This window comes from Apium graveolens, chromosome 11 (assembly GCF_009905375.1).
Source record: "Apium graveolens cultivar Ventura chromosome 11, ASM990537v1, whole genome shotgun sequence".
NCBI classification, from domain to species: domain Eukaryota; kingdom Viridiplantae; phylum Streptophyta; class Magnoliopsida; order Apiales; family Apiaceae; genus Apium; species Apium graveolens.
In genome coordinates this window covers 197,004,186-197,076,274 of record NC_133657.1, presented here as the reverse complement: position 1 = coordinate 197,076,274, position 72,089 = coordinate 197,004,186, and the positions used below count along the sequence as shown (strand labels likewise).

At 35.5% G+C, this 72,089-nt stretch overlaps 5 protein-coding genes across 6 annotated transcripts; 2 read left to right on the top strand and 3 right to left on the bottom strand.

The window, feature by feature from the left end:
- The first annotated feature begins 4,112 nt into the window (after positions 1–4,112).
- Positions 4,113–5,321, top strand: LOC141696439 (uncharacterized). The gene has a single exon (XM_074500580.1). The coding sequence runs from the start codon at positions 4,113–4,115 to the stop codon at positions 5,319–5,321; it is 1,209 nt and encodes a 402-aa protein (XP_074356681.1).
- Positions 5,322–19,557: 14,236 nt separating this feature from the next.
- On the top strand, positions 19,558–23,333 carry LOC141696438 (uncharacterized). Its single transcript, XM_074500579.1, has 3 exons — positions 19,558–20,344; positions 21,709–22,062; positions 23,152–23,333. Exons 1-3 carry the CDS (start codon positions 19,738–19,740, stop codon positions 23,331–23,333), a joined length of 1,143 nt encoding a protein of 380 aa, XP_074356680.1. The 5' UTR covers positions 19,558–19,737.
- A 17,453-nt stretch (positions 23,334–40,786) lies between these two features.
- Positions 40,787–42,097, bottom strand: LOC141696437 (uncharacterized). The gene has a single exon (XM_074500578.1). The coding sequence runs from the start codon at positions 42,095–42,097 to the stop codon at positions 40,787–40,789; it is 1,311 nt and encodes a 436-aa protein (XP_074356679.1).
- Positions 42,098–50,392: 8,295 nt separating this feature from the next.
- On the bottom strand, positions 50,393–66,380 carry LOC141696849 (TMV resistance protein N-like). Its single transcript, XM_074500977.1, has 5 exons — positions 65,514–66,380; positions 53,218–54,328; positions 52,608–52,895; positions 51,151–52,518; positions 50,393–51,039 (listed from the first exon to the last, which is right to left on the bottom strand). The coding sequence occupies exons 1-5, from the start codon at positions 65,975–65,977 to the stop codon at positions 50,632–50,634; spliced, it is 3,639 nt and encodes a 1,212-aa protein (XP_074357078.1). The 5' UTR covers positions 65,978–66,380; the 3' UTR covers positions 50,393–50,631.
- Positions 55,820–59,471, bottom strand: LOC141696853 (dnaJ protein homolog). Of its 2 annotated transcripts, XM_074500981.1 has the most exons (10): positions 59,044–59,471; positions 58,599–58,839; positions 57,862–58,027; positions 57,588–57,729; positions 57,226–57,502; positions 57,088–57,136; positions 56,928–57,001; positions 56,444–56,566; positions 56,166–56,343; positions 55,823–56,075 (listed from the first exon to the last, which is right to left on the bottom strand). In XM_074500981.1, exons 2-8 carry the CDS (start codon positions 58,746–58,748, stop codon positions 56,510–56,512), a joined length of 915 nt encoding a protein of 304 aa, XP_074357082.1. In that variant the 5' UTR covers positions 58,749–58,839; positions 59,044–59,471; the 3' UTR covers positions 55,823–56,075; positions 56,166–56,343; positions 56,444–56,509. The 2 variants fall into 2 exon arrangements, with proteins under 2 accessions (XP_074357084.1, XP_074357082.1); XM_074500983.1 differs by having other exon boundaries at positions 55,820–56,075; positions 56,166–56,368; positions 58,599–59,471.
- Positions 66,381–72,089: the final 5,709 nt, after the last annotated feature.

Genomic DNA, 72,089 nt, shown 5'->3' with positions numbered 1-72,089 from the left:
AAAAATCATGAATATCAATAATAAGTCTTTAAAATATATAATTTATTTTTATGTTACAACCATGATTGATACTCGGTTGCATAAAAATAGATATGGATTGTTTGTTAGTGATAATGTGAATACCATATATAAATTATTGTAATTTATTTATTACATAATTTTAATTTTTGAATAATTATAAATGCATGTTATTTAAGTAATCAATTGTCTCACTAATGATTATACATGTACATAAATCAGATATTTAACATATAACTAATTGAAACCATCGTAATTTACTAAGAAATGTAACATACGATAATTTACATACTGACACACACATATATAATTTAATCTTACTTTGTTAACAGAAGTGTAAATAAAAAACTAACATTTTTCATACATACATACGTCGAATTTCAAAAACTAACATTTTTCATTAAAATCAACTTTTATATTAACAGTAGTGTATTGTATATTATGATTGCAAATCATTCTGACTTCAGTTATACATTTTTTTTTATCTTTTTAAATTGAGTAAGTTAATTGTAAGTTAGTAGTGAACTCAGTAATAATATATATCAGTACATATAGTTTATTTAAATAAAATTCAAATTTTTTGGTCAACTCTGTATTCAACATATATGTTAATTTTTAGTTTTTTTTTTGTAAATATAGTAACGACATTCTACAGATTTAGTTTAATCGTTTAGTTTTAAACATACATTGACTACCATATTTATATTCATTCATCAAATACAAATCATACAACACAAACAAGAATATATATATTTTGTTTAATAAACTATATTAGAAGCGTTGTGCAATTTGGTAATGTCTTGTATGAAAATAATACACATTGATAAACAATCAACTTGTATTTGATATACGTTGTATTGATATACGTTAGACATTGTACAACATTTACAAATAAGAAAACAACTAAAAACATTATAATTGCATGATGCATAAAAAAATTCTAGAAAATGACCCATACCTCGCATAAGTTAATATGTTAGTTCAATTTAACGACAGAAACTGCCTAAATAAGTTCAACCCATTTATTTGCCAAACAGTCCATCTAATTGTTAAACGACCGTTTTGTCCTTATAAGTTGAAAATGAAGGTAAACAAACATGCACTGAACTAGTGTGTTCACATTTTCCTTGAGGGATCATATTCATCCCCTTCCCCCGCTGCAAACTACAAGAAAAATGTCATCAGCGTCTAGCTGTCTTCCAGAACAATAGGCGCACTTCCGGTCTTCAACTATGATTAAATTTTTGTGCGTTCCCAAGATTAATTTTATAATTGAATAATCCGCGTGAAATACTAATTAAAAATAAAAGTAATGTTTGAGACATGAAAACAGTTACAAAGAATTATTATAAAATGATAAGTAATAGGTAATGTGGCAATATGGAATAATTTAATTAGTGGTATTATTGTGAATGCAGTGAGGTTCATTTATATTTAGTCAATGAACATCTGACATGTGATATCTAAAATATACTAAAACAGAGTACAAGTGATGTTATCTTAGCTAATTTGTCAAGTTATTATGTTATGATCATGTCATGTTTGCTTATGTGTCAATTTTTTTATTTAATCTCACTTTTTATATTACTTTAAAATCTCCTCTTTCATAATTTATCCTTCTCTCTCTTCATTAATTCGCATCCTCCATTCTCACTTATTAATCTCCATTAATTCTTTCTCCTTCCCATTTTTCATCTCCTCTAATTCTAATTACTCACTAATTTTTTTATTTTTTGACTGATTCACAATATCATTAAATTTTACATAAAATTTGTAAAATAAAATCTTTTTATGACCTTTATATAACATATACAAGAAATTATTTTTGTAATATTATAAAAATGTTAATATATAAATTTTTCTTTAATATATATTTAAAATAATTATTTACTCAACTAACACGTTCATTTCAAATAAACTAAATATTAATCGGGCATCGGCCCGGGTACTAATCTAGTTTGAAACTATTTTGAGAACTAATTTTGTACCCCTTGCATTTTTCTTAAAATAAAGAAATGAATGCTGTTAAATTATGTAGTTAAAAGAAATTGAAGTCAAGTGTAATTATAGAATGTCACTATTTAATTCTTTTTTTTATATAATTTGGCTTATCAATCTAGTTATAGTTCTAGTTATGCACCTAATATATTTTACTTGTTATATTAATCTAACATGTATACTTTTAATAAAACGATTATTTAAAAGTAAATTGATGCTTGAATGAAAACTAATCAGTAGAAACTAATGTGAAAGTAAAGTATAAGTCAATTAATTGTACAAAATTTTAAAAATAGTTATATAATGTTTCAAGTAAGTACCAAGATTTGGTAATTTTGTGTTTTAATAGAACATAATTTTGCGTATTAGTATAGATAGTTGATAACCATTGAGAAACAAATTAAAACTAGCATAATAACCCGTGCAAGGCACGTGTAATTTTCTAAATTTTTTTTATGCATCATGCAATTATAATATTCTTAATTTGTGTATTATTTTCATAAAAGACAATACCAAATTACACAACATTTCAAATATAACTGACTAAGCAATATATATATATATATTTATATATTATTATTTGTGTTGTATAATTTATATTTAATAAATTAATATAAATAGGGTAGTCAGTGTACGTTTAAAATGAAACGATTATACTTAATCTGTAGAATGTTGTTATTATGTTTACAAATAAAAAGTAAAATATATGTTGAATACAGAGTTGACCAAAATTTTTGAATTTTATTTAAATAAACTATATGTACTGTTCATACTTTGCATAACCTCAATGTGCTGAGATTTTAGTCTTGTCATCTTACATGGTTTGTTAAGTCATTTGTTAAGTTATTTTTCACCCGTTAAGGTTGTCAGATTCATTCAACCATCGAAAGCATGGATCAAGCAAATAGTATATCAGCAGCAATGAATGCTATATCCTTGGAAGATGAGGAAGTAGGGGGGATTGAAGTAGGAGTGATTGAAACAGGCTCTTTACAAGAACAGAGTTTCAATGCTAAACTATGTATTGTGGGACGATTTATCCAGGAAGGGAGGATTGATTTCGCGGCCATGCAACAAACGTTGGCAGTCCTTTGGAAGCCAGGAAAGGGAGTTTACATGAAAGAAATCTATTCGAATCTCTTTCTATTCCAATTCTACCACGAGTTGGACGTGAAACGTGTCATGGAGGGCAGCCCCTGGTCATTTAACAGGAAAGCTATAGTCATGTCAAGATTAAATCCAGGCCAAACCCCTAGGAGCGTTGATCTTAATCATATGGAATTGTGGGTGCAAGTTCACGATTTGAAAGTTGGCTTTATGTCGGAGAAGATATTAACAGGGATTGGCAATTACATAGGAAGCTTTGTTAGTTCATGTCCTAGCAACTTTGTTGGAGTCTGGAGGGAGTATATGAGAATTCGGGTTTCACTAAACCTAGCCAAACCTTTGAAGAGGAGAATGAAAATCAAAATGTCAGGAAATGACTGGTTCTGGGTTAATTTTAAATATGAAAATGTTCCCGGTTTTTGTTTCATCTGCGGAATAATAGGGCATTCTGAAAAATTCTGCGGCCTACTGTTTGAGAAACCTGAAGAGGAAATTGTGAAACCTTATGGAGCATGGTTGAGGGCTCCTTTTAGAAGACAGGTTAAACCTATTGGAGCTAAATGGTTACGTAACGAGGATGGCAGTAGCAGTTTTAATTCTCAGTCTCAGAGTCATGACATTCCAGCTGAGGAAGACGATGAGAGTTTAGATCCGAAAAACACTCCTGCAAATTTGGTGGTAATTACACAAGGAGGAAATCAAGGAATTGAGATAATTCAAAAAGGAGATACTGGCACGAGACAGCTGCATGGAAATATTCGAGATAACATAATCGTTCACTCCCCAACAAATCAGGAAACTAATGATGCAATCTTTATCGAGTCCAAAAAGCGCAGAACGGGAGATGGGCTGGACAATAACAGTATGGGCTCAAATAAAGAAATGCAGATGGATTCAGATGATGTCACTGAACGGGGCTTTGAATATTCAGAAAATAGTTCAAAAAACGCGTATGGGGCGAGTACTCAAGTGGGTGCTCGCCTGTTATTATGAGTCTTTTGAGCTGGAATTGCCATGGGCTTGGGACCCCATGGGCTTTTCAATTCCTTAAGGAGATAACTCTCCAAAAGAAACCCGATTTTGTTTTTCTGAGTGAAATTATTTGTAAGCGTGACACAGTCGAAAGATTACAGCGAGCTATAGGGTTTGAAGGTATGGTAGTTGTTGAGTCGCAAGGTCATAGCGGGGGCGTGGCTTTTCTGTGGAGAAATCAACAAGAAGTGATATTGAAGTCGTATAGCAAAAATCATGTTGATACTATTATCCATACGAATAATAATAATCCTTTCAGAGTTACAGGAGTGTATGGGGAACCTGACAGAAGCAAGAGGCATGAAACTTGGCAACTTATTCGAAATTTATCTTCCAACAATACTCATCTGTGGGTTCTCATTGGAGATATGAATAATGTTTATTCTCAGATTGATAAGGGAGGTAGACCATATCTGGATAGCCTTATCCAAGGTTTTCTTCAAGTTTTGGATGACTGCAGTCTTATAGACATGGAACTCCAAGGTAACCAGTATACGTGGGAAAGAGGAGCTGGCACCGCTGATTGGATAGAGGTTCGCCTTGATCGAGCATTGGCTACATCAGAGTTTATGTATATGTTTAAAGATGTCATTCTTTCAAACTTAGAAGTATCAACCTCGGATCATTGTCCTCTTCTTCTTGAGTTTTACAAAGTTCATCAAATCTCTCATCCGAAAAGATTTCGATTTGAGAACGCCTGGCTCCGGGAGCCCATGTGCAAGAAATTAGTCGAGGATATTTGGTTCAGAAATCAGGGTCGTTCTTTCTATGAGAAATTAACTGAGTGTGCAGATGTTTTATCCGAATGGGGAAAAGAAATTACTGGAAGTTTTAAAAATCGAACTCGGGAGTACATCAGGAAAATTAAAGCTCTAAGAGGGAGACGAGATGATTATTCTGTAACGTGCTTGAAAGATTACCAGGAAAAGCTAGCTGAAGTATACGCTCAACAAGAGGCTTTTTGGAAGCAACGATCTAAACAACATTGGCTCAAAGCGGGTGATCAAAATTCTAAGTTCTTTCATGCAGCTGCAAAAAATCGACGGAATGTGAACAAAATTAGATGGATGAAAAATAACGAAGGCCAGTTGGTTGATTGGGATTCAGGCCTTCAAACAGTGATGATTGACTACTTCACTAGTCTGTTTACAGCCTCGAATACATAATGGAGTTATGTTATTGACTGCGTTCAGGCCAGGATCATAGATGAGCAGAACATGAAATTATTGGAGGATGTTACCGAAACAGAAGTCAAGGCAGCTTTGTTCCATATGTATCCAGACAAATCTTCGGGCCCGGATGGGATGAGCCCGGGATTTTATCAGAAGCATTGGAAGATTGTTGGGGGGGATATAGTTAATATTGTCAAACAATTCTTTATGTCAGGTAGCATCAATCGAGAGCTGCAGAGTACTAGTATAGTTTTAATCCCTAAGAAAAAAAATCCTGTGTTGATGACGGATTTGAGACCCATCTCTCTGTGTAATGTTGTCTATAAGATCATCTCGAAAGTCCTTGCCAATCGTTTGAAATCGATTATAGACTTGATCATTGCTGATACTCAAAGCGCATTCATTCCAGGGAGGTTAATAACAGATAATATTATGGTGGCTTTTGAGGTCATGCATTTTATGAAGCGTAAAACTTCGGGTAAGCAAGCTTGGATGGCTCTTAAGCTCGACATGAGCAAGGCTTACGATCGAGTGGAATGGAATTTTCTGGAGGCAGTGCTTAAGAAAATGGGATTCTCGAACAAGGTAATTCAATTGTTTATGGCTTGCATTTCATCTGTGAATTACCACATTAATCATGCAGGAAGAATTTTTGGGAATATCATCCCCTCTCGTGGCCTTCGTCAAGGAGATCCCCTATCTTCATACCTATTCCTTATTTGTATAGAGGGATTTACTGCTCTTATTCATGATTATGAGAAGCGTAATTGTATCCAAGGCATAAAGGTTGCTCGCAGTGCCCCTTCTATTTCTCACATGTTCTTCGCTGATGATTGCTACTTATTTTGCAAAGCTTGTGAGGATAGTGTTAATCAGGTAATGCAAATGCTAAAAACTTTTGAGAAAGCATTGGGGCAGCAAATTAACGTAGAGAAGTCTTCGGTCTTTTATAGTCGCAATACCAGCTCGTACCTAAAGCAAGAGTTGTGTCAGCAGTTAAGAATTAAGGAAGCCGGGGATAACTCTCAATACCTTGGTCTTCCCAATATGTTGTCAAGGAAGAAAACGGTTGTGTTCGGCTATATTAAAGAGCGTCTGTCTGATCGCTTAAAGGGATGGGATAAAAAAGCTCTATCTCGAGGTGGTAAGGAAATCTTAATTAAGTCTGCGACTCAGTCCCTTCCGAATTATTCCATGAGTGTGTTCCTCCTCCCAGTTGATACATGTAACGAGTTGGAAATGGCTATGTCAAAATTTTGGTGGAAAAATGATAGTTCAAAGGATAAAGGTATTCATTGGATGTGCTGGAGTCGTTTAACCGATTCTAAGTTCAACGGTGGTATGGGCTTTCGAAATCTCCGTGATTTTAATATAGCTTTGCTGGGTAATCAAGCATGGAGGCTCCTTACTCATCCTGAAAAACTGGTCAGCCGCATATTCAAAGCTCGATATTACCCATCTGGAACGTTTTTAATAGCTCAGCTAGGCTCCAGTCCGAGCTACATCTGGCGAAGTGTTCTGACAGCACAAAGTCTGGTAGTTCAGGGTATCTCTTGCTGTATTGGTAACGGGCAAGATGTGGAAATTTTGAATTATCCGTGGCTTCCATCAATCGAAGATCCTTTTGTACATTCAAATAATGAAGCCATCATTAACCAGAAAGTTGCTTCTCTGTTCAAATCGGGAGAAAGAACTTGGGACACAGATTTAGTCCTGGACGTTTTTGAAACAAGGGACGCTGAGTTGATCCTCTCTATCCCTTTATCTGAGAATGCAAAAGACACCTGGTATTGTCGGCACGAAAAAATGGGTCATTACTCAGTTAAAAGCGGGTACAATATCATTCAACAAGCTAAAGCTCAAGCCAGCACAGCAGATAACTCGGGGTTCTGGAGGCAATTATGGCATCTGAAAATTCCGAATAAAGTTAAAAAAAATTTATGGCGTGCTTCAACTCATTGCTTGCCCACAAAAGACATGATGCAGGTCAAGAGAATCCAAGTTAATCCCAAGTGCCCAGTCTGCAACTTGAGTGATGAGTCAGCTATTCACACTCTTGTCAAATGTAGTTTTGCTCAGGAGTGTCACCATTTAACATCAAATGCCCAAGTAACGGGAGAATTTCAGAATTTTGTTGAATGGCTCCAATTAGTCTTTGATCAGAACAACACGAAGGTCATTTGCAACCGAGTAATAGTCTGCTGGTTTTTGTGGAAAAATCGAAATGATATAGTATGGAAACAGCGAGGAAATGGTGTTCACGACGTAGTTCATGCAGCGTTGTCTTTCCTTAACCAATGGAAGGCTGCTCAAGATAAGAATTTCGACTTCTCCTTGAGTTTCATAACTCCAGAAGACGGTCTAGAGCAGTGGTGCCCCCCATCGTTGAATAGTGTTAAGGTGAACGTAGATGCAGCTTTGTTCGAGAATCCATCTCGATACAGCCATGCTATTATTGTTCGGGATCATTCAGGCCAGCTTATTCAGGCTTTGTCAAAGTGCTCCGTCGGCAAAGCATCTCCAGAACTAGCAGAGAGTATGGGCATTAGAGAAGCCCTTAGTTGGATCAAAGACAATATTGTTTCGAATGCCATAATCGAGTCTGATTGTCTCCAGGTTATCCAATTAATTCGCAGCTCTTTCTCAAGTTATTCATACTTAGGACGAGTTGTGGATGAATGCAGGAAACTTTTGGAGAATCTCCGAAACCAGAATGTAGTGCTTCGTTTTGTTAAGCGTTCTGCTAACAGTGTTGTTCATTATGTAGCGAGGTATAACTGTGTCATAGCTGAACGTAAGTGGGAAGGGGAGAATGTTCCCCCTGCTTTTTATCATTTGCTTTGTAAAGATTTTCATGATTAATAAATCTTTCTTTCCGTGGCAAAAAAAAAAACTATATGTACTGTTCTATATTATTACTGAGTTCACTACTAACTTACAATTAACTTACTTAATTTAAAAAGATAAAAAATGCATAATTGAGGTCATGATGACTTGCTATAATAATATACAATAATGTAAAATTTACAATACTGTTAATATAAAAGTTAATTTTAATGAAAAATATTAGTTTTTGAAATTCAACTTATGTATGCATTGAAAAATGTTAGTTTTTTATTTACACTACGGTTAGCAAAGTAACATAAAGTTATATGTGTGTGTGTGAGCATGTAAATTATCGTATGTTACATTTCTTAGTAAATTACGATGGTTTCAATTATTTATATGCTAAATATCTAATTTATGTACATGTATAATCATTATTAACATCTAGTGAGACAAATGATTACTTAAATAACATGCATTTATAATTATTCAAAAATTAAAATTATGTATTAAATAAATTGCAATAATTTATATATAGTATTCATATTATCACTGACAAACAATCTATATCTCGTTTTTATGCAACTGAGTATCAATCATGGTTGTAACATAAAAATAAATTATATATTATAAAGACTTATTATTGATATTCATGATTTTTTTCAAGGAAAAATTATAATCATATCATTATTTAAACCATTTTTAGGTTCCTTTCAATACTACTCTAATATTTCTTCATATAATAATTTGATAACATTATATACTATTCTCCTAAAATCAAATATTTTTCGATTCGATAAAGTTTTATAAATATCAGTTGAACTGGTTAATTCATTCAAATTATTAAACAATATATATTTTTTCCTTAAATAGTATAAAATGTATTGAATCAAATGTTACAATATAGTATAAATATAACTTTTATTTGAATAATTCAAAATATTAAAATAATCCAAAATATTTGTACAATATTATCTTGATCAATGAATATTACTTATCTAAAAGAATTCTTTTTAAAAAGCTAATTTTTTTAAAGTGAAAAATGAAAAATAAATCGATTTAATATAAAATCGTAGTTTTAACAAATTTCATGAGATTTCATATCAAATTTCGAATATTATTAAAATCGGGAAAGTCCCAAAAATAATAATGTGCTACCACTGAAGTTAGTAATTTTAATACAAATAATCAATTCACTTGATCTTATAAACACCTCAAACACATTAATTTATATTAATATAAGATATTAAAAAATTAATATTATTGGTAAGATATTCGTGTCGGACTTGTAATTTAAATTTACTAAACGTAGAATGTGACGATATTTTTCGGCCGGGTCATGTAGTCAAATTTCTAGTATTTTTTGAAGAAAGGGTCAAGTTGTGATTTCAAATTCGAAATAAACTAAAATGCATTGACCCATTATAATTCGAACTCATCTAAATATGTAATATCATTATAGATTATTTATATATAAGCGATTCTATTTCAAATATTTTCTTTAAAAATTATATATGTACATTTTAATTACTTTTTATAATAATAAAATATGTTAAAAATAAATGAGATACATTTTCAAACTAAAAAAAGATTATAAATAAGATAATAATTCATTTATATACTATGACTAATTTTGTATCCGGAATTCAATTCTTTAAAATTAACCGTACAAATATTCAAGTAACTATCTTTTTTTTTTCGGAATTCAAGTAACTATCTTTTAAGTTAAATAAAATATTCATTTAGCACACTTACATATTATGTGTACGATAAAAAGCACATGTGACAATATGATGTAGTTGTATGAGGTTGTACATGTGAATGAATATCTTGAGTTCGATTCCCACGAAGCACACCTTTTGTATAAATATTAAAAATAGGGGTAATTTAGTCTTTTCAATGAGACTTTTTAAATTTAAAATATTATCCTCTTGTTCTTGTATTATATACACAAGAGAAATCGAATTAGTATTTGTAGTGTGAAACACAGATCAAAATTAATATTTTAATGTTAAATAATAAATTAGTACTTATAAAGAATAATTATGTAGTTAAAAGGAATCAAATCATATATGAAATTTTCCATATTTCTGCATTGTTTTACTTGTTATAGAAATCTAATATATTAGTTTTATTTTTATGAAACAAATTTTATAGTTATCTTATGAACAATTTTTTTGTTATTTGAGATAATTTATTATTAATTAATATTATTTGATAATTTTTTTATAATTACCTTTTTCAATATAGTTTAGTTAATATTACTTAATTATTGATAAAAAATATTCCTCAAATTAAAAGGAAATAGACGCTTGGATGAACGCTAACTAATAAAAAATAAAGTTTGGAAATAATAGAAATCAATTTATGTTATGTGAGTACCAAAATTTGGTACTTTTGTACTTCTGTATTTTTGTGCTACAATAAAACATGATTTCGCTTATTAATAAAGAGTATAGATTTTAATTATCTTATGAACCAAATATTTGTTATTTTAGATAATTTAATATTAGTTAAGATTATCTTATAATTATTTTATAATTAAATTTTTCAATATATTTAATATTACTTAAATATTGATAAAAATATTTTCAAATTAAAGTAAATATACGCTTGAAAAAATACTAACTAATAAAAATATATTTTAGATAGAATAAAAGTCAATTTGCGTTAGATAAGTACCAAAATTTGATAATTTGATACTTCGATACTTTTGTACACCAATAAAACATAGTTTCACTTATTAATAAAGAGTATAAATTCTTCCCCGGACAGCAGCTCCACGTGGGAGCATGAGAACAACTCCCATGCCTTCTCACCTTATCCTCCTATTTATTTAAGATATTTATTACTCCGTATATTTGACACTTTGACTTTTGTCACATATATTTTAATCGTATAGCTAAAATTAAATATTTTAAAATTTTTTCTTTTGTAAACTAAATTTTGATTGTATAGTTTTAATCACAAAAAATTTATAATTATAGATATATGGTTAAAAAACCTAAAAATGTGTGCTAAAAATCAAATCCAGATGATATATTTATAATTGGCCCGGTCTTGTAAAAACATTGGGCCCCACATATTAAAAGTCCATCAATAACCATTCACCAGTTGAATGCGGAAACGAAATCTATACAGCCATGAAAACATGTATGCAAACAAAGAAGAAGATACAACTTTTAATTTAATCCAGAGCTACTTTTCGAAAACCCTGGTTCTTGAGATGAATTGCTTGACAAATTGCACTATTATACACATGCATATATGATGAATGTTCGTATTTTCCTGTCGAACAAAAGACCAAGATTACAGATTACTTACGTGGTAATGAAAAGCCAAGTTTTATAGAGTTTATACAGAACAATGGAAAGCTTCTAATTAAGCTCTAAAACTAATCTTTAATCTTTACATAAGCAACAATGGAGGAAAGTAGATCTAGTTGTAACAAAAAGAGGATGAATAAGAGAGAAATAGAGAGAGAGAGCATTGTATTAGAAATGAAAAGCTTAAAATATTATATAATCACATCCAAAATATATACAAGTACTTTGCTAACAAACTTGTAACAAACTCCGTTGACTAATCCTAATGAGTTGACTTTTAACAAGTTACAGAATATAACTAATTTATACTTCAATATTCCCCCCTCATATTAGAATGAGGTGATAACACATTCAATCCGGAAAGTATGCGCCAGTGAGATAATCTGCAGAGTCCTTTAGTGAGTATATCAGCAAGTTAAGAGAGCTTGGAACATAGATTTGTTATAAAATTTTCAGTTGAACTTATTCCCTGACAAAATGACAGTCAATAGCAAAATGTTTAGTTTTGGGATGAAAAACTGGATCTGCAGCTATATCAAGTGCTGCTTGACTATCATTATAGATATTAATTGGAAAAGATTGTGGAACCAGTAATTCAGATAAAAGTAAATGCATCCAAGCTAAGTCACAAGAAGCATCTGCCATAGCGCTCTCAATTCAGATTCTGATATAGATCTGGAAACTACAGACTATTTCTTAGACTTCCAAATAATCAAAGAATTACCAAGAAGCAAGCAAAAACCACTAACACTTCTACCATTATCAAAACAAGATCCCCAGTCACTGTCATAATATGTAGTCAGATTGAGAGAAGAAGAGGCTTGGAAGAAAAGACCTTGATAAGGAGTACGCGTAAGATATCATAAAACTCTCTGTACAACAAGTAAATGAGGTGCTTTAGGGGCTTGAAGATACCGACTCAGATGATGAACTATATAGGTTATGTCAGGCCTGGTAGCAGTTAAATACAAAAGTTTGCCAATAAGCTTTCTATATAAAGAAGGATCATCTATTGGAGAGCCACCATGGAGAGAAAGCTTAACAATAGTATCAACAGGGAGTGACAGAGGTTTACAATGGAGAAGACCAGTTTTAACTAACATATCATGAATGAACTTATGTTGATGAACATATATCCCATCTGTTGTTCTGGAAACCTCCAGACCCAAATAATATTTGATTAGGCCTAAATCTTTAATAGTAAAAGCCTTATCAAGAACTGATTTAAAATGGGAAATAAAACTAGTATCATTTCTGTTAAGAGAATACCTTCAACATTTACCAGGGAAGTCACAAAAGAAGATTGATTTTGAAAAACAATAGAGAATAATCTGCTTTAGTCTGATGAAAACCAACTGAGAACAGAGTAGCTGCCAATTTGTCAAACCATTCTCTAGCAGCAAGTTTAATACCATAAATGCTCTTAATAAGTCGACAAACGGCTATACCATGTAGAGGATGCCCTTGAGGCAAATCCATATAAACCTCTTGTAAAATCACCATGAAGAAAAGTATTGTTGATATCTAATTGGTGTATATCCTAAGATTTAACTGCAGCAATAGCCAAAAGAGTTCTAACAGTATGCATTTTAGCTATAAGTGCAAAAGTATGGTGATAATCCTCCCCAGCAGTCTGTGTGAACCCCTTAGCCACCAACCTTGCTTTAACTTATCAATTTCACCATTAGAATTATATTTGACTTTGTAAACCCATTTACAACAAATAACCTTTTTTCCAGGCGGTAAATATGGCACAATAGTCCAAATTGCTCTAATATAATCATCAATTATAGTAAGAAAATATTTGCAACCATTTGCAATAGGTGTTTTATATGGACCCTATAAGTCACAGTGTATAAGGTCAAAAGAAAGTTGAGAAAAAGATGTGCTAATAGCAAAAGGCAACTTGCATTGTTTTGCCAAAGGACAAATATCACAATGAGAGGAATTACTATCTGGAAGCTGTTGAGACTGATGAATAAAATGGATTTTTGACAGAATTTTGTGAGCTATATGACCTAACCTTTTGTGCCAAAGAGAATGAGTAGAAGCTTGAGAAACTGCTGAAGCAATTATTTTAGAATTGACAAATTGATAAAGTCCACCAACCAATCTACCAAGAATCTGAAAACTGGTATGGTGTTAGACCTGCCGAATACACTCATGTGCATTGAAGAAAATTATGGACTGTGTTTGTGATGCTAACTTATTAATGAAAAGTAAGTTAAATTTAAAAGATGATACTAATAAGACCTCAGGGATAGAAATAGAGAGATGATGCAGATAAACTGATCATGTATGGGTGACTACAGATGTATCTCCATTGGGAAACTTGATAGTTATAGGAATAACTAAAGAATGAACATCTTGTAAATCACTAACATTATAGCACATGTGATTGGTTGCACCAGTATCTAGAATCCAGACATTTGTGGCAATATCTGATATAGGAGAGAGTGAGTAGGTTGTACCTGCCACATGATTTCCAGAAATAAACTGATTTGGAAGATGAGTACTGGTGGTTATAACATTTCCATAAGCAAAAGAAGCAGGTGGTGGAGTATGTGATTGTCCTTGATTAAAATTCTGTATTAGAGTAGTCATTTGATTCAGTAGAGACTCCATCTGAGAATGCCAATTAGGAGGCACAACCACTGTAGAAGTTGGTCCAGAAGTAGGAGAAGGACAATCAGAAACTTGCACAACATTTCCAAATTTTTGATAACCAGATGTTGGACCAGAATTGAAGTGTAGAGCTTGACCAGATTTGGTAAATCTTTTCTTACCCTTGTTGTTTAGATTATATGGATGATCATTAGGAGATCCAATCAGTTTGAAACACCTTTCCTTCGTATGATTCCTTCCATGATAATATGTATATTCTAAGGGTGTGCTAGCAGATTTATCAGTCAAATTTCTTTGAAAACCACTCAGAAATCCAGAAGACATATTAGCAGGCTTAGGAATATTGACCATCATTGCTATTGGATTACTTGAGCCATGGACTTGTCTTTGTTTTTCTTCTTGCTTAATAAGCATATAAGATTGATTAACAGTTGGCCAAGGATTCATCATAAGAAGATGACCTCTAGCTGCAGTATAACTACTATGCAAGCCCATCAAAAACTAAATAAGCCCAGTCTTCTCTATTTTGAGACTCCCAGTCCTTGGTAGCTCCACAATTGCACTTAACTACAGGTTCTAAAGCCATCAATTCATCCCAAAAACCTTTTAGTTTGTGAAAGTAGATCTCAACAGATTCATTCCCTTGTTCAAGCTTAAAAATATCCTTCTGAACTTCATAAATCTTATGTCCACTCACAGCTACAAACCTCTCACTTAACACATTCCAAACATCAGAAGCACTGTCTAGGTAATGCATACTACTACTAATTACATCTGAAACAGTGTTAAGGATCCAAGTAATTATCATGCCATTTACACGTTTCCAATGAGAAAATGAAGGTGAAGATTCAGCTGGTGCCTTAAATTCTCCATTCAAAATTACAAGCTTATTATTAGCAGATAGCGTTATTTGTATAGATCGTTTCCAACTGGCATAGTTCTTATATCCAACAAGTTTCTTAGAGATCAAAATTATTCCAGGTTGATCATTATTATGAAGATAAAGTGGATGCGAATTGGAACTTATGCTGTTAACATCATTAACAGCAGTTGTATCTATATCTGTATCGATATACGTATTAACAAGTGTAGTACCCGAAACAGCATTGGCATAAGTCTGCGATGAAGATGTGTTGTTACGCATATCTCGAACCATGCTTGATAATCGAATCAATTCAATAAGATGATCAGATTCACCGAAAAGATACACAATACTCAATTCAATCGTAAAACCTAGATGAAAACGAAGATGAAAATGAAGATGAATTCGCGGAAATAAAGCTCTGATACCATATAGAGTTTATACAGAACAATGGAAAGCTTCTAATTAAGCTCTTAAACTGATCTCTACTAGGCTTGTCAATGGAGCGGGGACCGATCCGATTCGATCCAGAGTTTGATAAATTGATATGGATTGTATAAAAAATGTCCGATCCGCAAAAAATCTGATCCGATAAGGATTCGATCTAGTAAGAAGCGGATATGAATTTTACGTGATCCGGTCTGTTAAAAACCCGATCCGGCTTAATATATATATATATATATATATATATATATATATATATATATAATAAAATCTATATATTTAAATATTTTAAGTTTCTAAGTACAAAATTTTCATTAAATTTAAATTTCTTAATATTTCTTCATTGCAATTTATATATTGAACCTGATACATAAAATATTCAAATATATTTATATATTTTCCGGTTATGCAACTTTCAGAAAATATCTATATTTAACCGTAGAAAAGTGAAAATTTACATAATCAATTTACTAATAATTTAATTTCGCTACATGAATCCTCAAAACTGAATCTATGTGCAAATTTTTGTGATGTAACTATATCAGTGCTATATTTTTATATTCATAACCTTCGATTGACTCGTTTCAATATGCAAAAATAAATAAATTGAAATTCGACTACACAAGTCTTTGAATGGCTTGCACATTTATCTAAACACACATCGTATTATTTCATATTTTTCTTCGTTCATTTTTAATGTTATTCTCCCGACAAAAAAGATGATATCAGGTTTTTCCTCACATTTTTAGCTTTATACACTTTATTTTACAAATATTTTTCTTTGTTCGTTCATTTTCGATGTTGCTCGTGTGATAAGTTGAATAATTAGTTTATTCCATTTCGAGATTTTTTTCATTAGACGATAAATTGATTTTACGCACATTATACACTTAATTTTACAAGTATTTTAATTTTCTTAAAGTTACTATTCATTACTTTTGGTAATTTAAAAAAACTTACAAAATTATTGTGTAATTAAATTGCGTAATTAATAAATAAAATAAATATTTTATATCATAAATTATTCTATAATCTAATAACCCTTCTAAATTCTAAATAATAATTGAGTCTTAGAGTTCTAACTCCCACCAAATACCGTAATTGTTGGATCTGGTGACTATGTTATTGCATATTTGCAATATTAGATAGCTTTAATTTCTAAATATTTTTCATTTTCATTTTTAGAAATCAGCATGTAGCAAGAATAATTTAATTTAAGAAATTTTATATATTTAGATCTAAATGGATTGGAGTTCCGATCCGAAATCCGAAAATCCTAATGGGGCGGATATGGATTGAGCTATAATTTATCCGATACGCGATCCGATCTGAATCCGATCCGAAAAAATTAAATGAATTTGGATATGGATTTACTTAAATCCGATCCAAATCCGACCCGTTGACAAGCCTAATCTCTACATAAGCAACAATGGAGGAAAGTAGATCTAGTTGTTACAAGAAGAGGATGGATAAGAGAGAAATGGAGAGAGAGAGACAGAGAGCATTGTATTGGAAATGAAAAGGGGTGAAGGACAAATTTAGTCCGTTTTTACATAAAATTGACAAAAATAACTAATTTCTGAAAAGTTGGCCAACTTTAGCCGATGGGATACCCAACTGTAGTGGAGTATCCAGTTTATACAAGATACCCAACTGGCAGTGGAGTATCCCATATATGAAATACTCAACTACCAGTGGAGTATCTTATACAAATTGGGATACCCAACTGACAGTGGAGTCTTCAATCGGTCAAAATTGGCTACTTTTTTCAGAATGACTATTTTTGTTAAATTTTTTCAAAAATCGGCTATTTTTGTCATTTTTTCAATGAAAAGCGTAAAAGATTATACGATTAGATTCAAAATATATACAAGTACTTTGCTAACAAACTCCGCTGACTAATCCTAATGAGTTGACTTTTAACAAGTTAAGTTACAGAATAGAACTAATTTATACTTCACTAGTTTTTACGTGTCTCTTTTAAACACGTGATTGATTGCGTGATTCAGTTGAATATAAATATTATAAATTGTTCATCTCTTTCTACAGAACTGATTTCACTAAATCACTTTGGAGTTTGGACAATCGACATTATTAATTTTATTGAGCAACAGAGTGAGATCCAATACCATGTTAAATTGCCGATCCTCCCGAATATAAATGTAAATCAATTGTGTATCAAACTGATTTTACCCTCTTCTGCTGCTTCCCTGACCTGCACGGCGATTAAATAACATGTCAAAAGAGGTGCTTGGCATGTCTATTTGCCAAGAACCATGAAAATAAATTCTGATACTAGCGCATCACTCATTCTTGAGAAATGCTAGGTTTCTCAAATTTTTCCCAAAAATTTTCTCAAATGCTGATGTGGCATATAATAAATAGCAACTTTCCTAAATATAATATAAGACCCCGCGTGTATTAATACGCACCCACAAATTAAAACATATCATGTGTTTGCCACGTCATTTGGTAAAAAAATTGGGGAAATTTTTTGAGAAACCTAGCACTACTCCTCACTGTATGACCGTAAAATCTGTGTAGCTGAAAAGAAAATTGATAACTTGCTGTTGCAGTCCTTAAACTAGTTGATAAATTCCAACTGCTCTGCAGAACACATAATCGTTTATCCAATTACGAAATACATTTTATATATATGGTCACATTCGGTCTTGAACCCTTAGCCTAAGAACTCTTAGTTTAAAAGTGAACTAAGATTCTCCGACAGGCAGAATTTATCTTATTTTGTGGTTTTATATACTTCAACTGAACTTTGTATTTTATATTAATGCAATTATGAGATATTTTAATAATTGAATTTGAAGTGTCTTCAAAATTCTGGGTTATGCAGAGCATTTGTCTTATTAATTAGGATACTTCAACATAATTCGCTTCATTGTGTAGCTAGTATTAATGTTCTATTTACGTATAGTTCAGGTATAGAATATAACATTTTGTAATAAAATTCGTTTTATTCTGTACTATTAATATACTATTTACGTATAGTTCATGTGTAAAATTTTACCTTATTTGTAGTATTATTAGGGCTTATGCAACAGAATTGCACATGTAAAATATCATGTTTATGCATTATATTTTGAAATTATTTTTAAACACACACAACAATGCAAAAAATATGTAATAAGATTTAGATTCTAAAAGTCTATTTAAAATTTATGATTTTGCAGCAGAACTCGTCTTATATTATAATGGTTCTAAGATTCAATTTTAAGGACTGTTTTTAAGTTGAGCGCACCCCTTTATATATAATAGAATTACAGAATTTTATAAATTATAATTACTTAGCACCGAAGTACAGTGTACATTAAATTTTACAATAATAAGTTATCGAAAAAGTTTATTATAGGGAAAAATTCAGGTCATTATTTCTTTAGAAGATTTTCATATTGAAGTCTCGGCTACCAAAATGTTTTCTTTTGGTAGGACACCCTTAGTTTCATACATATTTCATTTTTTTATTGCATAATTTTTTTAAAAAAATTATGCAGAAGTGCCTCTTAATAAAATTTAATGTATAACCGTGTTCTATCAAAAAATGGTCGGTGTTTCCCGAAAATATAATTATTTTAACAATAGTAATAGAATAGTAGAAACATAACAACACAAAATTACACGTATAAAAGAGTCTGTAATAGAATAGTAGCTGAACTCTACCTTTTACTGAATCAAGTCGAACTAAATAAATGCCCGAAGGGCAATCAACAACTTGGAGTAACAGGGAGGTGGCCGTTGAAAATGGTGATAGTATATTACTATTTAATTAGTACTCTGTTACAAAATATTATTCCCTCCCCGGTAGATTTTTATCATTTGAAATTAAAACTTTTATCTAATACGATTTTATAATTATTTTTAACATTTTTTTTAATAAAAATTTAATATTTAAAGTTTTATTTAGAAAAAGTAAAATTTTAAAAATAAGTTATGAAACTATATTAAATAAGAATTTTAAAACACGTGCCGAATTTTTATTTTAAATGTTAAAAATCTAGTGAGAGGGAATGGTACATTCCCCTTCTTTTTGTTAGTTTCAGCGACTCACGCACCCTACAGCAACCTTGTCTTTAAATGTACCTTAATCATCAACAACCAATCTCAGCTCTCATTTTTGCTACAGCTACATACACTTCCACAGGATCATAATTTGTGTGAGCCAGAGTTATAAGTTCTTTTAAGTCCAAATTTTGTTAGCAAGCCTCTATATATAACTAGCAAAAGCTAGCTAGATTATCTTCAATTATTAGAGTGCGATTCCATTCAATTATTTATATTTTAAAAAGATCGATCTGCTAGAATAACAAAAAGTATGGATCTGGATCCTGTGTTTGCTGCTGCCATTGCCGGAGATGCTGATGCCTTGGCTAAATTGGATTTGATAGCAGATGGAGCACTGCACAACGATGATAAAACTATCCTTCACAAAGAATCTGCGAAAGGAAATATAGAACATGTGCGTTTCATTTTGGACAAGTTTAAACACAAAGATCTTTTGGTCAAGCTAAGTACACGACGTAGTCATACTGCACTTCACCTTGCAGTACAGGGTAAACACACTGAAGTGGTTAAGGCCCTCATCGAGGAAGCTAGAAATCTGCCTTCTTCTACTTCTTCTTCTGCTAATCCTCCAATTAGTCCATTTCAAGCTTTTCTTAGGGAAGTTGATCACGACAAGGACACTGCGTTGCATGCAGCAGTATACGCAGGTCACTTTGAAATTGTTAAGCTGTTAGTGGAGGCCGATCCAGATGATCGACATACTAAAAATACTGATGGTAAAACTCCAATGTACATAGCTGCGGAAGGTGGGTACCACAAAATGGTAAAGGAGATGTGTAAAACTTGCCCAGCTCCATCTTTGGATGGTCCAGGTGGTAGTACTGCTCTGCATGCTGCAATTAAAAGTCTCAGCAAAGGTATGCAGCTCATATACATGTACAAATTCAATTAGGAAACAATTGATATTTTGACTAATCTCAAAACTTTGGCCGAATCGTACTCGGGTCCCATTACTTTTAATCTTTACAGTTTGCTTCCTAAACTTAAAAAACGGTGACCTTTTACATCTCTTCTATAGTTTTAATGTTAACTCAACCTTAACTTTAATTGTGAGAAGGGTATTTTTGATAATATTTTTATATTTCAATTTGCATCCTAGTATTTTTCTCAAATCTCTCTTTGCATCCTAGAATTTTGTAATTTATATTATCAAAAAAAAAATTAATTTCAAATTATAAAAAAATAATCGAGATATATTATTTTTTATGTTCACGTTAGAATTTTAAAACCGGACCATTAGTTAATTTGATCTGGTGTATATAATTCTTTGACGCGGAATCTATATTATTTTGGTTATATTATAAGTTCTAAAAGTCAATTTATAAAATTTTACGACTCATACGAAAGTCACAAAATAATAATTAATTCAGTGTTATTTTCACAATTATAATATAACTGGAAACGGAAAAAAATATAGAGAAAGATGATTAAGAATTTTATAATACAGTATTACTTTATTTATAAAATTTACAAATCATAAAATCATAAGTTATTTATGGATTTAAGTATATATTTTAGGTATTGTACAAGTAGATATCATAAAATATTATATAATCTTTGACCGTTTAAATTAATTTTCAAGTATTAGTATCGGACTATCTTTATTTTTTCCCATTATGCTTATTTAATTTAGCTAATGATTATTTACCTTTTTTCCTTAATATAATACTCTCCCGTCCCATAATTGAGGCTATTATAAATTATAATTTTATAATTGATTATTAAATATATTTTTCTATAAAAATTTGAAAATTATATTTTTATTTAGAAGAAAAAATTAAAAAAAATTGACACAACTATATTTTATGAGTCTAAAAAGCGTGTTGAGCCCCCGCCCCCTAATGTAAGGAATTGGGTGGGCGGGGGAATATTATACTTCGACTTATTATATTTTATTTTAAATTATACCAAAACTTGGTAAAAGAAAATAGAATTATTTTAGATAAATTTATTTATTTTGTTTAAAATAATTTTGTGATGAAAACTGTTACAGTATATAGTTATAGACCTAAACTGAGATTCAAGATTAAATATGGGATGTAGACTGTAATTTACGTTTGCATAATTTCTTTAAAAAAATACGTTAATGTTTTATTGATGACGTTTCTAAATTTTGGGTGCAAACTCTTTTATTTTAAAATATTAAACTTGGTCTAAAATTCAGCCAAAATTTTGGCTTGCAAATTGTAAATTAGTCTAATATTTTTACTTTAACTTGCAGGGAAGTTTAAAGAAGATGTGATTGAGAAGGTCGTTGCTGTAGCCGAACGTTCAAGCAGTTCAAATAGAAGTTTCGAAGAATTTTATAATAAAACTGATCACAAGACCAACCTCACTGTCTTAGAACTGGCAGTAGAGGGAAATCACGTGGAAGTGGTTGAAATGATATTACAAAAAGATCCAGCCTATCGTCGGGGAATTAAAAAAAATGGTCTTATGCTTTTAATCTACAAAGCCATGGATATGGAGTTGTCGGCTATGGTCAAGTTACTCTCGAAAGCTTACCAAGCTGGAATCACCGGAGTTCATAAAGGGGTGGTCACTTTGATTATTGCTATTAGGCGGCGGGACCATGGTGAGTACGTATATATACTATGTATTTTTGACACACAAATTTTTTAAATTCGACTATATATTTTAATCTAATGAAAATTGCGAGATCAGTAATTTGTACTAGATTTAATATCAATTTATCAAAATCTAAATTTCTAATTATAAAAATTGTAAGTTTCAACAAAACAAATTATCAAAATTCTAAGAATTATAATCCTTATTCTCACAATTTGGATAGGTAAGGCCCAAAATCTCACAAGTATTAAGATATGGTCTTTTCTATAACTCAAGATCGTTAATAAAAAATTGCGTTTACAACTTTGTAAAGATGATACTCTTAGCTCAATTGTTGTGTTGTGTTGTGTGGTGTATATTAAAACTATGCGTGCTGAGTGGCTGGGGTTCGAATCCCTTTTGAACACAATCTTATTTTTTTAATCATAACAAACGCAAACAAATAATGTGTTGCTAAAAAACATACGTAGAAAAATTATACATTTAACTATTAACGCAATTTTCAAATACGCTTTTTGAATAAATTTAAAAGCATATAAAGTCAACTCCCACTATCAAACACAAGTAATATTTACGTTTTTTGATCTAGACTGAAAACGAAATAAAATATTGCGTTTTTAAGTAATATAAAGGGTCATATTTCATGGCATATGAGATTTTGAGTTTTTTCTTTCCAAATTGTGATACTTAGGGTTATTACCCAAATTCTTATAAATTATTATTAATGTACAACTTATTTATAAGAAGTTCTCATTTATTGAACCGATGATTTTTTGAAAGGTTGAAATTTCGAATTCGGTAGATTAGTAATTTTTTACAAACCAAAGTTTTATAATTTGTAAAAATATCAGTTTTAAATACGAAAATGATCAATTATCACATTTATCAATTTTAACAAGTTCTAATATCTTTTCCCACCCCTCCGATTTATACCGGTAACGGTAAAAATGTTAAAAAGTACGAAATCCCACATCTTGGATGTTAGAAGGTACGAGTTCAAATATCGGGGCTGATGGGTATAATGGTCAAAATGTCAATAAGTTTTTTTTGGACTTTTGTTTTGACCTAACCGATATACTTGATTTTTTTCTTTCAGATGAGATAACACGCCTGTTAAAAGATGCACCGCTGCTTGTAAATTTTGCTGAAAATTATATCGAAGACGAAGGGTGGACACCGCTTCATTACGTCGCATATAATGGACTTGTTTCGATAGTTAATGCCTTTGTTGAAGTGCAAAGGATGTTAAACATGAATTTGTGTATCCAGATATGGTAGCAACACCATTTCATGTAGCAGCGGAATATGGACATACTGCAACCATGATACGACTTCTGCAATTATGGCCATCTTCATCTTCTGTAGCATACACGACTCTTGATAAAAAAGGTCGAAACATACTACACATAGCTGCAGCTAAAAATAAAAAGGAAACGATACAAGGTATTTTGAAATATTGTCCTGAACCTTACAAGAACACGATTTTGAAACAACAAGATCCGAATAACAATACACTTCTCCATCTACTCATCCGTCATGGTTGTTTTATCCCGGAACTCTTGAAACATAAGGAACTCGATACAATGGCGGAAAACAAGGATAAATGGACTCCTCGTGACATGCTCTATTTTGAAGCTGATGTTATTGCTGATCAGGTGCTAAAATACCTTCTTTTTCTTTTCTTTTTTGACTAATTTATGGAATTTTTTTTGATCTTATAAAAATAATATGAACATGTGAAATTGCAGAACAAATTATGTTGTTTTTCACATTCTATTTCGGTTAGCAGGTTGCATTATAAATACAGTAATATGTAAAAAGAATCTAAGCTAGGATCATTTCCAGGACATTGAGTATTGCAGTCATATGTACTGATCTTCCCTTATTTACAGGTACAAATAAAAATTGCACTTGACGAAGATGTCCAGACTAATCAGCCCTGGATACCATGGCACAAAAGCACCAAGAAGAAAATGGATACTATCGAAAGCATAGTGCCCCAGACTAGACGAGAGACAAAAGACGTGATATTTAATGAAAAGACAAAGTTGTTTATGGCCGAAAAGCGTTCACAGATGGAAATACTAAAGAGGAAAAATTTAGAAAGGTACAAAAAGAGAACCAACACACAGATAATAGTTACTGCACTTATAACTACAGTAACTTTCACGGTAGGATTTACCATGCCGGGTGGTCTCCGTCAGAGTGGAGAAATTAATGATACAAGTAAAAAACTTGTTGAAGGATTGGCGGTTCTTTCCAAAAAGACAGTTTTCAATGTGTTTATGCTATCAGATGCATTAGCTCTACTGTTATCAACATCTTCTTTGTTTTTCTACTTCCTTGAGTCCATGACTGAAGATCCTCATCAAGTGTCAAAACTCAATGCTACATCAACTGTGTTCAACATTGTTTCAGTTATGGCAATGATGTTGACTTTCATGGCAGGAACATTTGTGGTGTTGTCGGATTCACCAACCCTGGCCATCTCCGTTTGTGTTATTGGTTTCCTCTTCTTTCTTCTTCTCATATTTATGTTGATCAAATTAGTTTATGACCGACAAGTAAAAAGGAATGAAGATTGAGTATGATTGTAGTTCAATTTTTCCATTTATTTTTAAAAATTTTGAATTCTCATGATGTGTTTATACCTAATAATACAGGTTTGATATAGTTTTATGGTGTTAAATTATCGCTATAGTAACTACTAACTACATCATCAGGACCACAAAGTTTTGTTAAGGCTTCACTGCAAGTGTTTGCAAGTGTTTTTAGTTATTCTCAACATGAAATTATAGATTCTCCAATCCATCATGAAGCAGGAAAAGAAAAGAAGATTTTAAGTTAGAACAGGCCACCGCGCCCTGAGTCTCCGGGGTGTGCCAATATGTACCCATTGAACTATTAAATTCATTCCGTTCGGATTAGCCTCCGCAACAGCAACGACCATCTTGACATTTTACTTGACCGGATAAAGAAATTGATATCACAGTGAGAAATAAAATCAGAACCACCAAATGTACTATATATCTTATGCAAGCAGAATATGTTTACATAATCTCCGATCGTCTCCATTTTAATGCTAATTACCAGATAACTCAACTCATATAAGAGAGTAAAAATGAAAAAGAAAATACTTATATATATATTAATTATTCCAGTGATTCGTGCTGGGGTAGATTGTGAACTGCTGTGCTAATTATTTCTCCAGGTTAAAAGCTAAGGTAGTCTCATGTCTGCCCAGCTTGCCCATGATTATAATCTCATGAAACACAACTTTATTTTTTGTCAAAAAAACGGCCAGGAAAACAACATATAACAAGAGTAACATCAGGTCCTCTTTCCGGCTCAGCAACCAATACCATGGCTTTCTCCTCTTCCAATCAACCTAAGAGCAAAATACATGTTGTGTACCTCAACTTTAAGAATGGTGCAATATGTGTACCTCAACTTTGGAAATAGTATGATGTGTATCTGAATTAAGAAAAGAGGTACAGATTGCGTGCTTCTGTTATGTGCACCGTTAGAAACGTTTGTAAAAGGGCTTTTGCATTATTGACATAAGGGCAGTCTCTTGATCAATTTTGTTGTCATCTCCATTAATGTACGAGCATTATTTCCCTTCTAATTTATGGCTTAAGCTTTGTTGTTCTGTTTATTTTTTGTTCATTTCAATGACCTGATGTGTACGATCATTAATAAATAATGAAGTTTTTCACCCACATGAGACCCCCGATTATAGCCGTGAGTTGTTCATCCCATCTTTGATTTTATTGAACCTAATATAGGTGTAAATAGTAGTGTAATGAGCTGATTGTATACTTATGTATAGTTGCTTGTTTGAATCTTTCAATTATGTTTTGTTTGTGTGTATGTTTAATTGTCATGTTTTTCAGTTTACTTTACTCTTGTTCTATGGTTTGATAACATCACTTATTTGTACTATAACATTGAGTTTTCTGCCACCTTTACATGCATATGCAGACTGTCCTGATAAGTTCAGTATAAAATTTCATCATACGGGTGAATTTAATGTGAACCCTAAAACCTATGTTGGTGGTTCAATCAGATATGTTGATATGTGTGATATTGAAGAGTTGAGTTTATTAGAAATAGGAAATATTGTGGATGAGCTTGGTGAGTATGGTTTAATTTTATTTAATTATAAGCTTCCAAACTGTGATTTGCAAACTGAATTATGCCCTTTTCTAAGTGATGTCAATGTCTTGGAAATGACCAAAGTTATCCCAGTTTAGAGAATTGTGTATGTTTATGTGGTGAATGAAAATGTAGAAACACAAGAATTTCTCCCTTCACAAAAGTATGACTTGTACTTTTTAGATGATCCTAGCCATATTGAACTAGAGCAAAGGGAAATGAATCAGATGTTGGAAGTTGAGGGACTATACCATCATTTTAGTGATGTGGAGCCTATGGAGGAAGAAGTTGTGCTAGCAGATGATGGAGGCTTAGAAGATGAAGAAGATGGTAGTGATGTAGTGAGCTTTCATGGTGACAGTTCAAACATGAACAATACAGATGATGATGTTGGAACATTCAAGAGTGGTGGCCCAAAACCAATTGAAACTGATGATTTGCAAACTGAATTATGGTTTAGTTTCATTTAATTATAAACTTCCAAACTGTGATTTGTAAACTGGATTATGCCCTTTTCTAAGTGATGTCAATGTCTTGGAAATGACCAAAGTTGTCCCAGCTTAGAGAATTGTGTATGTTTATGTAGTGAATGAAAATGTAGAAACACAAGATTTTCTCCCTTCACAACATTATGACCTGTCATTTTTAGATGATCCTAGCCATATTGAACTAGAGCAAAGGGAAATGAATCAGATGTTGGAAGTTGAGGGACTATACCAGCACTTTAGTGATGTGGAGCCTGTGGAGGAAGAAATTGTGCTAGCAGATGATGGGGGCTTAGAAGATAAAGAAGATGGTAGTGATGTAGTGAGCTTTTATGGTGACAATTCAACATAAACAGTACAGATGATGATGTTAAAACATTCAAGAGTGGTGGCCCAAAACCAATTGAAACTGATGATTGAAGAGGGGGATTTGGTCACTGTGACTTTGATGTATCCACTATGGTTGAATATGTCACTAAAGAGCAAACCATAGGCCCTGAAGAAGAATTTAGTGATTATGGTGGTAGTGATGTGGAGAGAATGGTTGTAAATAGTAGTGATGAAGATTAGATGATTATGTATCATGTTTTTATGAACAAAAAGATATGGATGATCCCCATTTTGAGTTGTCTATGCTTTTCTGCAGTGTTTCTTCTTTTAGGGCCGCTGTGAAAGCATGATTTGTTCGGCTGTGCCAGTTACAGAAGCTCTTTGGAGCATTTTTTATGCTCTCAAGATGGCATGGGAGAATGATGAGAAGCATGTGGTTGTGGAGTGTGACTGCGAGGAGGTCGTGGCTTTGATCTCTAATGATGATCCCACTTTTGACATGTTTGAGTTGGTGTGCATGATCAGGAACCTCATGTCAGAGGAGTGCGAGCTCTGTGACCTTGTTCACATTGCATCTTCTGCAAACATTGCAGTAATTGTTTTTGCTAACAGTGCCATCTCTGATGATGATGGCCTTTGGGAGCTCGATTTGCTACCATCACACGTTGTCACTCTTGGTTGTTGACAAGAGAATTTGAAAGGCTAGTTTGTACACTAGGTTATTCTGTGTTTTGGCCTTGTAACATCTTATTAAAGACTACTAAATAAATGGCCATTTTTACGTCTTGTACAAGCTTTTTAATCAGTTAAGTTAAGACTAAAATGAAGAACAAGAACAATCAGTTACATCTCTTGCTAACTAGAAGAACAACAATTAATTACATTAAGACTTTAGCTGTTAAACATCATACATTGATAACATTACAAAGTGCACTTAAAGATAACAACTTAGTACAACCCTAAATTTAGATTACATAATTCAAAGCCTAAAATAATGATTACAAGAAACTAATTGCTCTGTATACAAACAAACCCAACAATAAAAGTAATAACAACATACAACCAAGTCGAACGCCTTGAAGAATCATGATTCTTCACAATATCTTCTTCATTGCAACACCTTTTGAAATTCTCTCAATTTATCCTTCAAGACCACTAATTCTTCCAAGCAACCCACAGATCACGGTTATGCCATGCTCACAAATAGGTTGTTCAATCCATATAAAATAGTTGCATCCAACTCGACCTTCAACACAGCTCATAGACCTCCTTCCAGCATTATTATTAGTCCATGTCGTCCTTACAACCACCAGTCATCCACAATTGCAAAATTCGGACATTTTGATTCCACTGTTAAGCTTTTCAATTTGGTAAAGTTCTCAGCTGCAACCCAGGAGATGGGTGTGTTTTTATGCATTCATTTATAACCGTTACTGAGAATTTTTGCAGATAAGCCACTCAACTTTGCAGCCCTTTGCATCACTACTTAACGTCCTTAACGGTGCACATAACAGAAGCACACAATCTACACCACTCTCCTTAGTTCAAGTACACATCTTGCTATTTCTAAAGTCGAGGTACACATATTGCACCATTCTTAAAGTTGAGGTACACAACCTGCATTTTACTCTCTACTTAATGCTTCTTGTTCCCAACAGCTTCACGTGTTGCTCCTTCACGAACCAATTCTTCCTCCACTTTCCTTTGCCAGCCTTTCCGGTGCTCTTCCTTACACTGACATTCCCTTGCAAGGGATCCACTCCGATAAAAACCTATCACATATTATTTTATGCAAAATTTTGTACCCAGTTTTGTGCATCTAGCATTTTCCTTTGATAAGTGGGTTATCAGAACTTAACCATTTTGTACCTCAAAAATCTTCCTAACTTCATAAAATAGAGGGTAGAGGAAGGCAGCATACCTATTCTATCATATTTGATGATTCGAAATCTTTCGAAAATGGAAGAGCTTCTAGAAGGAATCAAATTTATCCACTCTCTACAAGTATGACAAGTAGAAGTAATGCCGTTAGATTTCTATAGAAGGCTTAGAGCGGTAAATGGTGCCAAGTATTCCATCATTGTAGACATTGATTAATCTGTGGTTCACGGTTGCATTATCTTGCAACTTCTCCATAAATTTGGTCTTAGACCTATCTTGTAGAAATATAATAACTGTGACACAAAACATTTTAACAAATCCTGAAAATTATTTATTTTATCACTATCTCCGTCAATCTTAGATTCTTCACAAATCTAAATAGTTTTACGACTATCATCATCAATTCAATCTACTACAAATATAGGATGACAATTGTTAAACTATGCCTTGAATCTGGTTTTAGAGGGTTATCTATTTTGGTCTTATTTTTCTGGATTTTTTTGTAACTGCCTAGATAGTACTATTTAAATCCTCTAGGGCATTATCTAAACATGAATTCTATAATCTGTATCAGCATAATTAAAACGTATGTTGTATTCTGTATCCTCAAGATCAATAAATCTTTTCTCTTCTACCTATTTGTGTTCTTTTCTTTACGTTTATTATAATCTTTCTTGCTTTCGTTATAACAAACTGGTATCAGAGCCTGGTTCTAATTCTAGGGTTTGAATTTCGGTTCGGGGAGAAATATATATGGGATGTCTGGTGGTATTAACGTGAAGGTCGACAAATTTACTGGGAGAAACAGTTTCAGTCTATGGCAGATCAAGATGCTTCTGAAAGCGCTGAGATGGCCAATCTTGAAAAAAGGCACACTCAACAATTCTATTGTGCCTTACGGATAATATTATTACTGAAATCGCGGAACAGAATATCGCGTCTGGTTTATGGTTAAAGCTTGAAAGTCTCTACATGACAAAGTATTTAACAAATAAGTTGTTTCTGAAGCAACGTCTGTTTAGTTTGCGAATGCAGAAAGGTATGCCTCTTCGAGATCACTTAGATCAGTTAAACACAATTTTATTAGTACTGCGTAATATTCATGTTAAAGTTGAAGATGGGGACGCTACTTTAATTCAGTTAGTTTCTTTACCATTATCATATGAGAATTTTATGCAATCGTTTATTGTTAGTAAAGATACTATTTCTCTAGAGGAGGTTAGATCTTCTCTTCATTCTAGAGAGCTACGCCATAAGGCGGCTAGTACAGATACAGATAATCAGGCTGTTGGGTTGGTAGCCAGCGAGAGGACAGGACATTTGGTAGCCAGCGAGAGGACATGACATAGAAAGTCAGGGGAAAATAAATCCAAGAAATAAGCTCCTAAGGGTTCCAGATCTAATGATATCTGTAATTACTGTAAAGAGAATGGGCACTGAAAATCTGACTGTTCCAAAAAAAAAGAAGCAACATGATAAATTGGCGGGTACTACTGCAAGTACTACTGCTGTAGCTGGTGATTATTCTGAAGAAGATATTGCTCTAGTTGCTGCTAATCACACACATCACTCTGATGTGTCAATTCTTGACTCTGGAGCGTCTTACCATATATGTCCGCGCAAGGAGTGGTTCACAACCTTCGAGCAAGTAGACGGTGGAAAAATTTCAGTGGCTAACAGTGTTATTTGTGAGGCGGTTGGAATAGGCTTGGTTAATTTTCGGACACATGATAGTAATTTCTGCACATTAAATAATGTTAGGCATATCCCACTTATGACGAAGAATCTGATATAGGCAACAAGGGTTTCAGTTTTAAAGATGAAGATGGAGTTCTCCATGTATGCAAGGGTTCTGATATGATTCTGAAAGGTGTTAAACATGGTATCTTGTATCTTCTTCAAGTTTCTTCGTTAACAGGTTTTGTTATTGTTGCGTTCTCTGAGATTGAAAAGGAAAATATGACCAGATTGATGCACATGAGCCTCGGTTACATGAGTGAAAGGGGGCTGCAAATTCTGTGCAAGTGCGGTTATGATTTGTTGGGCTTGGAGAACTCATAATAATATTGTTTGGTCAAATAAACATTCGGTTGTTGATGATTTTGTTATATCTGCACATTAGCCATGTACACTGGGAGTCTGCTCAAAAACATGAATTTGCACCTCTCTCAGGTTTATCTAAGCCTGGCGGTGGTATGGAGCAGTGGAGTAAACCTCAGTTGGACGTAATCAAGGTGAATAAATGATTCAGTGATTTTCATAGACGAAGGAAAATTTGGCTTTGGAAAACGATCTGCAAACAATGTGTCCCATTTCCTTGCTAGGTCATCTTGCTTAGATGCTGATTATTTGTTTACAGAGAGCACTGCCTGATAATCCCAAATCACCCCGGGTACCTTCTCCTTACCGGGCCCGGATTCAAACGCCTTTTGGACGGAAATGGCGGCGGTGTGCGGTGTAGCTGTAGGGTGGGAACCTACAAAACAGAACCGGAGGGGGGTGGCGTCCCCGCGGCACCTCCGGCGTGAGAATGAGAAATGGTTTTAAGGAGAAGAGGGGCAAAACGGGAATTATGCGAGTATATTTATGGTGTGTACGTAGGTGTATGTAAGTATATGTGAGAGAGAGAGAGTATGTAACCTGTAACCTTCCTTCTGTCCTCCCTTTTATAGGCCCCCTACTAGGGTTTAGGGGTTTGTACCTTTTAATATGGACCGTAGGTGTGCCTTTTGGACTGTAGGGGATGTGGACGCCTGGGATGCGTCAGGGTACTACAAAATCCGGACTATAGGAACGTTCTGGATCTGGGGTACCTGGACGGTGGTGATGTTGCCACGCGTCCTGGGCCCTTCAAGGTTATGGCTGAGTACTTCCCGGGCTCCTGTAATTGGGTCCTGGGCCTTTGTTATTGGGCCTGTATTATTATAGGCTATCATTTTCCCCCACTCCCTTATGTTGGTTTACCCGGATGGGGGAGTAGAGTAGTTGTCATTGTGCCGCAAAGCATTAGGAAAAATTTTGGGGGGTTCATTTGGTATGTTGCCCCCCTAACCCCGGGGTCAAATGGGAATGAGACTCCGGGGTTGACTTGGTTAGTCCTGTGAGTTAAAGTACCTTGTAAAAAATTTTGGGGGTTTATTTGATTTGTTGCCCCCTAACCCCGGGGTCAAATGGGAATGAGACTCCGGGGTTGACTTGGTTAGTCCTGTGAGTTAACTCCAAGGTGGGACTCCTTGAAGTACTTTGAAAAAAATTTTGGGGGTTTATTTGATTTGTTGCCCCCTAACCCCGGGGTCAAATGGGAATGAGACTCCGGGGTTGACTTGGTTAGTCCGGTGAGTTAACTCCAAGGTGGGACTCCTTGAAGTACTTTGAAAAAATTTTGGGGGGTTTATTTGATTTGTTGTCCCCTAACCCCGGGGTCAAATGGGAATGAGACTCCGGGGTTGACTTGGTTAGTCCATTGGCTCGAATTTTGAAATTTGGGTGGGGTTTGTGGATAAGGGCATTCCTGACATTTGATTTGACCGGACCCTGAAAAGCTGAAAATGCAGGTCCGGAGTGTCAGGCGACTGTTAGGCTTCCAGCCGGGGTCAAAGATTCATACGTTTTAAACGTATCTTTTGAGTGTGCCATTTTTTAACTTCCCCTATTTTTTCTCCTAAAAAGACGCGCCCACGTAATGATTACGTGACAAGTTGTGTAATAACTGCTATGCAGTTATTTTTTGGGACCAATCAGAAGGCACCACGTGGGTGGGGTTAATTTTACTTCAAAAACCCTTCACCTGTCTTTCTTTTCTTTATAAATACCGCCTTCTCCCCTTCTTTTTTCTTTTACGCAGAAACTTCCACAGAGAGAGAGAGAGGGACCAGAGAAATCTTGCAGAGATTTTTTGTAGCCGCATTTCTTTCTCCTACTACTTTGTAAGTGTCTTGATCTTTCGCTTTCTTGTTTCATTTCTTTTTCTTTCATTATCGCAATGCATGTAACCATTTTGTGCGAGTTTTGTTTCGCTTCTTTGTACTTCTTGTTCGAGTTTCGTAACTTCCTTGTTGCTTTGACCATGCATCTGTGTAGTTGTGTAGATTTTGCATAGTTTTTTCGACGGTTCTGTGTTTTATTTGTGTAAATAACATGGATTTTGGTAGTTTTGTATGCGAAAAAGTGGGTTTTTAGTAGTGTAAAAGGTTGAAGATCCCGGGGTGTGTTGTTGAAATGTGTTTTTGGTTGTATGCGTATGTATATGTCGTAGATCTTATTTTTGGGTTTAGTTTTGTACATGGTCTGTTTCTAAAACTCTCCTGTTTTCTGTTTTGTTTTTGTTGTTGGGTTCGGGTTTGGCATCGACTCCGGGGTGCGTTTATATAGATACACATAGTATATGCCGGGTAGTCATTTTAAGCGTACTGCTACTCTTAGGAACCGGTATCCCGAGCGTCCTGTCGGACTAGACGAACTTAACTCCTTCTACCCTTATTCCTCTTCTAGCATTAGCTCTGTAGAGATGCCTCCCCGGGTTGACCAACCTCAACAAGTTTTAGCACAAACCTTAGTTTTAGGCCCCGGAGGTACCTTATCGAACCCGGACGGGTCTTGGGAGGACGTAGATGAATATTTCGTCCAGTGCCGAGTGAACCCTAAGCCCTTGGGTTTTTATTACCGAGATTTATCAAAGGCGTACGGGGGTCCGGATGGGTTGGGAGGTAGGGAGCCTTACGACGAAGATGATATGAACCAGAAGTTTTTTACCGCCCCGGGGACCCGGTATGAGTGTGGGGCGGTTCACAAGGAGATTCAGGATAAGTATACTGATGCCGAGGTAGATAGTGCTTTTAGGCTCGCATTTAACCATGAGGATAGATACGAGTGGAGATGGCCCGAGGAACATGAGAGGGTGTGTCACAGACCGGAGGGGGGTTGGGTTGGGATTGCCTTAGAGCACCTCCGGGGCATGCGCCTCGGACTTCATCAATTCACCAAGTCTCTTTGCCGGGACATGTATGGGATTCCTTTCACCCAGCTGGCCCCGAATTCAGTGAAGTGGACAAGTTGGTTTCTGGCTTGCTACTATGCCAAAAATTACCTCCCTACCTTTAAACTATTTCACCATATTTTTAGGATCAAGAGGTCCACCTCCCGACCCATATACGAGTTCTTGTTTAGGATAGAGGACTGCGGATATCCTTCCGATAAGATGGTCCTCCCGGTTAGCATGTTAACATCGCTTAAGGGATGGCACCGGGAGTTTATTTTTGTCCGGGGTGGGGATCTGGAGTTCATGCCACTCCATAAACTCGAAATTAAAACAGATAGATTTTCGGTCCAGCGGCTCGGGTAAGCGGCTCTCGCGATGGTTTACGCCTTCTGTGGGGCACTCGGGACGCAATGGACCCGGGATACTTTTAATAGCAATGAAAGTATGCATGTTGCCGGCTGTAAGTCTTTTGCCTTAGCTTTATTTTGTTATTCTAACTTTGATTTGTTGCTTGTATCCGGGACTGATGTTTTGCTGTTCTTCTTTTCAGGTATTCCGAAGCTGATTCCCTATCCCCCAAACATGTCTGCTCTGCTTAAGGATTTGTCGGCCAAGCTGCGAAGGATTGGAGGAATGACGAGCTTGGATTCCGGGAAGAAGAAGGTCGGTGAGGGTGAAGACGTAGCCCGGAAGGTGGCGCCATCTCGTCCGGGGAGGACAACGATTGTGATTAATGAACCCTGGGTCGAGGATGTGCAGCAAGGGGACGCGACAAGGGTCCCAGCATCCCGGAAAAGGAAGAGTGCTCCCTCGGGTTCCGGGGAGAAAGGTGGGGATGTATCTGAGGGCCCTGTTTCGAAGAAGGCTGCTGTTGACCTGGCCCCGGATACCTCGGAAACTTTAAAGGCCCTGCTAACAAGCTTCACCCCGGAGACTCGCCGGAGGGAGCTATTTGAGAACTACGCTAGCACGGCGGAGAGGAAGAAATATAGAAAGGAGCCTCTCGACGACTTCCTGGTCGGGCTTCAGGAGGACATTACTGTTGTAAGCCCTTTTCTTATACCATTATGATATTCGATTCCGTACTTGCCTTGTTTTTATTTTCTTGTATTCGTATCATCTAATCGCGATGTATAATGTTTCCAGGCTAACTCCCGGGTTGCTGGACTGGTTTGCATTACCCGGAGCCTGCAGGCGAAGGCTGATGCTGCCGAGGTCTACAAGACTGAATCTGAGAGGCTGTCTCAGGAGATACAGGAGCTGAAGGAGGGAAGTGCAAAGGAGGCTGCTGCTCATAAGAAATTTCTAGACGAGATCCGGGAGAGGCAGGACCGGGCTGAGGCTTCCGTCCGGGAGATGAGGGTGGAGAACAAGAAGCTGAAGGATGATCTTGCCGCCCGGCCCACTCCCGAAGAGGTTCTGGCTGGGTTCCGGGGAACTCCCGCGTACTTCGAAGAACTGAATGACAAAGCACTGGAGAAGATTCAGATCTGCTGGAATATTACTTCGAAGTATCTCGGCGAAGAGCCTCAGGGTACTATCGTGTGCCCATCACTCCGGCAATGGCACCAAAGATGAAATAGAGAGTCCCTATATCTTTGTGGTTAGTTGAGAACAGCCATCGGACCAGATTTGTCGTAAAATTGAGATTCTTTTGTTTACTTCCTTATCAGAGAAGGGTCCCTCTTAGGGAGCTGGGGCTTATTTTTTGCAAAAAGGGGAAACAGCTTTTTAGACCTTTTATTAGCACAAATAAAAAGCGAGGAAACCGAGACCGAGGAAAGCTTGTCTTCTTGGAGAGGTATATTGAAGAGGAGACCCGGTTGGAGCAGGAGAAAGAAGCTATCCGGGCAATGGAGTCTGGTGGCGGAATGTCTAGTAACATCCCTCCTTCTCCCGGATCGCCGCTCGCGCAGCATCCTCCGATTCCAGAAGGTGATCCGGAGCAGCCTCCCTCTCCTCCTGCCGAGCCTGCAGCGGAAGCTTGAAGACTTTGCCATTTCTTGGCATATAATTTTCGTTTCTTTATTTTTAGTACTGTCTGAACTCAGCCTTTTGGCTAATTTATCTTCTGTAATTTGGATGACTTTGATTTGCACCCGGGGTGTGTTTCCCCGGGGTTGTTTAATGTAGTTATGCCTTTCTTTCTTTGCTTCTTTATTGACTTGTATATTTGAATTTCTAACTTAGGGAGTTAGGAAACTTTTAAAGGACACATGGGATGTGTTTTTGCGGACCCCGGGTTGGGGTAAAAATATTTAACTTGTAGAAGATTTATAAGTACTCATGGGTTGAGTTTTTATAGGACCCCGAGTAGAGGTAAAATTTCATTTGACAGGAATTTTTAAAGGACACATGGGTTGTGTTTTTGCGGACCCCGGGTTGGGGTAAAAAAAATTTAACTTGTAGAAATTTTATAAGTACTCATGGGTTGAGTTTTTATAGGACCCCGGGTAGGGGTAAATTTCCAAAGTACACATGGACTGTGTTTTTAAATCTGAGGGTAAATAGATAAGCAACATGATGAAATTGATTCAAATTATGGAACGCTTAAAGTAGAGTTTTTCATTCATATCCAAAGCAAAAATTACATTCTGGGGTGAATGGGAATAGCGTTTACATCAAAATATCATAGTATAAATGTAGAGGTGTTCCCAGAATGTGCACCTTTCTCTTACTGGTAGAATTTCCTTAGCCGGGTTCCGTGCCAGGTGTTGGGAACCTCGGTCCCGCTGAGGTAGTTCAGCTTGTAAGTTCCCGGACGGAGCACTTCCTTGACTATGTAGGGGCCTTCCCAGTTCGGCTGCAGTTTCCCTTGGTTAGTTGGGTCTGAGGCTTCGGTGTCCCGGAACACTAGATCTCCCACCACATATTCTCTTATCTTGGCCTTCTTCGCAAAGTAAAGCTTTGTTTTTTCTTTGTAGCTTTCCATTTTTTCTACATCCCGGTCTCTTACTTCATCCAAGAGTTCGAGGTTGGTTCTGAGGCCTTCTATGTTGGAGACCTCGTCAAAGTCGACCACTCTATGAGAGGGGGATCCGGTTTCCACAAGTATCCGGGCCTCAGTACCATAGGCAAGCTTGAATGGAGTCTCACCGGTTCCCGTTCGGGAGGTAGTTCTGTATGACCATAAAACCTTCGGGAGTTCATCCGGCCAGTTTTTTTTAGAATCTTCCAGTCTTTTTTCCAAACCCCGGAGTATGGTCCTGTTTGTGACCTCGACTTGTCCATTTCCTTGCGGATGGGCCACAGATGCTTTCCTGTGCCTTATCCCGAGCTCTTTGAGATAGGCTTCAAAATTCGAACCCACGAACTGTGGCCCGTTGTCCGAGATTAAAACCATCGGTATTCCGAATCTCATCACAATTGAATCTATAAATTTGATGCAGTCTTGCTGATTGATGGTTCTCATAGTCTTGGCTTCTGCCCACTTAGTCATGTAATCGATCGCCACCAGCACATAACGAAGGTCTCCCTTTGCTCGAGGGAAAGGACCCATGATGTCAATTCCCCAGACAGCGAATGGGATCGGGGAGAGAACTGACCCGGGGAGGCTTGAACCTTGCTTCGGTACATTGCTGAATTTTTGGCACTTGCTGCATTTTTTCACGTAGGCAACTGAATCGGTGTGGATTATGGGCCAATAGTAGCCTTGTCTGATGACCTTGTAGGCTAAAACTTTAGCGGCTAAATGATCTCCGTAGATTCCCTCGTGTACCTCCCGGAGACAATAATCCGCCTCGTCCGGGTCAACACATTTCAAAGTCGGGGCAGAAAAGGTTCGCCTGTATAGCTGATTATCTTCTAAAAAGAAGCAGGCAACCTTATACTTGAGATAGCGTGCCTTGTTCAGGTCTTCCGGAAGGATCCCGTCCTTAAGATAAGCTATGTAAGGAGTCATCCAGTTGTCTGGGCTACTGATACATAATACCTCAGGCCGATCGGTGCTGGGGCACCGAGCTCTTCGAAGTAAACCGAGCTGGTCAAATCCGAAGTATTCTGGACGAGCTTGGACAGCTCTTCGGCCTTCGCGTTTTCTTCTCTGTTTATCTGCAAGATGGTCGGGTTCGAGATGGTCGCCAGGATTGCCCTTACCATTTCCTGATACCGGGTCAGTTTGGGATCTTTTGCAATATATTCACCATTGGTTTATCTTACCACAATCTGAGAATCACTATAAAGGGTTAAACTCCTTACCCCAAGGGATTTAGCTAACCTGAGTCCGGAGAGGAGAGCTTCATATTCAGCCTGGTTGTTTGTTGCTTTGAAGGCAAAGGTTATGGCCTGCTGAATCGTGAATCCTCCCGGGCTGGAAAGGATCAGGCCAGCTCCGGACCTCTCGGCAGTTCCCGAACCATCAACATGTAGTGTCCAAGACTCTCGGTTGCTAGCCTCCTTTTCTTCTCCGGATTGGAGTTTAAATGTCTCTGGGCCTTTATAGTTGTCCTTGGGACAAATCTGATATTGAACTGGCTCAATTCAATTGCCCAATTGACTAATCTCCCAGAAGCGTCTGGCTTATGGATGATTTTGTGAAGTGGTTGATTAGTGATTACCCTGATTTCCCGGCCTTGGAAATATTGCCTAAGCTTCCTGCTCGAGTGCACAAGAGCCAGTATAAATTTTTCCAAGTTTGGATACCGGGTTTCAGCATCTTTCAGGACTTGACTTATATAGTATACCGGGCTCTGTGAACCATTTTTCTCCCGGATGAGTGCAGAAGATACCGCTCTTTCTCCGGCCGCAATGTAGAGATAAAGAGGCTCCCAGGGCTTTGCTTTTGACAGAGTAGGTGGGTTCATCATGTGTCGCTTGACTTCCTCAAACGCTGTTTGGCAATCCGGGGTCTAGTCGATCAGCTTTTTATTCTGGGCTCCTTTTAACAGCCCAAAGAAAGGCAAGCACCTTTCTGCTAATTTTGGGATAAATCTTCGAAGGGCTGCTAAGCATCCTGCAAGCTTCTGAATATCCTTTTGAGTCTGAAGTACTGTCATTTCCATTATAGCTTTGATTTTTTCCGGGTTGGCTTCTATTCCTCGTTCACTGACCAGAAAACCGAGAAACTTCCCGAAGGGGACCCCGAATGTGTATTTTTCTGGGTTCAGTTTCATGTTATACTTCCTCAAATTATTAAAACATTCCCTGAGGTCCTGGATATGGTCTGGGATTATGACCGACTTAGAGATCATATCATCAACGTAAGATTCCATGTTCCTACCCAGCTGATTTTTGAAGATGGTATTCATCATTTTTTGGTATGTTGCCCCGACGTTGATTAACCCAAACGGCATCATAACAAAAGCGTATATAGCCCGGTGTGTAATGAATGTCGTCTTCGCGATGTCTGCCGGATTCATCTTGACCTGGTTGTATCCCGAGAAAGCATCCATGAAGCTTAGCATTACATGGCCCGAGGTTGCGTCTATCAGCTGGTCAATGTTGGGCAGGGGGTAGGAGTCTTTAGGACACGCCGAATTGAGGCTTGTATAATCCACGCACATTCGCCATTTTCCATTGGGTTTCTTGACTAGCACAATGTTTGCTAGCCAATCCGGATACTTAATTTCACAGATTATGTCTGCCTGTAATAACTTTTCAACTTCTTGGTCGATTGCCTGCTGTCTCTCAGGGGCAAAGTTCCTTCGTTTTTGCTTGATTGGTTTTTGCTTTGGATCTACGTCCAGGCTGTGCATGGCCACGGATTCATCGATCCCCGACATGTCTTCCAAGGACCAGGCGAACACGTCAGCGTATTCCTTTAACAGATCGATAAGTTCCTTCTGGAATGTGGTTTCCATGCCTTTCCAATTTTGAGTTTTCGGGTGGGGTTCCCGGGTTCCAAATCCACCTCGATTGTCTGTTGGGCAGGTTCTACCTTTGTCTTCTCCTTGCTCTCTACAAATTTCTAAATCCGGGCATCAGCGTTGGTTACGCTGTATTCGGAGTCTTCAATCATATTCACATCCAAGCGGACTCTTTTACTAAGGTGGTCTCGATACTTCTTTCTGCTTTGTTCCTTGGGTAGGGACATTATCTTCTTCTATTTTTTGGTTCCGTTTCTGTCATGACCAGGGCTTGACCATAGCATCTCCCTGCCATTTCCCTGTCTCCTTTCAATTCTCCAACACCTCCCGGGGTGGGGAATTTGAGTTTTAAGTGAATAGTTGAGGGGATTGCCCTGAGCTTGGTGATAGTGGGCCTTCCAAGGATCATGTTGTATGAGGAGGTTGCGCTTATCACATAGAACTTCATCATATGAGAGACCTGCCGGGGTGCGGTTCCAAAGATGATGGGGAGATAAATGATGCCCCGGATTGGAATCATCGTGTTCCCAAATCCGTACAAGGGATCTTCAAGACAGGGGTCCATTCGGAGGTGGCCGAGCTCCATCCTGTTAAGTGTGTGCTCGAATACAATATTAGCAGAGGAACCGTTGTCAACTAAAATTCTTTTTACCTCGTTGTTTGCGACACCGAGGGTCACCACCAATGCCAAGTTGTGGTCCGGATCGAGCCCCTCATAATCAGAATAAGAGAAGCAGATTGGCTCATCATCCAGAGTCTGGATCATCATCACATCGTTCTCCCGGTCCGGGCTCCGAGGTGGAGAAGTTGTGCCTCTGAAAACAACATTCACCACATTTTTGCCTCTTTCCATGCCTTTCCAATTTTGAGTTTTCGGGTGGGGTTCCCGGGTTCCAAATCCACCTCGATTGTCTGTTGGGCAGGTTCTACCTTTGTCTTCTCCTTGCTCTCTACAAATTTCTAAATTCGGGCATCAGCGTTGGTTACGCTGTATTCGGAGTCTTCAATCATATTCACATCCAAGCGGACTCTTTTACTAAGGTGGTCTCGATGCTTCTTTCTGCTTTGTCCCTTGGGTAGGGACATTATCTTCTTCTATTTTTTGGTTCCGTTTCTGTCATGACCAGGGCTTGACCATAGCATCTCCCTGTCTCCTTTCAATTCTCCAACACCTCCCGGGGTGGGGAATTTGAGTTTTAAGTGAATAGTTGAGGGGATTGCCCTGAGCTTGGTGATAGTGGGCCTTCCAAGGATCATGTTGTATGAGGAGGTTGCGCTTATCACATAGAACTTCATCATATGAGAGATCTGCCGGGGTGCGGTTCCAAAGATGATGGGGAGATAAATGATGCCCCGGATTGGAATCATTGTGTTCCCAAATCCGTACAAGGGATCTTCAAGACAGGGGTCCATTCGGAGGTGGCCGAGCTCCATCCTGTTAAGTGTGTGCTCGAATACAATATTAGCAGAGGAACCGTTGTCAACTAAAATTCTTTTTACCTCGTTGTTTGCGACATCGAGGGTCACCACCAATGCCAAGTTGTGGTCCGGATCGAGCCCCTCATAATCAGAATAAGAGAAGCAGATTGGCTCATCATCCAGAGTCTGGATCATCATCACATCGTTCTCCCGGTCCGGGCTCCGAGGTGGAGAAGTTGTGCCTCTGAAAACAACATTCACCACATTTTTGCCTCTTCCCGGGGCCCTGTCTTTGTCATTTGACCCCCTTTGAAGATACTGGTTCATGCTTCCCTTCTTTATCTGGTCTTTTATGAACATCTTGAGGGAGAAACAGTTTTCAGTGGTATGGCCATGATCCTCATGATAGCCACAATGCTTATCTCGGGCCCTGTTCTCGGGAGGCGCCAGCAAGGATTTTGGCGGATAATAAAATGGCTTGCCCTTAACTTCGCGCAAAATGTCGGCCCGGGGCCTGTTGAGGGGTGTCCACTCCGGTTCCGGCTTGGGTTCTTTTTTGGTCTTGGGTTTCCTTTCATTCTTTCTTGATTCAGCGTACGTCTCCCGGGGTGGGGTTCCCCGAGACTGCTGAATGTAGTTGGCTTGCCTATCAAGCTTGTATCTTTTGTCTCTCTGGGACGACGAGCGTCGCTCCGGAGACTCATCATCATCATGTATTCTCCTATTCATCTTCATTGACTTGAGGAAATCATTGTCCTTTATGAACTTTGACGCCAACGCGTATGCTGATGCTAGGCTCTGGGGCTCTCTATGAATCAAGTCTTTAACATAGCCTTCGCAGGATATCAGGTGCAAGTTCCTTCGAAAAATGTTCACTGCCTCTTTTTCTTCCAAGTTGGAGAGTTGGTTAACTGCTTCTTGTAATCTTTTGATGAATTCCGGGAGGGACTCCTTGCTTCTTTGCTGGATTGTTTCCAAATGACACATTTGCAGTTCGTTCATCCGGTTGGCCCTGAATCTTTTCAAAAATATCTCGCGGAAGTCTTTCCAAGAGTCCACACTCTAGGATGGAATGCGGTTGAACCATTTCTGAGCTCCCCCCTTCAACGTTGATGCGAAGAATCGACATCTGGTTAGGTTACTGTAATCATAAATATTAGATATTTGCTCGAAATAGTTCAGATGCTCCTCGGGGTTAGCTAATCCATCAAAAGAGTCAAAATTGAAGTGCTTCAGCCCTGATTCTCTGGGAGTAGATTTCAACTTCTTGGTGAACGGGGTGGCTGCCGCTCCTACTTCCATGTCGCCTTCTACTTTTCTTTTAAGGTCCTGAAGGGCCCGGGCCATTTGTTCTTGCTTGGATTCCTTTTCTAGCTCCGAGTCGGAAGAAACATGAATCCGGTGTGCCTTTCTTTTTACCTTTGCTTCTTCTTCCCGGACTCTCTTTTCGATAGCTTCCTGGGCTTTGGCCTCTTCTTCTTTCCGGATTCTCTCACGGAGGGCAGCTCTCTTTATTTCATCTCTGGCATCCTCTGGTGGTTTCTTTAAGTTCTTTGCAATCCGGTCAAAGACGGATCCCCGGAATTCTCCGGACCGTTCACCGGACCGTTCTCGCTGATCCCCTGGGCAGGTCTCAGGTTCGGCATCATGTTTTTCCTTCCACAGGTCCATCGCCGCCTGTATCTGTTCCGGGGTCATGCTTCCCCAGGGGTTGGCGGGAGTCCCGGTGTGCTTATGGGCAGCTTTTTCGATAATTATTCTCTGGTCTCCTGGTTGGAGATTTTGAGATGGAGTCTGGGTTATGGGGGGCCCTTCGTCTAGATCTTCCATATCTCCATCCCTGGGTTGGGGCGGAGGCGGAAAGAAAAAGGCAGAAATGGCCGCTTTGCTCTTTCTCGTAGTCATGGTTATTCAATAGTACTACAAACTCAAAGTAATATAACTTGTAAAAAATAGATCTAAGAGATTGGGAGTGGCGTTCTTACTGGGGGGATGGTATTCCCAGCTGCTGGGTGGGGTAAAAGTTGCGGATATGAACACCACTGGATGGAGGTTCGGCCCCTCCTTCTAGCGCCAATGATAATCCCAAATCACCCTGGGTACCTTCTCCTTGACGGGCCCGGATTCAAACGCCTTTTGGATGGAAATGGCGGCGTCGTGCGGTGTAGCAGTAGGGTGGGAACCTACAAAACAGAACCGGAGGGGGGTGGCATCCCCGCGGCACCTCCGGCGTGAGAATGAGAAAGGGTTTTAAGGAGAAGAGGGGAAAAACAGGAATTATGTGAGTATATTTATGGTATGTACGTGGGTGTATGTAAGTATATGTGTGAGAGAGAGTATGTAACCTGTAACCTTCCTTCTGTCCTCCCTTTTATAGGCCCCCTACTAGGGTTTAGGGGTTTGTACCTTTTAATCTGGACCGTAGGTGTGCTTTTTGGACTATAGGGGATATGGACGCCTGGGATGCGTCAGGGTACTACCAAATCCGGACCGTAGGAACGTTCTGGATCCGGGGTACTTGGACGGTGGTGATGTTGCCACGCGTCCTGGGCCCTTCAAGGTTATGGCTGAGTACTTTCCGGGCCTCTGTTATTGGGCCTGTATTATTATAGGCTATCATTTGTTTCAAAGTACTTCAAGGAGTCCCACCTTGGAGTTAACTCACAGGACTAACCAAGTCAACCCCGGAGTCTCATTCCCATTTGACCCCGGGGTTAGGGGGCAAATCCGGACCGTAGGAACGTTCTGGATCCGGGGTAGTGGTGGCTAGTTGGGCGGTCCGGGCGGTTCGGGCTGGGCCGCCGGCGGGTTCGGTTCACTGATCCCAGACACTGAACCGACACTATCAGGTAACGAATCGGGCTCGGGCCGGGTTTGAACCGTGAAAAGGAGAACCGGATTCGACTCGTGAGTCGTCAATGAGCTCGCGAGCCCGCGAGCCTGGGCGGGTTTGATTCTATATGTTCGGGACTTTAATTACCCATATAGCACGTTGAATTTGGTTCTGTTATTATGCAAATCGAATTTCGCCGGAAAAAGCTTGAACATCGCCGGATTCCATGGCGACATGGCTCGAACTCGCGAGTTATCGCATGAATACAGTCGTGGTTAGCTTAATCGGGTGGTTGGGGGCATGTTGTTGTTGATTAGACGAAATAAACGAGTTCAAACGACTCGTTTTAGTCCCGATTGGACGGTTGGAGTTGTGCCGGAATCTCACCGGAGTCGAAGAAACCACCGGTGTATTTGACGAGCCTGTGCGGGCTGTGCGGGCCGGTCCCGGTCCCGGTTCTTCAGTATTATATTCGTAACCGGCTCGATTGATCTAACAAATTGTGCGGGTTTGAACCGGCCCGGTTCGGTCCGAATAATTACGGGTTTCCGTACGAACCAGTCCCGAATGTGCGATTCAAACCCGCACATTTGGCCAGCTCTAATCCGGGGTACCTGGACGGTGGTGATGTTGCCACGCGTCCTGTGCCCTTCAAGATTATGGCTGATTACTTCCTGGACTCCTGTAATTGGGCCCTGAGCCTCTGTTATTGGGCCTGTATTATTATAGGCTATCACTGCCCCTGCTGAGTTGCTCTCTCTCTGTAATTCTGATTTTGTTTAATGGAATGATCTTTTTGGTTCAAAAAAAAAACATATTGCTTTGCTCTCATACCCAACTGGCCACTAGAGCCGGCCAAACGGTCGGGCCGACCGTGCCGGGCCGAATTTTCGGCGGTCCGGTTCATCAGCCAGTTAATTCGTGAACGGCCCGTAAAGCTACACGAACCGGGCCGTGCCGTGCCGATTTGACGGAAAGTTAACTCTTGAACGGCTCGCGAATCAGGCGATTTTAGCGGTCCGGCGAGTTTGGCGGTTCGCGAATCAGGCGAATAACCGCCGCGTGCTGTTTGTGGTTTGAACTTGTTTGTGGATGTGGTGGTGTCTGGTGTGTACACAGATGATGTGCCTTTTGTTTTCTTTTTTTTTTGTTTTTCTTATGTTTTGCTTTTAACTTTGTATAAACCGACTTTGCATTTTTGTTTTTATTTTACATTTTTTGGATTTCTATTTTTATTTTACATTTTTTATATTGAATTTTTTTTGACAGTGATCACATTTCAATTTTTAATTTTTTAACTTTGTATAAACCGACTTAGGCTTTTTCAATTTTTAACATTTTAACATTTCAACATATTTATTTGATCAAATAAGTGACTAGTTTATTTTTAAAAACATTTTTTTTGTATCTTCAATTTTTCTTTTCAAAATTGTGTTTTTTTCGAATTTATAAAACTAACAACATGTTTATAATGAAAAGAGGACGGTACCTCTATAAATTTATTAATTAAAAAAATGTTACAATTGATTTGAGAGGACTTCTCTCTAAAAAAACGGAACAAACCGTGTTTGCATTTTAAATAAAATACAAAACATAACAAATTTTAAAAATACAAGGCAAACAAATATTATCAACTATTCAATTTCTTCTTCTTATGGATCGTTCGCTGACATACCCGATTCTGATGAAGTGTCCATCGTCATCCAAGTATCCTCTTCGTCGTCCGAATCATCTTTTTTCATCCCTTGTTGTCTCTTTGCCGCTTGATCCTAATCCTTTTTGCAAACACATATCTTGACCACATCCTGTGCAAGACTTGATCTTTTCTCGTCCAATACTCTTCTACCGGCACTAAAAGCAGACTCGGAAGCAATGGTAGAGGCGGGAACTACTAAAATGTCCCTTGCAATTTTAGCTAATACCGGAAATTGGTTCTCGTGATTCTTCCACCATGTTAGTATTGAAAAATCCTCATCGAACTCATAGTTATATGAAAAAAACTCTCTAAGCATGCTAAATGAAGTTTGAGGTGTAGATGCATTTTCGGAAATTCTACACTTTTGTTTTTTAGTTAGGATACCAAGCAATGTGGGATTAAACCTACTAGACTGACTAGTCTTAGGTGGTATAATATTTTGAGTTCTAGGAGTGTATAAATCTATAAGACGGTGTAACAAGTCTAAACAATTTTGAACATAAAGCACGTGATTATATGAAACTCCTAATACCGAGTAATAATGTTCTAACATATTTTCTAAACCTTCTTTTCTAACACCGGGATCAATAAGACATGCAACACCATAAATAAAAGGAAATTCGGTAAAATATTCTATCCGCTTTTTTTTCATATCAACAATAATTGCACCAAAACAATTATCTTCTTCATATGCTTTTAAAGTAGTAATAATATTAACACACTCAATAATAACAAGATGTACATTTGGCTCGTAAACGTAAGAAAATATCTTAGTACCACGTGCATAACAATCAAGCAAATCACGTACCCTATTTGCCAAGTCCCAATCATTTTCGGTAATAAGTCTATCCTCCACTTGATTTCTTGGATCGGAATTATATAACTCGGTGATAACTATCTTATATTTAATTGCCTCGCATAGTAATTTATAAGTCGAACTCCATCTCGTGGGACAATCAATTCCCCATTTTTTGGGTATTAATCCATTTTCCCTACACAATTTTTTATATTGTCTCTTTAATGTGTGTGCGATACGTAAATACTTAATTATTTTTCTAATAGGTGCTAAAAATTCGGTTATTTGTTGAATACCCTTTTGAGCCGATAAATTGACAATGTGTGCACAACATCTAACATGCAAAAAAATACCGTCTAAAGTAGTAGGAATATCTTGTGCAATATAGTAAATAGCTTTATCATTTGCCGAAGCATTATCCAAAGAAATAGTAAACACCTTGTGTTGCAAATTAAATTCGTTAATAGTTTCGACAATTCTCGTCTTTATATTATAACCCGTGTGTTGCTCGTCCATAACATCGAAGGCAATTATTCATTTTTGTAAAAAATAATCAGAATCAATCCAATGCACGGTAACACAAATATATGGCTCACCGCAACTCGAACTCCAACAATCACTAGTTAAAGAAACCATGCCATCATAATCACGAAAAAATTCAATTAATTGCGCATGTTGACTATAATATTGTTTTTATGTGTGACGTTTAAGCGTGTTCCTAGGAATTCTTTTAAAAGCCGGGTTTATTGATTCTTTCATCATGTGCTCTAAATTAGGACTCTCACCGTGAGAAAAAGGTAACTCGTCTAGTGTAACATAAGTAGCAAAAGATTCGATCATTTTATCTCGACTATAGTGGAAAGGCATACCTCCACCGGGAGACGATGTCACAAAACCACCAATTTGTGTTTGTTGCGGTGATTCTCCGCGTGGTTCTCCACTTTCGTGACTTTGTTTCGAAATTCCGTGATGCGTTTTCAAGTGTCGATCAAGTGTACTGTGCCGACACCTTTAGAGTGAAGAAACGGGGATTGATTTCGGCCAATTTGAATACAAAGTAAACAAAAGCATTTAAATTTGTTGGGATCTTCCGGTACTGCCTGTCTCGAAAAATAATTCCAAACGTGTGAGGAATGTCTCGTAGACCTACAAGAGGGCCCTGCAAAATTCGAACATATACAAAATTAATAATATACATCATTCGAATATATACAAAATTAACATAAAAACATAAAAAAAATTATACATCATTCGAATATATACAAAAAATATAAAAAAAAATTATACATCATTCGAATATATACATCATTCGAATATATACAAAAAATTTATATTAACATAAAAAAATCTACCTACGTATTAAAAATGCAAAATTTTAATAAACCAAAAAACATAAAAAAAATAAAAATTTATATTAACAAAAACAAAATTTAAGAACACGAATATGAACATAAAAACAAAAAAACTGAGGCAGAATTTTACCAACTTCCGGTCGAGGAGGCCGCATACAAGTTGCTTGACTCGATCCCTGATAAGAAATAGTACCCCTTCCTTCTTCCATTGTTCAGAAATACTTGCCTGAAAAAATTGAACTCGCCGGAATTTGTTACAGTGTTGCCGGATTTGTTCGAAAAAACTGTGTTGTTGTGACTTACTGACTACTAGTGACCTGGGCTGTGACTTGTGAGTCTGTCGTCTTGTGATTTGTGAGCAGAGAGCAGGTGAACAGAGATAATTCGAGGAGTGAGAGAGATTGAGAGATTGATTAAGAGTGAGACAGAGAAACGGTGAGTGCGAGATTATTTATAGAGAATAAAGAGGTGAACGTTGGAGGAGGTTGCAGCCTTGCAGGTGAACGTTGGAGGGGTTGCAGGTGAACGGGCCGAATAACGGGCCGGTTAGTGCCGAATAACGGGCCGAATAACGCTTAATCCAGTTTTCATTCGTTTACGAATCACACGGGCCGGTTCGCGTGCCGTGCCGGTCCGTTCGCGGTTTATGTATTTCTGATTCGTGTTCGGTTTGCCTCTAAAGCCGGTTAGTGCCGAATAATTAACCGGCACGTAACGAGCCGATTCAAGCGAGTTTTAGGCGAGCCGGTTCACGGGCGGGCCAACTCAAACCGGCCGTCTGCCACCTCTACTGGCCACCCACGGAATGGACTCCAATTAAGGTGTTTTAACGTTTTCGCACTTCTTTTTTTTGTACTACATATTTTTCACTCTAACCGTTGGGACGTTGTTCAAGCAGTTTAGGGAAAAATTTGTTAAATATAAGCTCAGATGGTCTGGATAAACCAAATCCATTCATATCTTTTTAGCCGAGTCATGATTGTGACCAATTTTTACCATTGGTTGTACTTGCGTTAAATTACTTGTCGTGTGTAAATTAGCATTATACATACACAGCAATAGAGCTGTTCGCGAACCGAGCCGTTCGCGAACAAGCTCGAGCTCGGCTCGTTAAGGGCTCGGATCGTTAAGGGCTCGAACTCGAGCTCGAACACAAAAATGTGTTCGTTAAGAAAACGAGCTCGAGCCGAGCTTTTGGCATGTTCGGCTCGAGCTCGGCTCGAGCTCGGCTCGGCTCGAGCTCGGCTCGGCTCGATTCGGCTCGAGCTCGGCTCGGTTCGGCTCGAAAAAAAATTAAAAAAAAAATTATTTTTTATATATTTAATTATTATGAATTTTATTCAGATTTTTTATAAATATTTTTAAATTATTGAACTATACCAATGTCAAAATATATATTTTAGTAATTTGAAAAAATTCAGATATTAAAAATTAATTTTTTAATTTGATATTTTAATAATTAACAAGTGATTTGACTATTACTTGTAACTAGTATTTATTTCATGATCGGTGTTTCGATTTTTTGAAATTATTTATAAATGATTCAACCGTACGGATGTCAAGATCTATATATTTAAGTGATATAATAAAAAATTTAGAAAAAATAAATATATCTGGTTTGCTATTTTAACGGTAAACTAGTAGTTTGACTAGTACTTCTCTCATATTAATGTTTCGATTTTTTAAAAAATATTTATGAATGATCCAGCCGTACGAATGTTAATATCTATATTATTTAGTAATATGACAAAAATTTTAGAAAAAATAAATGTATTTGATTTGTTATTTTCACAGTCAACAGATGTTTTGACCTTTACTTGTAACTAGTGTTTAGTCTCATATTAATGTTTCAATTTTTAAAAAATATTTATGAATGATCCAACCGTACGGATGTTAATATCTATATATTTTAGTGACATGATAAAAAATTTAGAAAAAAATAAATTTATTTTGTTTATTATTTTGACAATCGACCAATTGTTTGAATAGTTGTTAGAACTAGTGTTTAGTCTCATATTAATGTTTCAATTTTTTTAAAAATATTTATGAATGATCCAACCGTACGGATGTTAAGATCTATATATTTTAGTGACAAAAGCTCGTGTTCGGCTCGTTCGTTAACGAGCTCGAGCTCGAACACAGGTTTTTGTTCGTTAAGAAAGCTCGGCTCGGCTCGGCTCTTCAGAAAAAAAATTAAAGCTCGGCTCGGTTCGATCAAAACTCGACTTGCCTCGGTTCGGGAACAGCTCTACACAGCAAGGAATCTTATCATTCAAATAAACACGTAACATTCAAATTCAAGGCCAAAAATTCGGAGGGAATCTTATAAATATGATGTACCAAGATCAAAATTTTATTCGCTACTCCTAAACTTGAGATTTCAAAAAAAATACAATCATTACAAGAAAATTAGACATTTAAGTACTGTATCCGGCTCGAATTTGTACGCGAACATGCTCTATTAAAACCAGAAGTACAATTTTTGCTTACTTATTTCTGCTTACAATTTTTGCTTACCTATTTCTGCTTCTGTTGGTAGGAAACAAATGACTCGCGACCATCAAACAAAGAACTTTGAACTTATGGTCCGTTTGGAAAACTGAATTTCATTTGAAATTCTGGATTTGATCAAATAAGCTGTTTGGAAATTTGGATTTGGATTTCATTTGAAATCTAGAACATTCAAATATTAGTATAAACAAGAAAATTTGAAATGACAACTCAAATCCTGTCATTTGAAATTCCTAAATTGAAATGAAATCAAAGTTTCCAAACGCAATCTTATATCATTTCTAAAGAGAAAGAGACACTTATCGAAATGTTTAAAGTAGCTTCCTATTTCTTCTATGTTGCTAGTGGTGGTCTCGTACTTGTAATCTCTGTTTCGGACAACAGATGAATCCCAAAAATTGCTGCATCTCCATTTGATATCACCTCAATCCTGTTGTCACAGCCTCCTACTGAAAAAATTGATCTTGGCACTACTACAATACATGAGTCATAATAAACATCATGGAAGGTGTCGCTCCATGTAAAATTAGTGGACAAAGTTTTGGCAGAAAAATCGAGTATATAACAGTAACAACCCACAGCGCGTTGAAAGCAGAGAATCATCCCCAAGTAGTTGGGTGACACATTCGGCTGCAAATCTAAAGACATTGTTGGTCCGTATTCACTTGATTGATTAATCCATTCTGGAAACTCGTTTGATCCGATGCAGATACTAATATGATGCCCAAATCCGGAGTGTATCTATTGAAAAACATAAGAACAAGGAAAAAAAGTTAACCAGAAAATAATTAGTTTGAAGCACCAAATTAGTGTATATTATTAAATTATTGGGAGTTTGAGATCAAACCATACCTGAAAGAAACGTTTTGTCAAAGTGCAAGCCAGAAGAGATGATTTGCAACCTCTCAAATGAAGCTTTCTTAGATAAGCGAGTTCCTCCAAGCCTTGAATCTCTGTTAAAGCACTACAATATGAGAGGTCCAACATTTCCAACCGTTCCAAATTGGATAGATTTGGTAATCTTTCCATATACGTACAACCATATGCCCTTAACCATTTCAGGGAAGGAGGAAGCTCGGTAATGAATAACAGATGACCGCAATTTGTAAGAGTGACTTCTTCTAGGTTTGGGAACTGACTAATACTGGATGGCAGAGCCATTAAAGAAGTCTCAGATAAATTCAGCTTCTGCAATGATAATGCAAAATGGCCTGCTGATTCTACATCAGGAAGATTTTTCAACAGAGAGGCACCACTTGCATATAGCTCCCTTAACCTTGTAAGCTTCCACAGCTGATCTGGTAATTTCTCTAGTTTCTCACATCCACCAATGTCAAGAATTTCCATTGACCTCATGTGGCACACGGTGTCTGGAAGACTTTCAAGTTTGACGCTCTTTTCTAATATCAGCCTAACCAGCTTACTAAGACGTCCGACTGAATCCGGTAATTTCGAAACATTTACTCTGTACGCATCGAGTTCTGTCAGGGATTCAATGTTTCCCAAATCTATAGGCAATTCTTCCAGACTACTGCAACCACCAATACCTAGAACTTTCAATGATCTTAAGTCACAAATGGTGTCTGGAAGACTTTTAAGATTCACGTTGTGATATAACATCAGCTTAACAAGCTTACTAAGGCGTCCAATCGAATCTGGTAATTTCCAAACATTTAGACTCATTGCACTGAGCTGGGTCAGGGATTCAATGTTTCCCAATTCTATAGGCAATGCTCCCAGACTAGTGCATCTATCGATACTTAAAAACTCTAAAGCTCTCAAATTGCACATTGTGTCAGGAAGAGTTTTGAGTTTGTCGTTAGAATTTAGTATCAGCTTAACAAGCTTACTAAGTCGTCCGATCGAATCTGGTAATTCTGAAACATTTATTCCGCTTGCATTGAGCTCTGTTAGGGATTCAATGTTCCCCAGTCCTATAGGCAATGCTTCCAGACTACCGCAATCATCAATATTTAGACTTTTCAGTGCTCTCAAGTTGCAAATGGTGTCCGGAAGACTTCTTAGATTCCTACAACCAGGCAAATATAAGGTAACAAGGCTCATCAAACTTCCAATTGACATATGGACCTCCGTCAAGCTTTCACAGTCTTCAAGATTTAAAGTTTCAAGACATGGCAATCCAGTGAAGTCTGAAGTTGTGGTCAGATATGGAGAATGTGACATCTTTAAAGTCTTTAAATTCTTAAAAACATGTGAAACCTGTAACAATAAGTGCGACCGGGAAAAATTAGTAATGATAATTTGGATAAAATTATCATGTATGAAAATTACATATTCACTGTGCATACCATGTTTAGCTCCCATATTGTTCTCATTCGGCTACGAGGCAACTCCAGAGTAACAAGTTCTTGTGGGTAAAATTCAAAAGGTAAACACTCTAAAGGACACCTATCCCAACAGAGCCACGTCAAATCTTCGAGTGTCTCTTCAAAGTTTCCAGTGAGGCTAATGTCTTTCAGGTGAAGAAATCTTAATTTGCTCATCCTTCTAAACGTTTCCACATCGAATGATACTTCCCGTATTGGATTGTTGGACTCAAGATAGCGAGGGATGATAACTTCTATTGACTTGGTTCCCTGACACATGTATATTAAGAAGAAAGTTTAATGACCATTGCTACATGTATATGTCAAGAGAAAAAAGAGGAGACAGTTAGCTTATGCTCGATCTAAAAATAATTTCATCTTATGAGAAATTTTATGCACACATATATATACTAGTTTATACCCCATATTTCTTTTACGCATGTTTATTAACTTGATATGATATCATATTAAATTTAAATATTAACACATTATTGATGTGATCCAAAGTTTAAACATTCAATAGTATGTTATAAATATTATACATTTATACCCTAACCATTCATGGAGTTCAATATACATATATTGGAATTACCTCGTGTTTCTTTAGCACAGTGTAAATTTCTTTTGTTACCCACAATCTACTGTGCTTTCCAGGCTCATCAGGAGAATTGTTACGCGCAGTTTCTCTTCCCATATCCTGAAGCAGATCATGCATTCTCAACTCATCTCTGTCATTGATCGATAATAAACACCTTTTCCTTAGAATATCAATATTATGATCTGTGTAAGGATAATAAGTGTCCATTATTTCAAGCACACTTTCTTTCTTCTTCCCGATGAAAAAACAAGCAATATCTAGGAATATTTTTTTCAGCATAGGATCATCCGATTCTAAGGCATCCAGACTAATTATAAGTCTTTGCTGGATACTGCTGTTGGGAATTCGCTGCAGTTTCCCAATGTAAGATTTCCATCCTACCTCAGATCTCTTGTACAAATACGAGCCAAAAACCTCGAGAGCCAAGGGAAGCCCGCCAGCATGACGTAGAATGTCTTTTGACAATATCATGAAAGTGCTCTCTGGTTTAGTATTCCCAAATGCATGTTGGCAAAACAGTTCCAGTGCCTCAGCATCATCCAACTCATTTACCCTGTATCGATATTTGGTTTCTACTTCAATTTTGTCCAATATCTCTTCATCCCTTGTAGTCAAAATAACTACACTCCCGGGAGCAAATGGCCCTACCAGTGAATCAAATTGTTTACTGTCGTCTAAATCATCAATAACCATTAGAACTTTTGTTAGACAAATTCTGGCTGCTATCAACTTAGTTCCTTGGTCAACATTGTTAATCGTAACTTTTTTCTTACTTTTAAGAACATCATTGATGAGTTGCTCTTGCAAAGTCTCTACGCCTTTTATTGTCCCCGAAATCTCCCTAACGTTTGCGAGAAAGCTGCTGCCATTAAAGTTTCTTAGCAGGAGTTCATTAAAAAGAGCTTTCGCAAGAGTTGTTTTGCCCACTCCACCCATACCATATATACCAATCTTTGTGACACCTTTTGTATCACTGCTCAACAAGGATGTTATGCCTTTAACATGAGAATCTAACCCAACTGGATATTTGGCAACATCTAAAGCCCTAGGATTTATATCCAGCAGAATCTCTTCAACTATTTCACTGATAATATCAGCTTCAGACCTGCAAGTTAATTCATTTTATTGTGAAAAAAATCTTATGTATTTATTTAATAAACTAATACAACCAGGTAACATGACTTTTTATATCCGCTTAAATATTTTAAAATTGTATTCTAACTAGTGCTTGTTTTCCGGTGCTACGATGGGGTGCAGTACTTTACAACTACAATTTTATTTAATAATTTTTATATGTAAAACTAACACAATATTACTATAGATAGCAACATAAGTTGTAAAAATTGGAAAAATAACAATTTTACTTGATAGTTATATTCAAAATGAAATATTTTTATTCTTATATAAGTTTATGAGGTTGTTAAGTAAATTTCTACATATTTGAAGGTAAATAAATTTTAATGTAAGTGGAGGGAAGTGAAAGTAAGGTTGTCAAGAAAATTCGGGAAATTCTATATCTGTCAGAAATATGTGCATTCGTATTCGAGAAAAAAATGGATATTATATATATCCGAAATAAAGAGGATATTATTCTTATCGGAATCCGGAATATTCGAATCCGAAATTAAATAAATATGATATTATAGTCATGTATATATATACACATGCTTTTGCTCAAATAAGAACTTATTAAAATGAGAACGGTAAAATTTATCAAATTCAAAATTTTAGCTTTTCAAAAAATCGCTAATATCAAATACAGAAATCTCCACTTCTCTTTTAATATTCTCATTTCATTATATATGTATGTGTATATATATAAATTACTCATTATCCTATGTAGTCTTTATTTTTTCTGGAGTTGTGCTGGAATCCATGTACGTTATGTAATTAAAATATTATGTAAACTATTTCCGAACATATTATGTTGGGAATCATCTTGCATAATTAACACTATTTAATGAAAATAATACAAAACACATGAAATTTATGCGAAGAAAATTGCAAAACATATTATTGTACAAATTACATTTATTTTACGGAATATACATATTCACATTACAGAACATACATGTTCTACCACTACAACATATTTGCAATCATACAACAGTTTTGCACCGTTGTGTGACATGTATAGTTTCCGTTGTCTATCCAACACTCGTGTGATAGAATACCAGACAACGGTTGTTTTAACCCTTGTAATAAGAGAAATTAGACAACCGTTTTTAATAGTGGTTACAGTCAAGAAGGCACAACGGGTACTCTATATTTACCATTGTTGGAACTTTTTTAAAACAACTGTTTCTTTATTAAACTATTGTCTATCTAACTTAACAACAATGGTTTTGTAGAAAAACAATTATTGTTACCTTATACAATATTGTCATAAACAACCGTTTATAAGCTTCTTTTATGAATGTTTTTTTAAAAGACAATGGAGTAAAAGATTTAAAACATTACAAAAAATATTAAAAGACAACAGTTTTTTAAAAAAAATATGTGCAGTGAGACATACAACGGTTTTCATCATTTCTTAAGTGGCTTTCACACAACTATTTATAAATTTAATTTCATTGTTTGAAATAAACCAATTTTAAAATTAAATTGTATTATGACAATCCAATTGTTATTTCACAATTGAAATTAAATTTACAATACAAAAATTCTCTACAAGAATTAGAAGTATAACTTAAAGATTCTCTATACATTTTAATTGGCTCAGCTATTGAAAACATCAAGTCCCATTGGATTAGTGGCTTGCAACTCAAACTGGATGCCATCGAGTTCCCTCTTGAATCTGTCAGAGCTTGCGTAAATCATTTTGCTCCGTACCTTTTACAGTATCAGGACACCTTTGCAACCATATACACATGAGAAATAAATGAACTTAATGAAATGGAATGCAAATAAAGCAAAATTAAGACCTTGTATTTTGTACTTACCATGAAATGAATAAAATTCTGCTCTTGTGCTAATTCTCTAAGGTCACAAAATCATAGTCATAAACCGCATAACCGGCACTCATCTTCAGGAAGGCTAGCTGCAAAATCTTTGTAACTCTCTGCTACCTCACCAAACATTACATATAATCTTCATAATTACTTCCATGTGAAACAATTTCTGCATTTCAAATAATACATACTTCCTAAAAGAAACTCAATGTATAATAAGCAACCACAGGAAAAACTATTTCACAAACACACATGAAATAATCACTTACAGCTGGTTTAGCTCTTCTGCTAGTCCGTGGAAACAGACAAGTTCCAGCACCTCCCCCCAGAATAACTTAAGCTACTGTTTTTGGGTCTACCTCAGGATGAACAGGTACAGGTGGCTCAAATTCCTGAAACAGAATCTCAATCATAAAGAATTAAGACTGTTCTTAAACTTAAATTTCAATCAACCATCATCAGAAAGTTGCAGTATTGGGAAAACAGTAAATATTATCACTATTCTAAACCGACATTGCTCTCCAAGCTAAAAATAATAATATAAAGGTTGCAATGTTCAACACAACCTAAAACTCAAGATCTTCTTGGCAGTAGTTTGATCAGCAGTCATGAGACCAAAATGGATGGGTGGAAAATGTGCCCACTGATGAAGTGAAATTGGTAAAAAAGAGAGATTTCTTTTTTCATATTAGCCTAATCATTGTATCAAGAAGTCCGAACCCTGATGTTCATTTATAACAAGGGGATACTTACATTTAGCCGCAGCACTAAATGCTTCTCTGTGGCTGATATCTGGATTTGCTGCTTTGATTCGTTGAATTTCATCCCTGCATATTCACACCCACATATATCATCACAGATATATATTTATGTATGCATTTATACTGACAATGTTGGTATGATCGATACTCACTTATTAAACCGATTCTAGGCAGAGGGGACTCGATGTCTCTTCTCCAGAGCTGATACATATATAACATTAACAAAATCACATTTTTAAATTAATCAGGGGGCGTGTAAACAGGGGGCGTGTAAACAGCCAACACCATACCGCTTCATCAGCTTCACCAGCATAAGTAATCTTCTGTCCATTCTTCATACCCTTATCCACAATAACATTCATAACTTTTTTCTCTTGAACTACCTTCTCTCCCTTGCATTGGGAACAACGATCCTTGTCCCTTATCTTCTCTCCTGATCCTTTGCATTCATCGCAAGGATGCTGCATTTGCTGATACATAGAAGGTCCAAGCTGTCTCATGGATACCTTCCTACCAGACCCATGGCAACCTGAACACTTCATGGATGCCCCGGATTTTGATCCCTTACTGGCATAGAAAATACACATATATCAGATGCAGACAAATAAAAATAATACATGAAAGCAAGAGAATACAGAATTAACACACTCACCCTTTGCATTTGCTGCAAATCACATTGTGGGAAAGTGAAAGCTTCTTTGAGGTACCACTATACATATCTTCCAGAGAGATCTTAAGGGGATGCACAACATCCTCTCCTCTCTTTTGTCTCTGCACCCTACCGTTACCATGACCTGATAAACAACAAGGCGATTAATACTAAATCTTCAACGGAAAAATGTAACAGCAACAAAGCACTTATACAATCGGAAAACAAAACAGAAATAACAGAACATGAACATTTTATATGATATATGCCAACTAACCAAATGGGCTTGCACCATTAAAGAAAGAGTGGAACATTTCAACCGGGTCATGCATCTCACCCGGACCACCCATTCCTTCCTTGAGTGCATCTTCACCATATTGATCATATATCTCACGCTTCTCTGGATCACTAAGAACCTCATAGGCATGAGAAATCTCCTTAAACTGCAACAGAACAACAATGTATCTTGTATTAAACTAACTGATTACCTTATTAATATTCACAACATAACCATAAGCATAAAGAAAACATTTGTAAAACACAGTCATGGTACTTCAATACCAACAACTATTCTTAACAAAATATCAGACATGTAATTTAATATTAATTACCCAATTACGCACATACACACACATGCCAAAATAGAGAAAACTCCTAAAATTGAAAAAAGAGAAGCAACGTATTATGAATAAACCCGAGTTACTATAATCTAAGGGAATGACAACATGATATGCTTTTCGAAATAATGAGAAAATCGTAATAGTAAGCATACAAAACAACCATGTAGCACATACATGTTAATTTAATTCCAAAAGATAATCATGCTTCTAATTTATCACTAAAAGCTAATTAATCTTCCATTCCAACCAAGCATATAATTGCACAAACACCCACACTGCGCATAAAAGAAGCATACATGTTTTCTGAAATGAACCTCTCTCTATATATAACACACACACACACACACACACACAATACCCACTCTCTTACACAAACTCTCTCGAAACAGATTACCTTATCAGAATCGCCGCCTTTATCAGGATGATTCTTGATAGCAGCCTTGCGATAAGCCTTCTTCAACTCATCTTGTGTGACATTCTTGAAAATGCCCAAAACTTCATAATACTTGGTGTTGTTACTCTTCTTTGGGGCTCTTCCAAACATCTTAAAAACCCCGCTGATTGATTTTGATCCACCTCAAAAGTTTTGTTAAAACCCAGGGGTAGCAGTAGACTAATAGGCGGCAACCTTTCGTCTGTCATAGCCCCCGTTTATGAATTTATAGGAAAACATAAATTAAATAAAACCGCTTGGATTTGGGGGCGTGTAAACAGGGGGCATGTAAACAGGGGGCGTGTAAACAGCTACAGTCACAACATACGTGAGGGGTGGAGAGGGGTAGGGAGAAAGTAGAGAGGGTGGAGAGGGAGAGAGTGAGAGAGAGAGATGGAAAGAGGACCTGTGCTTGTTGGAGAGAAGCCATGGCTTGGGGATTAAGAGCAGCATTAAGGGCTTGGGGATAATCTCCGTCTAATTGGAACCAGAATCTTATTGTGCTTGAGAATATTACTTGTACCATCTCGGACACAGGGAAAATCTCCGTCTCTTTCTTCTCCAAGGCCTCAAAAGACGAAACCCATGGAGTAAATTAAGCACAACAAATATAGAACCTAACCTTGAACTGAATCTTAATAGTTGAGCTGAATTCAGAGGCAATTTTGTAAAAGAGAAACAAGATTGGGTGAGTGAGATGGTTAGGGTTTGAAAACTCAAAAACCTAAACCAGGTAGAAGGTGGATAGAGGAGAGAGAAGAGTCGTGGGAGAGAGATGGAAGAGTAGGGAGAGAGAGAACCGATCAGATCTAACAAAGGGGAAGGGTAGAGGTAAGGGGGGAAATGAAAATTAGAAGGGAGAGGGAAATGAAAATTAAAGGGGGGAAATAAAAAATTTTGTGAAAAATGAAAAAATCATAAATTATTTTTCTTAATTATATATTATAATTAAATACTTATTTTTTTACTCTATATTAACAGAATAATTTTTATTTTAAATAATTTCACATAATTTTATATATAAAATCATTTGAAACAAATTTGAAAATTTTAAATTATTTTTCTACATAACTAAAGTTAATATATATTAACATTGTGCAAGATGATCCTAAAAATATTTTTTAAGAAATTAATTATTTAATCAAGAAAGAGTCTTAATTTTTGGAATTGCACTTCTATTTGATTTTCATTATAAAATTATACAAGATAAATTTAAAATTTTTTAAATAATTTTTTTATATGATTACAATCGATATATCACAATACAATTGGATCTTCGAAAATATTATTTTAAAAAATTACTATGTTGATAGGAAAATATCTCAATAATTTTTTCATATGACTAAAATTGATATATCTTAACATCCGTACGGTCGGATCGTCGAAAAAATCATTTTAAAAATTAATCTAGTAAATCGGGAGCGAGTCTCGTTGTTCGGAGGAGTACTTTTACGGAATTTTTCTAATCTTGACGTGCAAGATGAATTTTAAATTTTTTAATAATTTTTTCATATGACTAAAATTGATATATATTAACATCCGTGCGGTTGGATCATTGAAAAAATCATTTTAAAAATTAATCTTGTAAATCGAGAACGAGTCTCGTTGTTAGGAGGGGTACTTTTAGCGGATTTTTCTAATCCTGACATGCAAGATGAATTTCAAATTTTTTGATAATTTTTTCATATGACTAAAATTGATATATCTTAACATCCGTACGGTTGGATCGTCGAAAAAAACATTTTAAAAATTAATCTTGTAAATCGGGAACGAGTCTCGTTGTCGGGAGAGGTACTTTTCCCGGATTTTTCTAATCCTGACATGCAAGATGAAGTTCATATTTTTTAATAATTTTTTCATATGACTAAAATTGATATATCTTAACATCCGTACGGTTGGATCGTTGAAAAAATCATTTTAAAAATTAATCTTGTAAATCGGGAACGAGTCTCGTTCTTGGGAGGGGTACTTTTACCGGATTTTTCTAATCCTGACATGCAAGATGAAGTTCATATTTTTTAATAATTTTTTCATATGACTAAAATTGATATATCTTAACATCCGTACGGTTGGATCGTCGAAAAAATCATTTTAAAAATCAATCTTGTAAATCGGGAACGAGTCTCGTTGTCGGGAGGGGTACTTTTACCGGATTTTTCTAATCCTGACATGCAAGATGAAGTTCATATTTTTTAATAATTTTTTCATATGACTAAAATTGATATATCTTAACATCCGTACGGTTCGATCGTCGAAAAAATCATTTTAAAAATTAATCTTGTAAATTGGGAACGAGTCTCGTTGTCGGGATGGGTAATTTTACCGGATTTTTCTAATCCTGACATGCAAGATGAAGTTCATATTTTTTAATAATTTTTTCATATGACTAAAATGGATATATCTTAACATCTGTACGGTTGGATCGTCGAAAAAATCATTTTAAAAATTAATCTTGTAAATCGGGAACGAGTCTCATTGTCGGGACATGTACTTTTACCGGATTTTTCTAATCCTGACATGCAAGATGAAGTTCATATTTTTTAATAATTTTTTCATATGACTAAAATTGATATATCTTAACATCCGTACGGTCGGATCGTCGAAAAAATCATTTTAAAAATTAATCTTGTAAATCGGGAACGAGTCTCGTTGTCGGGACGGGTACTTTTACCGGATTTTTCTAATCCTGACATGCAAGATGAAGTTCATATTTTTTAATAATTTTTTCATATGACTAAAATTGATATATCTTAATATCTGTACGGTGGGATCATCGAAAAAATCATTTTAAAAATTAATCTTGTAAATCGGGAACGAGTCTCGTTGTCGGGAGGGGTACTTTTACCGGATTTTTCCAATCCTGACATGCAAGATGAAGTTCATATTTTTTAATAATTTTTTCATATGACTAAAATTGATATATCTTAACATCCGTACGGTTGGATCGTCGAAAAAATCATTTTAGAAATTAATCTTGTAAACCGGAAATCTCATTTATAGAGTAATACTTTTACAATGGTTTCCTTGAAACACCATTGTGTAAAGATAAAATAAGACAACGCTTTTTTTTATTATAAAACCGTTGTGTGAGCATATCAGCTTTTTTCAATCTAACAGCTAATATCTAATCTCATTTCAATCAAGGGCTATCATTCAGACACTTCAGCAATCCGAGTAAAATGTTTACAACCAATCATGGGGTGCCACCTCATCAGGTGGTGCCCATTGAAATTATAAAATAACTATTTCAGACAACTGTTTTGTTCCGTTGTATGAAGTTTTCTAAGACAACCCTTGTAAAAACTGTTGTGTGAATTACACAACGTAATATCTAAAAGCTTGTATAAGACCAACTAAGACAACACTTTTGTTTTAACATAAAACCGTTGTATAAGAATTCGGCTATTTTTCGATCTAACGGCCAATATCAAATCTCATATCAATGAAGGGCTCTCATTTCGCCACGTCAGCAATCCTTGTGAATGATTTACCACCTATCACGTGCTGCCACCTCAATACGTGGTACCCATTGAAATTCCTCAGACAATGGTTTCATTCCGTTGTTTGATGGTTTAGAGGACAACCTTTCTAAAAAACCGTTGTCTCAATTACACAATGTAATGTCAAAACCGTTGTCTTATATCCCTATACGTTAACATAGTAACAACGGTTTATAATCGTTATGTTAAAGATCTACAACAACACTATATTTAAAAAACTGTTGTCTGACTCGATGAGAGGATACAACTTGTACAACAGTTAAAAAAAGATGAATATCCGTTGTTTGTTCTGGAGCTCACACAACTATTTTTTCTGTAAAATCAATTCACCGTTGTATGATTTTTTAGGACGACGGTTTTTTTTTAACCGTTGTTTGTCAAGTGTTGTCTGATTGCAAATTTCTTGTAGTGTACGTAAATTTCATAACATAATTTACAAAAAAATATGTTCTGCAATATTTTGCGTAATATTTTTATTGCAGAGCGTGTATGGATGAACTCCGAACTCCAGACTCTACAAAAAATAAGGACTCCATAGAAGTTTTTTCAATATCTACACAAATTTTATATACTTGTAAAAATATTGTTTGCATATATAAAAATATCATTTGATCATTATATTTTTAAAGATAATAGAATGAGACCGGAAGATAAATAAAAAAAAAGAATGCCTTCACTGTGAAAGCTATACAGTTTTATTTCATCTGAACAGGAAACATATTGTTTCAAAATAATTGTCAAATAAGATAGGACTGTCAAAAAACTTTAAAAAATCCGATATCTTCCCGAAATATCTGTATTCGTATTTGAAAAAATAGATATTATCCGTATTCAAAATAAAGCGAATATTATCTGTATCTGAATTCAACAATTTCAGATGGCATATCCGTATCCGAATTATCCGTTTAACTACCCTAGTTGAACGTTGTAAAAAGATTATTTTACATTTTTTTGTCATGTCAGTTAACTAATTTTAGTCAAGAAATTATAACTTCTTTACTTTTTATTAACAGTAATTAAATTTCATTTAGTTTGGCCGTAAAATTATAATCAATTTGAATATTTAAGTAGAAAACTTCACTTTTTATAATAATGTGTGAATTTACATGGTTGTAAAAGGTCTCTTTGATAACAAGTGAATGAATCAAATTTAACTACTATAGTCATGGACGATTCCTAAATCTTCTGGACGAGTCACTCAAATTTTTATCCCTTAATCAGTCCTCTGCTCCACTGAGACCATCATACAAAAACTTCACGCAAGTCACCTTCTTTGTTATTTTCTTTTCTTTTTTAGTTTAAATTGCTAATTATTTGTAATAATATTATTACATGTAAGTGTAAATTATCATTACTTTTTGTAATTATCTAGTTTTCGTACCTTTTTTAGTTTATATAACAGTAAATTGTAGTTTTATATTTTTCTTACATAGTACTCTAACTTTATATCTAACTTTATTTTAAGTAGTAAATATAAAGTTAATATTGTCAAACTAATTAGATATCATAGAATGATTATCTAAATATGTAATTTTTTATTTTATTATATATTGCTCACATTAGAGTATATAGTTTTATAGATTTTGTATAAATTGCCATGCCGTTATCTGATATATATCATGTTCAATTATATTTTTAGTTTAATGACAAAACAAAATAGATATTATATATTTAAGTTATTTCTCAAAAATTTATTTACTTGAAAGTTATGTTTCAGAATTATCAAATAACAAATTACTCTCATAAATTAATAGTTTTAAATAGTATTCGTCCAGAAATATTAACTGTTCAGAATAAATGGTTCAGATTCGTCAAATGAGCTTTTAGTTGTTATAATACTAATATATTTTTTTAACAATTTAATAAGAATAAAAAAATATAATTAGAACAATTATAAAAAAAAATTAACTATAGTACATGTGATAACTAAAATTTCATTATCCTTTTGGAAATAATGGGGTTGACATTAGAAAATGATAAATAATATAGGGTTCGAATTCTTTTGGTAAAGAAATAGGGATAATGGGATAGCACATTAAAGAATGATGTATAGTTAAAGATCAATTAATTTATTTTTCACTAAATATATTTTATAATCAATCAATATTTGTCGTTTCTTATTGATTCAGTTTGCATACGTAAATTCTTCACTTTTATCCATTTAACGGTGTATCTTAACATCCCAAATCCTATTCGGTAAATTTGGGACTTTGTTTAGTTTATAAGTTAGAGTAATATTACTAGATGCACTAATAAATCATACTAATTTGATTCCATGTGCTTGTAAACTATCGAAAATGAGACTTTGTTTGGTTTATAAGGCAAGTAATACTACTGATTGCATTGACAAATAATGATATTTCGATGCCATGTGTTGGTAAACTATCCAAATTTGTTGCATTTGGGCCAACGACTTATTTTGAATTAAAAATCAGAATTTGAGCTGATTTTCGGAAAATACTTGCAATTTGGTGATTTTGTTAAAATTCGTAATTTTTTCTAAATCTTTGTAGTTAGTTATATATATAAATGGTGGTCTATAAGTAATGTTGGTGTGCGGTGTGTTAGTGGTGACCGAAATGATAAGAATTGGTGGTTGTAACCATTTTTGCTTCTGGTGGTGAAATTGGTTTAAATTTATGATTATAGGTGTGGACTGATTGGTCAGTGTGTTGGTGGTGTAGCAGTTGTGGTGATTTTTGTTTCAATATAGTGATATTAGGTATGATAGTGATTCATATGTGGTGTGTGTGGTGTGGTCGTGATATGATAGTTGTGGTGATTTTTGTTCTGATATAGTGATTCTAGGTATGACGGTGATTCGCAAGTGGCGGGAAGGGAAGAGATGGTTGGAGATGATGTAGCAAAGAAATAATCGTGGAAGGTGAAAATTTAGATAAAATTAAAAGATGTTGAAGATTAAGATAAAAAATTAAATCGAGTGTCTTAATATTATTGGACCATCATTTTCTATATAATATAGATAGGGTTTACTTTAATATAAATTAAATTAAAATAAAAAATTACAAATTTCTGTAAAATACTACTGAAAATTGCTAAATATAAAAATAATTTGTATATTAGTAACAATGTAAAGACTATCACTAAATTACACATATATAATTACTAAATTACTAAGAAGTGTCATTGTTTATATATATATATATATATTTATATTTATATTTATATATTCATTTATTTATTTATAATCACCAATTGATTATTGATTTATAATTTACTGTTTGTATTTAATCACTCGCCTGCATAGTTATTTATTTATTCCTCGTTCCCTCTTGGAACGTTAAGGGTATAAGAAATACCACTAAGCTACCGCATCACATCATGCTTAAATATATTATATGAATTAGTAAATTACCTTTTCTCAGATATATGTTTTCCTGATTTGTCAGCGACTTCCCTCAACATAAGACGCCAATTCTTGACTCTTTCCATTTCACCCGCCAGACGGGATTCATGTTTTTCAAAAGCTTGTTCAAACTTCCCAGTTTGGTGTCTTACAATTGCTGGATCAATTTTGTAAAAAACAGGAATAATTAATCTATGCATTGTTCTGTTACAACGGAGGATCTCTTCCAGCTCGTCGAGGCACCAGCTTGAAGAAGCATAATTTTCCGAGAGTATAACAATGTAAGTTTTGGATTCTTGAATAGCTTCAAGCAATGCATCCGAGATCACATCTCCAGTCCGTAGCTCAGGATCATCCATAAACGTTCGAACACCACAGCGATCCAAGGCAGAGTACAAATGACTAGTGAAATTATACCGAGTGTCCTCACCGCGGAAGCTCAAGAAAACGTCCCAGTTAGTTGAAGAAGCCATTGGTATATTGAAAAGGAAGATTATAAAAATTGAATAGATGGGGAAGACAATTTAAATAGGAAGGCAAATATCGAGTATTTGTAATCACTGGAAGATAGCAAAGAGTTGACAAAGTCAAAAGAAACCGAAGAAGCACAATGAGGTTTACAAGTGGGAAAATAAATTAAATTACAAGACAGAAAACGAGTGAGGGCACAGGAAACTTGGTTAAATAGGAGACACTTGCACATTTCGAGCCACTTAAATAGGAGTGCAAGTGGCTCGAAGCACTGAAATGTCTTCTTATTCAACGCTGTCATAAGCTACAGACTTGGTAAACGCTACACAACACAGTAGAGTTTTTCTATGATCGGCAATTCGGTAGTTCCTTCCTTTTCCCATTCTTGTACTAAATTAGAGTATTTCTGAAGCATTTCTCACTAAGATACTCTTCTATCATACTCCCTCCGTCTTAAAATATAACTTTTTTTTATTTTTACTCAAATATTTGGGTAAATAAAATGAATAGCTTCACAAATAAATTTTCAATTTTTTTCTAAATAAAAAATATATATTAAATTTTAATTTAAAAAAATTAGAAAAACGAAGAGAGCACATAGACAAACAATATCATGGGAATCAGAGGGGTTTTATATAGTACTGTTACTTATTGCTATAAGGACCGAGACTATTAGGGCATCTTTAACCGTGATCCAAATATTTAAATTTGGGGCAGATTATTCCAAATTCTCCTACAACAGTGATCCTCCAAATATGGATGAGTGAACTCACCACCGTTCACTGATCCAAATTTACATTAATATAAAATAATGATTTTATTACTTTTATAATTTTAGTTTATTAGATTTAAAATTGATTTGTGATTAATTAATGAATGTCAATGATATTTTAGATGTTAATTAATGAAATTAATATATTTTTAGCTAATTTAGTTTATAATTTTAATATTTTTAAGTGTAGTAAAAGAAATTATTTTTTATTTAATTAATTTATTAGATATAATATAAATAGTTATTCATGTTTAAATATAAATTTAAGAATAAAGAGTTTAATATGATATTTACGTATTATAATATGTAAAAGTTAATTTGGATTACATTGTTGGAGTTTATCAGAAATTTTGATCAGAGTTTGGATCAGTTGGATCTTATTTGTAAATGTTGTACACTGTCAAACATATAATAAATACAAGTAGATTGTTTATCAACATGTATTATTTTCATAGAAGACATTAACAAATTACACAGTATTTCTAATATAGTTCATTAAGCAAAATATATATATTCTTGTTTGTGTCGGATAATTTGTATTTAATGAGTGAATATATACAGGATAGTCATTGTACGTTTAAAATGAAACGACACTACAAAAAATGTCCATAGACATCGATTTTTGGCCGATATCTATGCTGTTTACCAAACGATGTTGATGTCGGTGATGTCTATTCTAGACATCGGCCAAAACCCGATGTCTTTACCTGATCACTTCTGGCAAAACGGCTGATGTCCATGTATTGTTTTTTTACAAAAACTGTTGGAAATATTTTATTTAATAAATAAATTACACTTATTAAAACATATATTAAGCTATGTTTTTTGCAACATAGACATCAAATATTTTGATTTAGGTGATGTGAAATTAGATATTAAACATCGATTTTTTTAGTAAAAGGTGATGTTTATGTTAGCACATTAACATCAGTTTCTTCCAACACAAGATGATGTCTATGTTCAATTTATAGTTGAACATGTTAGTCTTTGACATCGGTTTTGTATCTGAAAGTGATGTACATTATATCTTTTGACATCAGTTTTTCTTCTTTAAAATTGATGTCTATATTGTCACATAGACATCAGTTCCCCCCCAAAGAAAGTGATGTCTATGTTCAATTTAGACTTGAACATATCAGTCTTTGACAACAGTTTTTTTATCAAAAAGTGATGTATATTCATTTTTTTGACATTAGTTTTTATTCCTTAAATGTGATGTGCAATTGCTTTTGAGACATCAGTATTTATTCATTAAAAGTGATGTCCAATTATTTTATTGACATCAACATTAATTTATTAAATGTAATATATAAGAAGTTTGTAGACATCACTATTTTTTTAAACAATGATGTATTCTTTATTAATAGACATTTGTTATAAATAAAACTGATGTCATGTACTACATAACCAAAACTAAAAACTGGGAATAACAAGCATCCACACAAATCCAACCATTCGACTATTGATTCATTCAACCATTCATTCAATTAACCATTCAACCATTCAAAAATCTACATCAACCAACACCAACCTCTGCATTTGCAAACTAACTTATAACTACACTTTACCACCTGTTCATGAGACACTTAAAATCTTACTACAAACCAAAATGAAAGACTGTCCACACCAACTGCAGTTTAAATTACCAAATGTACGTTCACTATGCAAAAGAAAGACATTGAGTACTAGAATTTGTCAGATATGCCCTTGGATGAACTGGAGGGCCTCAATGCGAACTTTATCTAGCTGTTCAATGTTGTAAGACGATCGAGTCTTGGCCAACCACTACAAATTCCAAGCAAACAAAATACAGTACTAATGAAAAGTGACAATATCTCAATATATAGCAAACTGGAAGCGTCAAAGTATACCTTTTTAGCAAAACTCAATTTGTCATCAGCGATAATTTCTTTCATGTATCGCATTATTACATAAGCGCATTCATTCCAACCAGGTTGTTTGGGAGATCCCTATTTCATTAATTGAATGACAAATCAGGCATGTCAAATAAATCATATATATTAAGCACAAATAGGTACTCGATGTATTGTACTTACACTAAGAAACTTTGCCTTGGCCATCTTCTTGCTCCTACCGGTTTCAGAGTTGTAACTTTTAAAAGCCCTGCATAAAAAACATAAAATCTCATACAATGTACACAAGTAATCATGAATTATACCAAACTGTTACGTTAATAAAAATTTACCTGGATAACGCCTTTTCTAGTTCTGGAACTGTGTCGGGTGAGGTAGTGGATTTAGAATATATATTTCACCTTCCCAGATAATAACCAAAATCCAATGCATAATGTTTTCACAAAAAAACAAAGGCAGATTGGACACGTCATATACAAGTTTGTACTATCCATATTTTAATTTTCAGTATTATAATAATTACTTACTTCTGATTATACGGCAAAAAGAATAGCCGATCCGGGTTACCCTCTTTCAACCGGTTTAAAATGTAAGTTTCAAAATCAGCATTCACGTGATATGTGGATCCCGGATGAATAAAAGCAAATGTCTTCGCCAGTTCTGGTATTTCACTAATCTCATAATGCAAGTGCCTATCAAAAGAGTATTGATATTAGAATGCAAATTCTGGAAAATTATAAACATTAAAATGAACTGATCATGTCCTACCGGGAAAAGAAAAAAGGTAACTTACGTCATGTAACATGCAACTACAGCTTGGCCCAACATTTTAAACTCCAATAGAGAGACAACATTCTCATGCAATAAATAAATCATTTTTTCATGTCCAAACACATCCGGCTCGCATCGAACCTGGATACTAACCCCGGTAGTTTTCATCCAAGTTGTTGCATGTTTATACAATAGGTTAAATCCCTTTGGCACTTTCGCACCTGGCTTTGCTTGAATGAATTGTTCCTTCAAATCATGCAACCCGTCATTCTTTTATATTTTTTCAGCACTTGTTCGGGGCCTTTCTTTTTTCAGCATCTGATGATAATATATAAACCAAAATAAAATATACCTACCATTTAATTTTTAATATCTTGAAATGAACAATTTAATTTTAAAATTCAGACAATATTATACATATATATTATTCATCATACCGCAACATTTGTGTAGCTAATTAATTCCTCAGGCCATGCTTAAAAAGAACCTAGAGCATCGCGGACAATCATCATATCACCACGCATCTCAGCGGGAAGCAAGGCATCTGGTTTGATGAGGCCATCAACGGAGACACATTGATGTCCAATTGGTATATCAAGTCCATGTACTGAATTAGTTAAATTATCCTCGCGAGGATATACCATACCAAGTGCAACCTTATTCTCTATTCTCTCCACAGATAACTCACAAGATCATTGGGCCTATAATATTTAAATAACAAAATTTAAAAATTAAGGTAAAAATGATTTACATTAGTAAAATAAATCACAAGGTTGCTCACAAAATTAAAATAACTTACTAAACTTCCAGGAGGTGAAGGCCTAGTTGGGGCATTTGTAAGAACACATTCATCATCTTCAGGTATCAACACAACTCCTCTTGCAGATGGTGGCTTTGACTTCATTTCTTTATCCTTTTCTGGATCGTAACTTGCCTTTTCAGACCACATCGAAGAGTGAAAAGTACCTCCATTTTCTATCAATGACTTCAAGTGAGCAATCTCTGCCTCGAGAGCTTGCATCTTTTTATCAATCAGTTCATCCCTTTGTCGATCACGGGCCATCAACTCTGCCTTTGTGATTCGAAGCTTTTGCTCTCTCGGCAATTTAAAGTATTGCTTTGGATTGATGTACCCTCCAACAGCCCGAACCCTGCCAGAATGCTCATGACTCTCCAAAGTTGTAGTCAGAACATCTTCACCACCAGAAAACTGTATCTCACCCTTCTTTTTTTTTTCCAATAATGCGTTCTGTTAACAAGAAAATAATTTAACCAAAATAGAGTTAACTAGTTTTCACAATTTTTCATTGGAGTTGAAACTTACAATTTTATCGCATACAACAGCCAATTCTTCATCGACCTCTTCGACCTCTTGACCATTTTTCCGCTTACAAGCCTTTTGCTAAAAAATCGTTCTATCTGGTTCTTCTCCCGGATTCTACCTTCCTTTTTTTATCTATTAAAAATAAAGCAATAAATAATAAAAATATAGAAATAAATAAAAAATAAAGAACTGGGATTATCTATGATTGTGTAATAGCCTGATCATGGTCTTAAAGGTTCAGAGAAGCAGGGGAACTTAAATTACATAAAAGATGGTTAGATGGGCCTTAAATCATATAACAAACAATCTTATACATATTTTATATTATTAAAATATTTAAAAAATCACGCATAATTTTAAAATCAACGAAAAACATTATTATGTTTTTAAAGAATAAGTTTACCTAATCACGAAGACACTATAAATTATCAAAAAAACATAAATACACTTATACAATTACATAAACTTTTCTTACCTACATTTATCCATATACCTACATTTACCCTTTCACTTATACAATTAAATACACTTATACAATTAAATAGACTTTTCTTACCTCATCTTCTTTTAAACCGATGTAGCCCTTTCTTGACAACCGGTGATGATATTTTCTCTGAGCCACTCTTTCACTTTGTGTTTGATGAATTTCCTAAAAACAAAAATTACAAAATTAAATAAATGACAACATATGCAAAAAATTCACCAAAATAACATATTATAAAATTAAAACATACCATCCAGTTAGGATCAGTCCTCTGTCTCACAAATCTTTTCCAAGTTGACTTACTAACATAACCATATCCTCTTGGCGGCTTACTCAGCTTCTTCTTTTCTCCAATAAATGAAAGCACATACTTTCTCGTCAAATCAGTCTTAAATTGTCGCCATTTACAGCCTGCTGACTTTAGGACTCTGTCCTCAATTTCTGATTTAACTTTGAATGTAGCCTGAAAAAAACACAAGTTCACAAAATCATAACAGGAAAAAATTATTTATGGTCTACATTTAATAATAATTTTCCACAATTGATCGAGTACCTGAAGATCTAACCAAAGCTTTGATTTTAATTCAGGGTCTACATTTGGCCAGGTAGGAATGTCGATTGGAATCGTACGCCTCGCTTACCCCCAGACTTTCTTGTATCAGTATTAGTTGTAGTATTTGTCCGTTGTTCTGAGTTAGTCGGTTGAGATTCCGATGCATTCCCTTCACTGTTTTCATGATTGTTCGCCACATTCTCCAGCTGCTTAGGGCTTCCACTGCTAACATTCGGTGCTGCAGTATTTTCTGATTGCTTTTGCTTTTTCGGTGCCATTCTTCCGTCTTCCTTAAATCTGAAAAATAAGCTAATATTTAACAGATTAAAACAACTA

What these genes read in the sequence shown, in the direction of transcription:
- LOC141696438 (XM_074500579.1), top strand. Translation starts at nt 19,738, where the DNA reads ATGGATCTGGATCCTGTGTTTGCTGCTGCCATTGCCGGAGATGCTGAT. An exon ending in AATTAAAAGTCTCAGCAAAG is followed by an intron (nt 20,345 to 21,708) that starts GTATGCAGCTCA and finishes TTTAACTTGCAG; the next exon opens with GGAAGTTTAAAGAAGATGTG. An exon ending in TATTAGGCGGCGGGACCATG is followed by an intron (nt 22,063 to 23,151) that starts GTGAGTACGTAT and finishes TTTTTCTTTCAG; the next exon opens with ATGAGATAACACGCCTGTTA.
- LOC141696439 (XM_074500580.1), top strand. Translation starts at nt 4,113, where the DNA reads ATGAGTCTTTTGAGCTGGAATTGCCATGGGCTTGGGACCCCATGGGCT.
- LOC141696849 (XM_074500977.1), bottom strand. Translation starts at nt 65,977, where the DNA reads ATGGCTTCTTCAACTAACTGGGACGTTTTCTTGAGCTTCCGCGGTGAG. An exon ending in AAACATATATCTGAGAAAAG is followed by an intron (nt 54,329 to 65,513) that starts GTAATTTACTAA and finishes ATTAACTTGCAG; the next exon opens with GTCTGAAGCTGATATTATCA. An exon ending in TGACAAAACGTTTCTTTCAG is followed by an intron (nt 51,040 to 51,150) that starts GTATGGTTTGAT and finishes GTTTTTCAATAG; the next exon opens with ATACACTCCGGATTTGGGCA.
- LOC141696437 (XM_074500578.1), bottom strand. Translation starts at nt 42,097, where the DNA reads ATGTGTCATTTGGAAACAATCCAGCAAAGAAGCAAGGAGTCCCTCCCG.
- LOC141696853 (XM_074500983.1), bottom strand. Translation starts at nt 58,748, where the DNA reads ATGTTTGGAAGAGCCCCAAAGAAGAGTAACAACACCAAGTATTATGAA. An exon ending in TAATGGTGCAAGCCCATTTG is followed by an intron (nt 57,730 to 57,861) that starts GTTAGTTGGCAT and finishes GTTGTTTATCAG; the next exon opens with GTCATGGTAACGGTAGGGTG. An exon ending in CTGGTGAAGCTGATGAAGCG is followed by an intron (nt 57,137 to 57,225) that starts GTATGGTGTTGG and finishes TATATGTATCAG; the next exon opens with CTCTGGAGAAGAGACATCGA.